Raw genomic sequence first — 55,590 nt, forward strand, 5'->3', positions numbered from 1 at the left:
ATCTTTTTCCGAAAATAAGACATCGTCCGAAAATAATCCCTAGTTAAAATAATGTGACCAAAAGAATTCGTTAAAAAATGCTGTTGATTTACATATAAGGTATAAGTAATAATATGTTTAGTTTTCCTAGTACTCGTATTTCAAAGAAATGTTTGAAACAAAATATTCCGAGAAATTAATTGTTTACCTCTACAGTTCGTTTCAAATTAATTCTTGGAGTTTATCTTAAAAATACACAATAAGGCAGCAGTCTACATTGAGCGACTGTGCAGGTTTATAACGTTCATTCCTTTCAGTCTTGTAAGTCTGATTATTTCCTCATACTTAATTTTATTAAAAAAAAAGTGAATAATTTTTAACCCCAGTTAAAATGAGTACAAAAGGAAAGAGCTATTCCGTCGAGAACAAAAAGGGAATCGTGGAAGGCTCCAGGGGTGTAAATTTTGTAGCATTCTGTAAAGAGAAGATGCTGAATCTCCGTATGATTCCTAAATGGCGTGCAGACTACGATTACCTGTGTCAACTGGTGGACCAAGGAAATGAGAAAAAACCAAGAGTTGGATTAGGTCGGCAGTCGTTATTTTCTGAGTTAGAAGATTGCATCTGGGAATGGATTCCACGCAGGAGAGCAATGGCTCTGGTTGTGTGCAAGGCTGATATTCAAAAATTTGCCCTTGAAATAACAATTGAATTTAATATATCCACAGAAGATACAACTTCCTTAAACGATATGAAATGTCTCTAAGGAGATCAACAACATTGCTTAAGCTGGAAGACATTGAAGTCATTAAGCGTGCACTTCCGTTTAAGCTTTTTGTTGATGGCATGAATTTTTCGAAATACCAACTCTCCAACATCATTGCTATGAGTGACACCGCGGTATTCCTAGGCCAAGGAGCTGAAACGACAGTTCACCACAAAGCTTCTTCGTCAATTTACGTTCGTTCTGCCGGTTACGATAGTGCACGTGTTACCTGTATTTTGGCGATTCGTCTAAATGGTAAGAAAGTATCGCCATTTTTAATCTATATATATATATATATATATATATATCAATATATATATATATAATTGGCGCGTACACCCTTTTTGGGTGTTTGGCCGAGCTCCTCTTCCTATTTCCGATGCGCGTCTTGATGTTCCACAAATGGAGGGACCTACAGTTTCAAGCCGACTCCGAATGGCAGATATTTTTATGAGGAGCTTTTTCATGGCAGAAATACACTCGAAGGTTTGCCATTGCCTGCCGAGGGGCAACCGCTATTAGAAAAATGTTTTTCTAATTTTGGTGTTTTCACCGAGATTCGAACCGACGTTCTCTCTGTGAATTCCGAATGTTAGTCACGCACCAACCATTTGTAATCACTAAAGGTAAAAAAGACCAGATTCAACGTGTTTCAGGAATTTATGTCATTGTTAGTGAAAAAGCCTGGTGTAACCAAGCAGTTATAAGAAAGTGGGTTGATTTTGTGCTGCCACCACTGTTGAGGGGTCAGAAGAGAGGTTTACTAGTTTGTGATTCAGTCAGTACTCACCACGCTAAAGACATGAAAAACTTTATCGTTGATAAGACGATTAATCAAATAATGATTCCGGCAGGAATGACTGGTTACCTCCAGACACTTGACATTGCAATAAACAAGCCATTCAAGGATCATTTGCGGATGGAAATCAATAGATATATTGAGAACAGAATGATGAGAAATCATCGAGGTAATTTTGTAAAACCAGGCTTACAAGAAGTTGTGAATTGGGTAAAAAATTCATGGGACAAAAAAACTGATAATGATGTTTGCAATACACTACGAACAGGCTACTTAGGCAAGAAGTATTCATTTAACGACAGCTATATCGCAAGACATGAGAGATTCAGGCCAATGATTCAACAGGAAATGGATTTGGAAAAAAATCAGATTATAATTCAGAATTTTATTTATGACGATGTTCCAGAAGAAGATGACATGACTGTAAATGAATAAATTTAAATTTCTATATTCTGTGTAAAAGGAGGAGGATGGTTCCATGTGTAGAAGTCAACGCAAGTGGGGAAAGTTACTGATCGCCAATCACTTGGGAATGGTCAGGACGATTCTTCTGCATGTGGTTCAAGTAGCTCACAACGGCCGGGATTAGCCCACGTATTCTCTGGGTAGCTTTCGAACACCGGTTCGGGAGTGAACTAACGTGAGAAGGCGAAACATTCCAGGATAGCTGGTTGTGCGTTGGGTTTGGGACTTAAAAAATCCCCCCGAATGAAAAGTTTAAAAAAGCCTCGGATGAGACCTCCTTATACTGATGACGACCACTGTAAACGAAATAAGGATTACTATTTGAGGGCATGCACCTGGAATGTCCGGTCCCTCAATGGGGAAGGTGCCACTGCCCGGCTGGTTGATGTCCTCGTGAGAGGAAAGGCTGACATCACTGCCATTCAAGAGATGCGATGGACGGGACAAGGCAAGAAAAGAGTTGGACCTTGTGACGTTTACTACAGCTGTCATGTAAAGGAGCGCAAATTCGGTGTTGGATTTGTTGTGGGAGAGATACTTCGTCGCCAAGTGCTGTCGTTCACTCCGGTGGACGAGCGTGTCGCAACAATCCGCATCAAAGCCAGTTTTTTTAACATATCCCTAATTTGCGCCCACGCCCCGACGGAAGAGAAGGACGATGCGACCAAAGACTCATTCTATGAGCGCTTGGAACGTTCCTATGAGCACTGCCCCCGCCACGACATAAAAATCGTGCTTGGCGACTTCAACGCCAGGGTGGGCAAGGAGGGAATTTTTGGTCCCCCAGTCGGAAAATTCAGCTTGCACAACGAAACATCCGGTAACGGACAGAGACTGATCGACTTCGCCGGGGCCCGAGATATGGTAGTCTGCAGCACCAGATTCCAGCATAAGAAGATTCACCAAGCCACCTGGCTGTCTCCTGATCGAAAAACACGAAACCATATCGATCATGTTGTGATAGATGGAAGACACGCTTCTAGTGTATTAGATGTACGTACGATCCGAGGACCCAACATCGACTCGGATCACTACCTTGTTGCAGCCAAACTGCGCACACGCCTCTGTGCAGCAAAAAACGTACATCTACCTACACAAAGAATGTTCGACATCGAAAAGCTGCAATCACAACAGACAGTCAGAAGATTCGCCACTCGACTCTCACTCCTGCTCTCAGAGAGTACTGCCCAACAAACCAGCATGCACGAACAATGGAGCAACATTTCTCAATCTCTACGTACCGCCGCCGAAGAAGAAATCGTATTCCGGCGTGCCCGAAAAAACAATTGGTGCGACGAGGAATGTCATGCTGCCGCAGAAAGAAAGGATGCCGCTTATAGAGCCACGCTGCGATCGGGCGCAACGCGAGCCGTGTGGGATCGCTACAGAGAGCTGAAAAAGGATGAGAGACGTATTATCCGACAGAAGAAAGGAGAGACCGAAATACGTGAGTGCGAGGAGCTTGAGCTGCTGGCCAAAAGGAACAACGCCCGAAAATTCTACCAGAAAGTTCGGCGGCTTACAGAAGGTTTTAAGACCGGGGCGTTTTCCTGTAAGAAAAAAGACGGTGATCTGGTGACTAACATCCAGAGAATACTTTAATTATGAAGGGAACACTTCTCGAACCTATTAAACAGTGACAGCTGCGCATGTCACAGGGAATGTGAAGATCCCGATACTCTAACCGTTGACGACGGAATTGTCGTTCCACTACTCGACTATGATAAGGTGAGAATAGCGATAACGCGGCTAAAGAACAACAAACTCACGGACGCCTATTCAAACATGGCGGCGAGGAGCTGGTAAGGTGCATGCATCAGCTTCTATGCAAAATATGGTCGGATGAAAGCATGCCTGCCGATTGGAACTTAAGTGAGAAGGGCGATCCTGCAATGTGTGCATTACCACGGGATTAGTCTTCTAAATATCGCCTAAAAAGTTATAGCGAGCGTATTGTGTGAAAGGCTGAAGCCCACTGTCAACCAACTGCTTGGACCTTATCAGTGTGGCTTCAGACCTGGAAAGTCTACCATCGACCAAATATTCACAATACGCCAAATCTTGGAAAAGACCCATGAAAGGAGAATCGACACACACCATCTTTTTGTCGACTTCAAAGCTGCATTCGACAGTATGAAAAGGAGTTTCCTGTGTGCCGCGATGTCTGAATTTGGTATCCCCGCAAAACTAATACGGCTATGCAAGATGGCGTTGCTCAACAGGAGCAATCGTACGAGCTCACGCGCTTATAATTGAAATAGTTTTTGTTGTGTTGTAAGACCTTTAAGAAAGTTGTTGCTTTTGCGCCAATAAAGGTAGTTTTGTGTGTACCTTATAAGACAATGCTGAGCACTTTCGGTAAAAATTCTAACACATTTCCAAGTATTTTATTACTCTAATACATGCGAATTGTAAGAATGGCATATACAAGATTTTGTAATGTTGAAATAAATATTTGCCTTGTCTTTTAGAGCACAGTAAAAAATCAATGGTTTCGTTGCTTGTGTGGCACGTAGCGCCGTCTTGTTGAAAATAAACGTTGTCCAGATCAATACCATCCAATTCCGGCCATTAAAAATCGTTATTCACCTCTCGATATCTTAATCCATTCACTGTAACTGTTGCTCCAGCTTCATTTTCGAAAAAGTGAGGTCCAATGACTCCGCCGGACCATAAACCGTACCAAACAGTAACACGTTGAGGATAGAGTCCCATTTGGATTTTCTGAGCCCCAGATCCGACCATTTTGCTTGTTGACGAATCCACCGAGGTGGAAATGGACCTCATCAAGATGATTTTTCGATGGAATTCATGCATTTCAACGACCCAATAAGCAAAGACACGACCTTTTTGATGATCGGCCGGCTTGAGTTCTTATGTTAACTGGACTTTATTAGCCTTAAGACCCAAATCTTTATGCAAAATACGCTGTAATGACGTTTGTGGAATGCCTAATTCCAAAGCAGGACGAGGAACGGCCAAACTTAGGTTTTCTTCAATACTTTCGGCTACAACAGCAATATTTTTGGCTGTTCTTGAGCGACGTGCACGCTTTTATTTTTCGCGTCACTAACTTGTCCCAACAGCTTGAATTTTTTCACCAATTTCTGTATTGCGGTCCGACAAGGTGCTTCACGATGACCAAAAATTTTCGAGTTTTACGAACCGTCTCTGCCAAATTTTCACCATTTTTTTTTACACGTAAGTGCTACTTGTAGTGTACCTGGGGTACTCTTGCCATAGTGAATTTTAACAATTTCAGTGCGTTGTTTAAGCATATATCGTTCCATTTTTATTAATGGCGAAGTTTCTACTTGTCAAATATCAAAAAATGACAGCTTCAAAGGTGACATCTACCGAAATAGCGGGCTATTCAAAAAACACCTGTTATTGGAAAACACCTTAGAAGAAATTGCTATCGGTGAAAGAGAGGTAGAACATCACACCGACAAGGAGAAGCAATCAGTTTTTTCCCATGGCTAGAACAAAAATGCATAGTTTACTGAGCACTTTTGTAATCAAATTTTCACTATCATATATACTATGCACCTAACTATGTGCGTAAATAATTGCAATATGTAGTAATTTTCATTTTCTGAAGTACATTTCACAAATCCGAAATACCTTTGCAGTCTCCGAAGTACAATTGGCTGTTCTGGAGTGCATTTAACATTTTCTGAAGTAATCTTGGAAAAGCTGTAGGGACCTAGGCTCTATTGTATTAAAAATACTTAGCAGTAGAATTTGCGCCTTTCATTTCATTAACATTCCCTGAATATACATTAATGAAAATACTCTGCGCTCAATTCTGTTAACTAGACACTCATAATTTCGGTCACTTCGAGCTGATTGTGGTGAATAAGTTTCCCAGGCAACTTACTTTTTGACAACTTACACTATTCGTAGTCACTGAAATTTCTCAGTGTATCAACGTTCTCTGTGAAACATTTTCCAGATTGAATTGATTTATGAGTACATAAAGTGCTAAAGCTAAATTAATATAAAAATTAATTCTGTATATTATTTCATTGGGATTTTTCGTATTCTTCATATGCTAAATAATCACGTGGAATTTCGCATTAATTTTATATTTAATAAGCCATATTCAATATTTGCTCCTCATACTCATTCGTGCTCTCTATGCAATTTACATCGCACCACCTACATGTGAGTGAGCACATAGTTCACTATTTACATGCGTCATCTGGCGGCGCATAGCCCATCACTTTTCTAAACGACAACACTTGCTCTCACCTGTTCCAAAGAATGTTGCCTGTGTTGTTTTAAATAATTCTACTCAACTGTCAAATTAGCGAGAAATGTCAACGAGAAAATGAGAAAAAATTAGAATGAAAGTAAAAACGCAGGAAGACGACGGAAAATTGTGAAAAAGTGCAAAAAGTTCTTCTTACAAATAGCGGTGGACTGGGCAATTACAATAAATTAAATAAATGCATTGAAAACGGAAACTTTTACGTCATATGCATATGCAACTATCGAAATTTGTCGTGTGGCCGATTACGAAGTTACGGGAATGAAAATGCATCCAGTGTGAAAAGCGAAACGAAAAAGAAAATTCCTCCCAACAACAAATGCAGCAGTGGCAAAGCAGCGCTATCGGCCGCGCCCCCAAGCCCACTTGCTGCTAGCAGGAATAGCTGTGGTGGTCATAGTGTTTTTCTCGCGTATCAGTGCGTTGAAAAATCCAAATAAAATTCTTAAATCAAGCGAAAACAAGGAATTATAAGTGTTCCGATAAACGCAACAACAACAACAACAAATAGAACGTGCAAGTGTATTAACATTCCTTCATATTAATTCTTTTGGGGGGGTTGGGCGAACAAACGGTTAGGGGGAAGAAGGTGTCGCAGTGGCAGTGACAACGAATGTTGGTATGTAGAGGTAGGTTTGTGAAGGCATTCGAATAGTTTCTAGCCACTTCACACACTTCAAATAACAATTGCAGCACACATCTTGCGTCAGCCATCAGTGTTGTCGACCAATATTACAGTCAGCAAGCAAGTTGCAAATAAACAATAGATACGGAGTAATGGCCGCACAACTCGATCCGAATGTCAAGGACGACTTAAAGACTCAATTTGTGACGCGCGAGGGCACCTACCGGCTGCTCACGCTATCGGAGTACTCGCGTCCAAATCGCGTTGGCTACACCAGCAATCAGAGCTCGCCGCAAGTACGTGTTTCTATTGTGTCGCTGCCCAATAATACCGCTTGTCAAAATGTGGCAAGTGGCAATGGCAGTGGTGGAAGCAATGCTGCTGGCGGCCCTGTGAACGGCAATGCAAATAATACAACTACGAACAACACGAAAGGAAGCGGTGATGGTTCTACCAATGGAAGTAATGCCTCTGGCTCTGGCTCGTTAGTTAATGGACAACAACAATTGGCTTATAGTGTGCCAGTCGCAATGGATGCGCGACTCGGTGCAGGCATATCAATGCACACAATGATCAATGGCGGTTCGGATGGCCAAAATGGCTTGGCAAGCCAGATTTATGGAGGCGATCGTATTTGCTTTAACTTCGGCAGGGAATTGTACGTGTATGCTTTTAGAGGTGTGAAAAAGGTGAGTTGATTTAGAGTAAAACGTGAAAAAAGAATGCAAAGTAGATCTCGTATTGCAGCATTTTTTGCTGCTTTACTGAAAATTAATATTTGTAGGCTCTTTTTACGTTGCCGCTATAGAACTGTGAATGCTGAATGCGAATATTCAATAGCAAAATACATTCCATTTTATTCTTTCAAGTCAAAAGTAGCCCCACCGCACAGATATACACGTCTGCTTGAAGTCTGAAAATAAATAAAGACAAATTTAAATAAATAACAAACATACTTCTTATCTTATCTAATGCGCGTCTGACGCAGCTGCGCACCGACGTGCAATCAACACTGCAGCGGTAGCCACTTTTGCACAGCTCTGACAGCCACTCCACGGCCAACCGCTGCGTTTTCAGACATACGATATATGTATGTACATATATGAGAACACATATTGCTGTTGTTATTTTTGTTATTGTTGATACATGCTGTTTGATGCAAGTTGCAGCCAGCCGCCTCTAGTGCTGGCGTTGATAACGTTGAATTGCTAGTGGACTACAAAAATGTTAACTCAAGTAATAACAGAACAAATGAGTAAACAAACAACTGAATTAAAACTGGTCAATTTGTAATAACTAAAAGCAAAACAAATTGCTGCAATTGCTGTGGTTTAAAATTCGAGGAGGAAAACAGCTGCCAAGCTTGTGGCAAAGAATAATGAAAATGCAACGAGGCAGCATAGACCTTACAACGAATATGTAAATACAATATATACATAGGTATTATAGTTTCGTGTGTAGCAAGCTTTGAAATGATTTGCAAACAATCATTTAATTTGTCGAGCAATTGTTGCCGGACATAAGCTAACAAAGCAGCCGTAAACACCGCAGTGCGCACCAGAGTGCCCACAAGCGCTGCACTGCGGCGGTAGGCTGTAAAAAATACCGAACTACATATGTAGAGCATCGGGCAATGCTTCGATGATCTCAAAATTACTAAATTGAAATTAAAATTTTGTAGCGAACAATAAACAAACAGCGTACACTTTGTTGGTGTTATTGTTGCAGCAGCATACTTTGTCGGTTGATATGGCATGCTTGTGTGCATGGGAATGAGTATTCAGCTATAATAGCAATAAGGCAGATACAATTCATACATTTTTTGCTGCCTGCGATGCTTAGCTCGCTCTGAAATCTTTTGATCTTTATGCCCATTTCTGATTTATATTAGTTTTCGCCTCTGTTGTGTACTTGTGAATCAAAAGTTTCTTTTCGTAATAATTATTGATATTTCAGGCAATCGCTGGCATTGCAGCCCAGCATATCCCATTCCCATGGCAGCCGGTTCTACGTTACCGGAATGACTCGGGTTTTTCCCGACCAAGGGCTGCCGCCCCAGTACACTAGCCCTGTCTAGTGTATCGTATATCACCCCACCCCTTACGTCACAGGAGCAAACTCTCGCAGCAAACCTGCTCCAAATGCTTCTCCTCAGGGCTGGAGTCGAATCCAACCCTGGGCCAGAGGTATTCAACTGCTGCGTCTGCCATCAACGGCTCCACCCGAACTCCACCTCGGTTAGGTGCAATAAGTGCAACGGGTGGAGCCACCTTAAGACCTGCTCAGGCCTTAAGTCGCACAGGGAGTGGTCCACACGGTATGTGGCCACGTGTTGCTCCCGCCAGCAGGCGTCTGATGCCTCCACGGCTACCACACCCCCTGATAGGCCGGCACTACCAACCGCCACCACAACCCACACCTCCATGGTGAGGAGCCTATCGGAGCAACACAACTCCCCCTCAACCCCTCCCATCCCTTCCTGCTCCAACCCCAGTGCGGGGACAAACCAGCAGCTCCTGGTCCCCCGTACAGTCTGTTCCGTGTGTCAGACCGTAATACCTCGGAATCTGGTATCAGTCCAATGCAATTCCTGCAGTGGCTGGTGCCATTTTCGGAGATGTTCCGGCCTGCGCACCACCCGTGAGTGGACAACTGCCTACGTTGCCCCCTGCTGCAGAGCTCTGCACCCACTACCGCCCCCGGAGGCGCGGCCGCCCACCACCATCAGGCCGCAACAACCACAGTGGATTGCGCAGCAGGTCCAACGTAGACAACCCCACGCGTCCCTCACCCCCCGGATTACACTGACCTCACCGAGAAGCTTCAAGCTTCTCCAGTTTAACTGCAACGGACTTACGAGTAAGGTCGACGAGATAGTCGACTTTATGAGCCGGCACAGTATCAAAATAGCTGCGGTCCAGGAAACAAAGTTGCACGCTAGGTCATCTCTGATCACCAGGGATGGCTATAACGTGCACAGACACGATCGCGAGCGAGACAATGGTGGTGGCCTAGCGTTCATAGTCCACCACACAGTGCAGTATCGTCTCATCGATGAAGGAATCGACCGCAGGGACAGCACCTTAGAATGTCAAGGCATAGCTGTCCGGTCAGGCGATTCCGAGCTCGAAATCTTTAACGTATATATACCCCCTGTCACCTGCTGCCCGGCAGGATATCACCCTGATATAGGTGCGCTCATCAGAGGTGAAAACCGATTGGTTGTAGGTGACTTTAATGCGCATCACGATCTTTGGCATTCAAGCCTGCCAAATGATCGTAGGGGACAGCAATTGGCAGAGCAGATAGACGACTCGACATTCAGCACTGTGAACGACGACGCCCCCACCAGGGTAGTGGGCAATTGTAGCAGCTCGCCTGACCTAACAATAGCTAGCGCGGGTCTGATAAATAGCATAACGTGGCGACCTATGTTATCGCTTGCATCAGACCACTTGCCCATTATCGTCTCGATTGAGAGACCTGCCGACTTCGTTTCCGCGAATCACCGGTCCTATTTTAACTTTAAAAAAGCTAATTGGGCCGGCTTCGCGGAATTCACCGAGGACACCTTCGCCGCTCTTCCCATCCCCACTGATGTGCGCGTAGGCGAACGCGCATTCCGCAAGGTGCTCACAGCTGCTGCGGCTCGCTTCATCCCAGCTGGATGCTATAAGGACATCCGTCCTCATTTCCCAGCAGAAGCAGCCAGTTTAGCAAACGAGTGTGACCACCTACGCCAGGCCGATCCCGGGGATCCCCGCATAAGGGATCTCAATTTGGAGATCCGGCAACTGGTAAATCAACATAAGCGGACTAAATGGGTTGAGCACCTGAAGACTTGTAACCTCACCTCCGGAGTGAGTAAGCTCTGGTCCACCGTTAGGTCCCTGTCGGACCCGACGAAACACAACGACAAGGTGGCTATCACCTTCAACGGTTGTACTTCGTCGGACCCGAAGAGATGCGCGAGCTATTTTAGCCGGCTGTTTACACTGCATCCTCCGGGCGACAGAACCAAACGTCGTGTTACCAGAAGGCTGCACAAACTGACAAACGACAGTGCGCCACTTACTTTCTCCGGTGATGAGGTTCAGGGGGCCATCAACAAGTCGAAATCATCGAAAGCCATTGGTCCTGACGGACTTAACGCGCTGATGCTGAAGCATCTGGGACCCCTGGGAGTAGGATACCTCACAAGGGTCTTCAATTTGTCTCTGGCCACTCTCATCATCCCTGACAAGTGGAAAGCAGGGAGAGTGGTCCCACTATTGAAACCTGGGAAGCCCGCCAACCAAGGGGAGTCTTATCGGCCGATAACTCTCCTTTCCCCAGTAGTGAAGACACTTGAAGCCCTCCTACTCCCACTCTACACGACACACCTGGCCCCAGCCCCACATCAGCACGGATTCCGACGAGTGCACAGCACCACCACGGCACTCACCGCCATAAACGCCCAGATAAATCGCGGGCTTAACCAAAACCGCCCCTGCGAGAGGACTGTCCTAGTAGCGTTGGACCTAAAGAAGGCTTTCGATACAGTCAGCCATTCCACGCTACTAGATGATATTTATCAGTCGACACTCCCGCCAGGGTTGAAGAGGTGGTCCGCGAACTACCTGAGCGGTCGGCACTCGTCAGTGATTTTTCGAGATCAAATGTCAAAGCAGAGGAAGATTAAGCAAGGCGTACCGCAGGGTGGTGTCCTTTCACCCTTGCTTTTTAACTTCTACATCTCGAAGCTCCCCCAACCACCAGCGGGAGTTTCCCTGATCTCATACGCTGACGATTGCACGATAATGGCGTCGGGCAATGACATCGATGGCCTGTGTTCCAAAGTGAACAACTACCTCACCGACCTTTCTCGCTTTTTCACTGCGAGGAATCTCCAACTTTCCCCCACCAAGTCCACGGCGACCCTATTCACCACCTGGACAAAGGAGGTCAAGCTGTCCCTTAAGGTAAAAGTCGACGACACGCCAATTCCGACTGTGAATAACCCCAAAATTTTGGGTGTAACCTTTGACAGCTTGCTCTCCTTCTCTGCGCATACAACCGCAATTGCCACTAAAGTCCAAAATCGCAACAAGGTCCTCAAATCGCTGGCCGGCAGCACTTGGGGCAAAGACAAAGAACTGTTGCTTTCGACATTTAAGGCAATTGGCCGGCCGGTTCTAAACTATGCTGCGCCTGTCTGGTCGCCTGGTACTAGTGATTCGCAGTGGACAAAACTTCAGACATGTCAAAATACCGCCATTCGGACAGCGACCGGGTGCCTCCTGATGTCACCCATACAACACCTACACAACGAGGCACAAATGCTCCCAGTTGCGGAGCACAACAAATTGCTCAGCAAGCAGTTCCTGCTGGGGTGTTACCGCAGGTTTCACCCCTGCAGACACCTGCTTGAGCCTGAGCCGCCTCCCAGGCACGTCAGGAGACACCTCCTCAACTACGCTGACGAACTCCAGGACAAAACTGACTGAAACCTACTGGACCGGACAGTATTTAGACAGTCAATAAACGACATTCACCGGGAGACCGTTACCACCTTCATGAACTCCCGTCCTGTGAATGCCGTAATCGGAGTCCAACCACCACCTATTGCAGATGAAGAGCTCCAGCTTCCCCGTGAGACTCGTGTAACATTGGCACAATTACGTTCTGGATATTGTAGCAGGTTAAACTCCTACTTATCCAGAATCGACCCCGACATACCAAACACATGTCCGGCATGTGAAGGTACCCCGCACGACACTAACCACCTCTTCACATGCCCCCTCAATCAGACTCATCTAACCCCCCTCTCCCTCTGGACCCAACCTGTCGAAACAGCATGTTTCCTGGGCCTACCCTTAGATGAGCTAGACGAAGACGACCGATGATATACTTACACTGACAGGGCTAACTATGCTGTTAAAACAACAACAAACAACAACAAGGTTGTGCTTGAGGCGAAATGCTGTTAGAGTAGCCATCCTGGTCCTGATGTGTAGATCGTACTAGTTGTACCGGTTAGGCTAAGGCCTTTGTGCACTGCTCCCAGATTGATCTATTGTGCGCTCCTAAGCGCTAAATTTTAATTATTTACAATAGTATTGCGAGGAATCAAACCATCTCCTTAGGAGGGAGCATTTGTAAGTTTTCATCCTCTAGTAGGTACGAGCCCAGGACTATGTGTCTCCTGTGACCTAATGCTTCACAATTGGTGACTAAGTGTTCCGTGGACTCCTTTTCATCACAGCAGAACCTGCATAAACTAAGATCTTTTGTATTGATATGTTTATTGCAGGCCTTTAATAGATTATAATTGCAAAATGGCCTGTAAGTGTTCCATTGAGTAATCTTAGCCCCTTTTATCTAGGGTTAGAGCAGATTTTGCTCTGTTGGTATGAAATTTCGGGCTGTTTGTGCCGTTCCAGAATTCCCTAGTTTTTATTTGGATCTATTTTTTGGTTTCCTGTTTTAGGTTGTTTTTGCTAAAGCCGAAAAATGGGGTTGGTCGGATAAATGGCCTAAATGCCTTCTCGTTTTCTTCGTATTCCTCATGTCCTGGCACCCAAATCAGGGAGACTTGCTTAAGAGCCGGCATTTAAATGTTTTATATGATCCATACGGGGATTTAATACTCATTTCCATACCTGTAGGTTATTCAACAATCAGCTTTTTAATCACTTTCTTAAAACAAGAACAACAACTCGTATTTGCTAAAACAGCTTGAAACAAAAAATACCAAATCGATCGGGTTTTGTTTTTACTTTTGTCAACTCGTGTTTTGCATCTACTTAATTGCTTCTCAAGTATTTCCGTCAATTGCGATCAATTTTTGTGCGCTCTTATGCCTTCAAACGTGCATACATACATACAAACCTATAGTATATATTGTTTAAACGGTTATAAATGAACATTCCATTGCTTTATTGATGTCTGTTCATACTTTCATTTTGTACTTAGCTCTCGAAGATATCTTTGCCACTTGAAGCGCATGAAAATAGCATTTGGAGATATGTACATACATACATATGTATATGAGTATATACAGATCTGAAACTCCTCATGCCATAACTATTTCCAATTTGTTTCAGTAATGTAGATTAATGAAAATTCCTTATCATGCCAAGGGTGTCTCTAACTGCCCATAAATGTTCGAGGAATGCTGCTAGAGTGACAGTCCTTGGCCGGTTATAAATTCAGGTCGTCCCAGTAACGTGGAATCAACAATCGTGGGAACACCCACCCGATGTACTGAACTTGCCTTGAACCTCAATCGAAAGATAGATAGGCTAAAGTTTAGATATCTCGACTATACCAGAATCTAATTTCAATCGCGTCGGGAAATATTTTACAAGCAAAAATTGATGGTCTGAAGAGGTAAAATCGACTTCTTGGGAACGTCGTAGCAGAAGAGGTCGTTGTCACCTTTATTGTAACAACATAAACATTCCCCATAAATATTCGAGGCTAGAGCAGCTAGAGTGACAGTCCTTGGCCGGTTATAAATCCGGATCGTTCAGGTAACGTAGAACCGACTACCGTGGGAACGCAGAAGAGGTTGTTGTTGTTGCTGCTGCAGCTTACTAAACCCTATCAGTGCGATGTAGTTACCGGTCGTCTTCGTCAAACTCATCTAACGATAGACCCAGAAAATGTTATGTTGCTACAGGTTGGGTCCAGAGGGAGAGGTGTGTTAGGTGAGTAGGTTTGATGGGGCATGTGAATAGGTGGATAGTGTCATGCGGTGCGCCCTCACATGCTTGGCAAATATTGGGTATGTATGGGTCGATTCTGGATAAGTAGAAGTTTAACCTGCTACAAAATCCAGAACACAATTGGGCCAAAGTTGCGCTGGCCTGCGGGCCAGCTGAAGATCTTCGTCTGCAATAGGTGTTGGTTGAACTCCGATAACGGCATTCAAAGGAAGGTTGTAAGTGTCTCCCGATGAATGTTGTTTAATGTTTGTCTGTATACTGTCCGGTCCAGTAGTTATAAGTGTGTTTTGTTCTGGATCTCGTCATTATAGTTGAATAGATGGCTCCTGACGTACCTTGGGGATAGCTCAAGTTCTAGCAAGTGTCTGACCGAAGGTATCACCCTAGGAGAAACTGCTGGCGGAGCATTTTTTTTTTGTTCTCCTTGACTGGAAGCATTTATACCTCATTGTGTAGGTGCTGCAGGGGAACCACCTAAGAGGTCAAAGTAAAGAGCGGTGCTTTTCTCCAAATATGTAGGTCATACATATGTATATAGGCACTGCTGCGGTCTATTTGAGGTATTGTAGGCAGGAATTCAAATCGCTATAGAACGAATGGCTTTTACGAGAAAATTTAGGCTCTTCGGCTGCAGTGGAAGTGGTTGTTCTGATAACGGCATTCATATGACGTGAGCCTCTTGCTTTTGGTTGAATTATGTTCAAAATCTGTGGATAGTTCGCTGTTGTTGCAGCAGCATAAAATATTTCGCATACAATTTTTATGAATGCTGTGCCCAGATATACCACATCCAAATCCACTGTTGGGTGAACGTCGATAGTTCAACGTGCCCAGTTGGGAAGATACACATTTCATAGCCTTATCTTTATAATATTTTATAATCATATTATAGGCGCCTTCAATTCGTCACTTCTCTGCTCACTATCTCTGGGCTTTGCTCACTTGACGGAAAATTTGCATGTGAAAGCAACAGCAAAGTTTTCGAGTAAGATTAGCCGCTAGCGAGGGTGATTACACTCAGAAAACTGGTATAACTCAATATTTTTACATTTTTGGCAGCTCTTTTCCAGCGCTACCAAGATATGTTTCTTTATATCAGTTGCTTCATATATTTGCCACTTGCTACCGCTTGGGGAAATGAAGAGGCCTTATGATTCTTTATTCCAGGCACATGTTCGGCTACTTCAAATTGCATTCAGTGTCATTTCTTAAGCCCAAATTAGAGGTACCATAACCATAACGCCATAAATTTGCTGATCGAACCAACAAATGGGCAAAGGTTTAGGGTTTTTTTTTGGCGGATGAGTGGGGGTTTAAAATACTGCCGTCGCAGTAATGGGATGTCCGGGGAGTAAAAAAAGCCCCCCCTCGCTTGGACTCGTCGCCCACTCAGGAACCGCTTTCGCATTACTTCAGAGTGGCATTCCATCTTCCTCATTACAAAGGTCTATACCTATGCGTCTACGTCCAGGTCCCAGATTGATTAGAGGTGACTTGCCACAATTCCATAGTCATAACTAAAACCATAGAGACCAATTGAGTTTAGATTTTTCACCATAACCATAATCAGTTGCATTGTGAATTTCTGCATTGCTGTTATCTTTTCTTTAGTTTCTGCACTTCGAAACTCACAAATATGTGATAGGATATGTGTCAAACAATTTGGTTGTGGGAGGGAAATTTAGAAGTAAAGAAGAATATGAAGACATAAGTCAGGTCTCAGAACCATATGGGAGAACAGATTTTACACTGAAATTGACGATTTTAAGTTTTGTTTTTAGTGACAGGGTGGGAGATCTCACAATCTACTCATCAAACGCAGTTCGTGTTTTACAATCTGTCATATCTGCAACTGCGCCGTCTTTTGCGATTTGGCTGCCGGAGTAGCAAAACTCAGTCGGTTCTACGTTACCGCAACGATCTGAATTTACTTTATATCCGCCCAAGGACTGCCACTCCAGCAGCACTCCCCGTACTATTTTTATTCAAAATAATGCTATTAACAATTATGTACATATACATATGTGAAAAAAGGCATCATTTAAATGTCCACCATAAGCACAGGTACATTCGCCGAAAAGTCGATTCATGAATATCTAATTGTTGAGATGGATAACGTCGAGATATTGATGTTGAAAGTTGCTCAACAACCCTTTGCACTGCAGCAGCAATGTTCCCAACAGATCGTCCAGTCTGGGTTTGTTAGCTCTTTTTCTATCATGTACCGAAGAAGTTTCTTCAAATTATTTCACCACACTTTAAAATAAACTAAAGCGTAAATCACAAATAAGAGGAGGAGCTTGGACGAACATCCAAGAACGTTCAGTTTTTGGCCTGCCAGCGCTTTTTCTGTCCTCTACAAAACGAGTTTCTTTAAATTTGTTCACCAACCTTTAAATTTCCGATTCATTCGGATGATTATTTCGTCTAAAAAATCACGAGTTTTGCGTCATGTCGTTCTTACAGATCGACGATTTTTACAATAAGTTTCGAGAATTTTAACTCATTGTTCTATAACGTAAAATTGTGCATCTGTCTACTTGACAAATGTCAAAGATGGCATTAAAACAGTTACCGTTTAGGGATTATTTACTACTGACATCTAGGCGCCACTTTGGAAATACCCTTTATTTCCAGTTGTACTTCGGTACATTTCATTCCAAATATTGTTAATATTTCAAAAAATGCATTTCAGTCACCGACGAATCAATGCGAATTTCTTAGAACTGTCCCTCACGTAGTTCTACGTACGTACGGTAAAATAATGCCGCAGCCAAGCCACTCTCAATCTTCAATCGATCGTCTGACAAATTTTGTTTTCTATAGAAATTAAAGACAATAGAAACAAGCAATCAAAAAAGGTCTAAACAAAGGTGCCAAAGTAAACTTCGTTTAGTGTTCCCTGTGGGGGAAAAAAGGCTTGACTGCACGTTGCAATTGGTTGGAAAAAACGCAGTGAGACGCGGAAAGCGATGCCCCATATCACACATCCGATTCCATGCAAATATGTACGGGTATGTGTGAGCATACGAGTATTAATAGCTGGCGCGTGTTTGAGGCATTGTAAACCGTGTCCATAGCACTCCGTTGCCATCAACAACAATTTAGCTCTGAATTATAACAACAATAAAAGTGACAAACGTATACAAAAGTAGTTGCGCCAGCAAAAACGCCAATTGTCACAACTACATGCATACATACCTACATGCACACACATCTTTAAACACAATGCACTTGTGTAAATGTAAACGTATATAGCTACACAACTACAGCAATCCGCAGCAATGGCAGTCAAATCAGCAGCGACAATACAGAGTCACACTGAACTCTTATGCAACAATTATGAAGATAATCGCCAAGACTCAACTATAAAATTGACGCTTCTTACGATAGCGCGGGTGCAGTGATGACGAAATAGGTACTTCAGTTGAGGCTGATTAACAAGGATGACGTCGCCAATGTCTTGTTCAGCAATATCACGACTTTTGACAATGATAATACTCGGTGCGATCGAAAAGCCGGCTGTCAGCTGTAACAGCTGATCGCGAAGAACCGTTAAAAAATAACACAATATCTTAATTATATCATTCCGAAGTGCACAAAATTATCGTCATAGCACATGTTGGGTGCCGTCTGTACGTGTGTGCACTTGCAAATTCATTCAGACATACATATATACACAGATGGACAAAAGTCACCGTCATTTAGTATCTAGAAGATTATAACATCTCCCGTGCCCAGAATATAATGGAAACATGAAAAGTAGCATATTTAACAAAAACTATGATTTATTTAATTTCTATTTCAGTTTAAATATCTTTCTCTTACTAGCCCATTTTTGGAAAAATGAAAAACAAAATATTTTTGTCACCTTTTTGGAGGACAAAATTCACCGTCACGTCAGCTCGGCTTGCCTTTTAAAATAATTTTAACAAAAATTTAAGCCAATCTGGCTCCTTTTTTCAGTGAGTTCGTTTAGTATGGTAGCTTTAAGACTGATCTGTATACATTCTATAACGGTACTTAATTAAAAAATTTTACTGACGCCGCGTGATTGTTAAAAATTAATCAAAAAAGGAAAGAAACCACAATTGAAGAGAGAAAAATTATTTTAAATGCGTACAATCAAAGCAAGACCATTCGGGTGATATGTTCATTAGTAAATCGTCCACGCACCACTATTACTGGAATAATAAAAAGATTTAAAGATGTACCAAAGTGCAAATATTTGGCAAGGAGTTGACGACCGCCGGCACTACCTGAACGTGAAAAGCGTGAAATAATAAAAATAGTTAAAAAGGAGCCAAAAACTCCGTCAACAGAAATTGCTGCATCGATAAAGGAAAGCACTGGCACACTCGTTCACCCACGTACTGTGCGCAGGGCGCTGAATTCCGCTTGTTATAACGCCAGAGTATGCAGAAAAAAACCACAAATCAGCAAGGTCAACCAAACGAAGCGTCTTTCCTTCGCAAAAGAGCATTTAAGCAAGGAAATAGATTTCTGGGAAAAAGTTATCTTCTCTGATGAAAGTAAATTTTGCATATATAAATCAGACGGACGTGTTTTATCGTGGAGAAAGCAGGGCGATGCATTAGCAGAGAAGCATATACAAATAACTGTGAAACACGGTGGTGCTGGAGTCATGGTACTTGGATGCATGTCGGCGGCTGGTGTCGGAGAGCTCGTCTTTATCGATGAAATAATGGACAAAGGACTTTATTTGAATATCCTTAAAGAAAATCTCCAAAAAAGTGCTCAAAAGCTTGGCATTGAATCAGACTATTATTTTCAACAATGCAGTGACCCCAAGCACACCGCAGAAATAGTTCGTTTGTGGGTCTTGTACAACACTCCCATACCTGAAAACTCGCCACAGTCACCCCACCTGAATCCAATAGAACATTTATGGGACAATTTGGATCGGCGCATTCGGAAGCATCATGTTACCTCAAAAAATATGCTTAAGCAAACGCTGCTACAGGAATGGCAGGAAATAAGCCCAGATGTTACCGACAAACTGGCGCATTCGATGCAGAAACGATTGCAAGCTGTCATCAAAAATAACGGCAAGCACACATCGTACTAAAATAATATTAGCACTTAAATTGATTAAGTACTTTATTAAATGACGGTGACTTTTGTCCACCAGAAATGCACACAGCAACCATTATATGCCTTTTTTTTATAAATACTTCTTGAATTAGCCTTATGTTTAAACTGAAACAGAATTTAAATAAATAATAGTTTTCGTTAAATATACAATACTACTTTTTATGTTTCCATTATCTTCTGGGCGCGGGAGATGTTATAATCTTCTAGATACTAAATGACGGTGACTTTTGTCCATCAGTGTATGTACATACATATTTGCGTATGCAGATGTTGATATGCGTGCACGTAAATGTTCTATGGAATTGCGATTTGAATAAGCAAATTTCATCATGTCGTTTGACAAACAAAACCTGTAAGATTCCACATATCCAACTCAAATTTGTCTTTACTACAGATGTGTGTATGTATATATGTATGTACTGCATACATACGAATATTAGGGATGTGTTTATTGCAAATTTAAAAATTCGTAAATCGCATTTGGTGTTGTTGTTGTTGTAGCAGTAACTTTGCCTTTTCAGTGTAGTGTAAATCACCGCTGGTCTTCGTCTAGCTCATCTAACGGTAGCCCAAGAAACTTGCTGTTTCAACAGGTTGGGTCCAAGGGAGAGCGGTGTTAGAAGAGTAGGCAACCAAAATTCAGTGCCCGATGCCATTATCGCGCAGTCGTCGGCGTAGGAGACCAGGGAGGTTTCCTGTGGCGGCTGGGGGAGTTTCGAGAGTTCGAAGTTTAAAAGCAAGGGTGAAAGGACACCACCCTGCGGAACTCCTTGCTTTATTTTCCCATGGCAGCCGGTTCTACGTTACCGGAACGACTCAGGTTTTTCCCCACCAAGGGCTGCCGCTCTAGTAAACTAGCCCTGTCTAGTGTACCGTACTCCACCCTCGCATTTAGTGTAGTTGTTTCCGCCGTTGGGATAGTACAAAACGTTACGCATTCAGCGGCCTACTGCCCGACTCCCAGTGCATTTGATAGAATCCGTTGTTGGGGCGGTGTAATGCTAAATTTTTGTTTGCAAACCACTTATTATGTTCGCGCTCTTCTACTCAAGCGTGTTATAATTTTTTTCACATAACGGTTGGATGTGGCAGCATAAAGGAATAGAAGCGTAAACATATATGTACTATATATAGTCGTGGTCCATAAAAGAAGAATTTTTAAATGTTTATTTTTTGGAAGTAGGAGATCGTTAACGCCATAAAAGTATCCATCACTTAAAAATTGGGGGAGCAAAGGGCAGTTCGAAAGGCTAGAGACAAAAACATATGATTAGGTTAAGTTAGGTTGACCTAGATGGAGCTTGACATTTACGTTTCCTTGTAGTAGGCTTCTTGTAATAAGCCTGCGTCTTTTCGACTCTAAGTAAGCTCTGAAGCTCTGACCCCAAGAGACATTCTAACCTCTCATATTGTAGAGCTCCTAAACATTTCATTCGGGTTCTAGCTAATGCAGAGCAAAAACATAGAAGGTGTTCTCGAGTTTCCCTGTGTTGTTGTTGTAGTAGCATAAACAATCATACATATAGAGGGAATGTTGCTGAAGAGACAGTCCCTATCCGGATATAAATCCGGGTCGTTCCGATGACGTATAACCGTCTGTCGTGGGAAGTTTCCCTCTCTTCTAGTTCATTGCAAAATCTGCAGCTATCAATGTTTGTAATTCCCATCTTGTATGCGTGTGCCGCTAATAAATTGTGGCCTGTCGGTATACCTACGATAGTTCTGCTTTCCTTTCTAGACAGGGCTAGTAGGAATCTGGCGTATTTATCTGCATTCTGAGTACACATGATTTTCGCGGTTTTGCAAGTGACTAGATTATTCCACCTCCTACCTATCCGTGTTTTCATGTCCGCAGCGATGTCATTGTATACGGTATTTAAAGGTTTCCGTATGTCGTTTTCTTGCTCAAACTGTATGTAAACAGCGCTTTTGGCAATCTCATCTACAATTTCGTTTCCTGCAATGCCTTTATGTCCGGGTACTCAATAGATGTGTGACCGTCTGTCTGCGACTAATCTCTCTATGGCTTCTCATTTTTAGCTGAAATTTCATATGAGTTTATTACTACTTTTATCGCCGCTTTGCTGTCAACGTATATATTTATTTTGGCGTTGCTTGATGCCCTTGCTAGTGCTATTTCCGCAGCCTTACCTACAGTAAAGACATCTGCTTGAAAAATATTGCAGTGGTAAGGGAGTTTAATTGGCTGCCTGATGTCTAACTCTGCGCAATAAATCCCTGCACCTACTATATAATCCATAATTTTCGAGCCATCAGTAAACATATTAAGCGTATTGGGGCTAGGTTTTATACCTTTTTTCCACCCTTCTTCTTCTATTGTTGTTCAGAATCTCTTCACCTAATTGTATTTGGGAGTCATATAATCCGTATTGGTCCGATAACTCATACCTTTTGGGCTATGTCCGTATGCTTTACAGATAGATTCACACGTTTCGTTAAGTCTTGCGGCAAATCTAGCTGCTAGACCTTCTGCCGCAATGTCAATCGGTGGTAGGTTGAGTATTATTTCAAGTGCTGCCGTAGGAGTAGTTGTAATTTCTCCTATCGTGCAGAATGCGCCAAGATGTTGAATACTTTCCATATGATGAAACTTTTTGTAAGTAAACATTTGTGTATCCGATATGTAGTTTGTGCACTTTTGCCTTTAGTAGGTTCGAAATTTGCAGTTTATAGACAGGAAAAATAAATAAAAAAGGAAAAATTATCAAAAAAAATCCTCAAAAATATGAAGTATATGGTATGTATGGGAATTTTTTTTGGACAACACGACAATTTGTGAACAAACTCTGCTGATATGTCTTCTTCTAATTAACTTTTACTCCAACGTGGTACATTTATTGCTGCCATCTTATTTAGACCCGACAGAAATATTATTGAGATCGAAAGTTATTAACACTCAAATTACGGCATATTATTTCCCGTACTCTAAAAATAAATCACCATCATGCATGGCACCACAGCTCGGTGTGAACCTTAACTTCCCGCACAATTTTTCTCCATGCATCTCGGTCCATAGCCATATTACGGTAGTTGGTCACTCTTATGCTTCTGTAGCATCCGTTCTATTGAGAAGCAGTCCTAGATACTTAATTTGATCCTCGCTGCCAAATTTATGATCACCAATTGTATGATCTGGCGCTTTTCTCAACGTGTTAAGTCTTGCGAGATATTGCGTTTTGCTTTCATTGATTTTTAACCCAAAGAATTTTGCTTTTATTTGGAGTGAAAAATAAATACATCTAGGAAATTAAAAATCTACATATTTATTAACCTTATAACTAATATATGTAAATATAGCTGTTAAATAAGTTTAATAATTCCTCAGGCAAAGGTACAGCACAAAAGTTGCCAATAAAAGTATAGCTTGATTCGCTCCTTTTTTTATGGGTTGCACAAACTCAACATGCCAGTGTTGGACTTTTTTTTACCGAGACAAGGAATTGCTTTCCCACAAAGTAGTTTTTTTCTTGATATTCTTCTAGGTAATTTAATTTTCTTTAAACTGAAATTGTTAACAGAATACCGAACAGTTTCCAACAAGTTCAAGATGTATATACGCACTAAATCCTGCTGCATGTGAAGTCATTCCAATATTTTGTAATATTTATGGTATTAATTACCTTTAGAAGGGATAATTTTCAGAGAAAAGAGATACAATTAAGAAATCTCGTTGCCGGTCTTTACGTTTCGGCACTGAAACACGAGAAATCTCGTGAGCGGTCATTTCAGTGTTAAGGTGAGAAAGTTCCGTCCGACCCTCTGTTGTTAGCCGATATAACTCTCATAGTCTGTGAGTTTCTTTGATTCCAAAAATATTAAGTTTTCCTAAATGTTCGTGGGTATATAAAGTTCGGTCCGGACGGAAATTAGGCTTCCTCACTTGTTTCACGCTATTATCTTCTTTGTTTACATTTACCTAACCAAAGATTTAATTTTTGCTTACCAACCTTAGCATTAGAAAAGCGTCAATTCTTAGATCTCTCACCCACCTCATCCAAAATTACGTCTCGAGGAAGATGTGCAACTTCTCAATTTCGGTCTAAGAAATCTCGTAATATTATCGTAATCTCATTGCTATGATTGTCATTTGTGGCTGTAGCATATTTCAAACCCTCTTACGCTTGGTAAGACTTCCAAGTGCTATCACCGCCCGAGATACCGAAATATGGTATTTTGACGAATATGGAAAATATATAAAATATTAGTCAGCCCTCTAAGCCAAGGCTTATTATTTTTTTAGCATTCTTCCCAAGTTCCGCGGGAAGGTTAGTGTCTGCTGGAGCATTTACGTACAGAACCTTCGGATATAGCACAATACGGAAGAGGAGTCCAGTTTCCACAGACTATATGACTCCACGCTTTAATTGGGAGAGAATGTTTCACACTACAAATGAAGAGGGAGGAGGGCACAAAAGCACGAAGCCTGGCCGTAGAACTTTTCACATTTACACAGATGGCTCTAAGACTTTACACGGAGTGGGAGCGGGTATTTACTGTTCAAAGCTAGGGATTAGGCAGCCAATCAAGCTACCGGATCAGAGCAGTATTTTTCAAGCGGAAGTTTTTACTGTTGGGAAAGCCGCGGAGCTAACCTACAGAAAAACTAAAAATATCTCAATAATTTATATTTACGTGGATAGTCAAGCCGCAATAACAGCAATTACCTAATATTGCATTAATTCCAAAAAAGTCCAACTGACCAAGTGAGCCATAGAAAGGCTAGCCGCAAACAGAAGGCTGCACATCTATTGATTACCAAGTCACAAAGCCATCATAGGAGACGAAATAGTGGATGAGATAGCTAAAAGTGCTGTTAACCCACCTTTTGAACACGAGAACGACATACAAAGACCGCTAAATAACTATAACCTACAACGAAATGGACGATCGTATATGAAGCAGACGCTAGGTGGGCTAATCTAATCACATGCAAAACTGCAAAAGTTATGTGTAGAACTAACGACAAAAAACTGACTAAATTTACATTAACGCTCTCGCCAAAAAAATACTGCAGAACTATCAGGTATGCTGACAGGTCATAATCTAATGGCTGCAAAATAGGGATTGCTAGCAAGGGCAAATGCCGGAAGTGCAGCGAGGATATAGAGGCAAACTTTAGAGCATCTTCTGTGCTTTTGTCCGGTATTATCAAAAAACGCGCTCGAAATGCTTGAGAGCCCCACAGTTTGAGGGTCTCAAAAATAGATACTCCTGCGCTGCTTAGGTTTTCTAAAAGTGGTGACATCCTACGTGATGTCTACTTTAAATCGTAATAAAAGACAGTCTCCACCTCGTATCGCTAGGGACCAGAAGATCTATGCGTGGCTTAATGACAGCCAAGTTAACCTAGCATAACCTTCCAAAGCGATTCAGAATCATTGACGAAGACTGGTGCCCGTGTGACCAAGTCACTGTGCAGAGTATGCATCATCTTTGGCACGACTGCCCCGCTTTCACAGTGCACGACAGAGACACGAAACATTCTGAGCACAATATGATATTCCAGCATTTAATATTAAACAAATTTCAAAGTACACTACTTTGATAACATCATTCAATGATTTTGTCAAAAAAATTATCGATAATTTAAAAAACTTATATACTTCGAACATTCATACCTCATGTCTTAATCATAATAGTAATATACGAGGGCGGGTCAATAAGTCCGTGACTTTTTGTATTTCTGACCTCTTTACTGAAAAATAAATACTGCTCCTGTCAAGAGCCATCTGTCAGTTGACTCCTGTCAAAATTTGAACGAGCTGCGTCAGTTAGTTTGTGTTTTACAGCTACCTTTATCAGACTACCCAGTAAGTTGAGGAGAAAATAGAAAAAACTGAATTTCGTGTGCTTATTAAGCCGATTCACCCTTAGAAACCCACTGTTTCGACTGTTGTTTGGTCTCTTGTGTGTGGCGATGGATCCATGTTACGTCCACGGTTACAAAACGGCGCAAAAATTCTTCCATATTGCGATTAAACAACGCCAAACCTTCCTGTGAAGTTGTTACACGATTGCGTTTGTGGTCGACTGTGAATTACTGGGTAGTCTGATAAAGGTAGCTGTAAAACAGAGGAGTAAACTAACAGATGCCTGTTGACAGGAGCAGTATTTCTTTTTCAGTAAAGAGGTCAGAAATACAAAAAGTCACGGTCTTAGTAGAATAACTATCTAACTGCTTGTATCAAAACAAGTGGTTCCATGGGCGGAACTTCTCTTCTGTGCTGAGTATATTATCAAACCTATATCAATTTGAAATAAATGGCAAGGTCTTACTTAATATTTTCCGATAGATTTTGGAAATTCAAATATGTGTTGCTAACATGTGAGGGAGAGAGCAGGCCTAGTATCGTCGGTTTGAACAGTCCATTCTCCCAGGGGGACTCAAGAAATGGTCCGCCTTGCTTTTCAACTGCTATATTTCGAAGTTTCGTCAATCGTCAGAGGCTATGCCCTTGACCCCATACGCTGACGATTCAGAACGCACTAATTCTCGCATTCACTTTGCTATATCCAATCTTGATCAGCGCCTATCGGTTTCTGTTTTACGCTCGGCTTAGCTTTCAACGTACACGGGGTACCCTTCGCGTCATTTTCCCAGTATTTGACGTAGCGCTTAATCAGAACACAATTAGTAGATGCCAAAAACCAAAGGAGATTGCTCAATGTCTGGCTAGCGAACACCTGCAACAGATCACTTATCTCAGAGAGGAGATCAAAATCTCAACGAAGAATCATTGCCATTAATAACTTGCCCTTCTCCGTTTTGTTATATCATCAGGGCATCAACACTGTGGCCAATTTTTTATTTTGGGCTAGTGGAATGTTTAGTTCTTGTAGCTGTAACAGCATAAAAATTCACTATATATTTTTAGGGAATGCCGGGGTAACAGTCCTTAATCGGATATAAATACGGGTCGTTCCGTAGAACCGACTGAATCTAAACATTCACTAAACATACTACTATTTTTGTCTATTTCATTAATAATTATAATATTTAGTTAAAAAATTCTTCAGCTTGATTTCTCAATAAATTTGCTTGCAGATTTTTTATTTTGCGCAAGTTAGATCGACTTAGAAAGTAAATATTTACTCCGATAGCCACGAGGCAATTAAGGCGCATTCGAAACTGGTCAGGGAATCCCTGGCTTCACTTTCGATCGCATCCGAATTCCTTGATCTGGGCAACCATTCGAACCTTACCTAGATAGACATAACAGCAGCACAATTTACATAAGGACAACCCTAATGCAAATATTATAAATATACCAAAATGTAAACTGTTTAACTTTTTTATTATTCGTTATTATTTTCGTTCACACATTTAGCTTGTTTCCATATTTGTTATTTGTTTTATTTGCCATCGCGTAAATCCCGTAAACTAATTAAGCATTTGAAGTCAGCTGCTCACCGCCACATTTTGCTGGTTCTAATTATATTTGAGCGGTTCTATTTAATCATTTTATACTCATACCTTAAACCTTTTTGCTTTTCCTGTATCTACTTTCTTTGTTATGGTTATTCTCGTATTTCATAATTGCTGCTGAAACACTACTTAAGTACTGTATGACTGTATGGGTGTATTATAGGCGCATTCTTCTATTTCGGGAGCGATAATACTGGCAGCTATTTCACCAGTGCGTCAGAGATTAATGAATTTAAGTTGCGTGTTTACGATTACAATATCCAGTAGGTTGACGTTAAAAAGGCCTATTTATATGTTACGCGTGCTGGAGCGGTAGGGGAATGTCTGACGTCCTGTCTGTGTTTATGTTGTTCACTATGGTGAGGGAATTTTAAAATTTTTTATTTTTATATTTTTTTTTTTGTGAATAAGAGAATACTTAGGACTGATATCGAAATTGTTGTATCAAGTTCTTTTTAGAGAGAAATTTGCAGAATTGATATGGATATGGAGATATCCTAAGAGGTGTGACATAAGTATTTGAAAAGCCCTGTATGGTTCTTTCAAAATCTTTTAGCATTAAACTCAAATAATTTAATCAACGCCAGAAACACTTCCTTCAAAGATAAAGAGTCAGCCATGAGCTAATTTAAAATTGCTATAAAAAATAAAAAAAATTTTGCTTTACTGAAAAGAATTAATCTTTCAATTAACCACAAATAATAAGATTACGCAGATTTAAGTACAACAAAAGAAACATAACTTTGCTGTGATGCAGTTATAGATGAAGTGTTTGAAAGACAATCAAAATGGCGAAAATTTATAAACAAAAATTAAAAGTTAGCTTAGGTTAATGTAAAAAAGATTGAAGAAAGAAGTTATTTATAAACCAAAAACTTTTAACGAGAATCTACAATTACGTCAACACCACAGCTGATCCCGTTAACGTATCTGAGAGCCGAATAGCGATACCCTTATGCAACCAACCTACTGCATTCTCTCACTTATGCCTATAGAAGCCCATTCCCACAACCCAATTTTCCAGCACATTCCCTATGCTTTCGGACCCATTTTCACAAAAGCTCGAAAGCGTTGTTTTTAAGTACCAAAAATGTCTCAATTAGCTGCATAACATCGTCTTTAATTGCACCTTACAAGCAAAAGTCTCCTTCTTCTTGATTGGCGCGATAACCGCTTAATGATTTTTGCCTAGTTTAATAAAGCGCACCATTCGTTTCTTTCTCTTGCTAACCGGCGCCAGTTCGATACACAAAGTGAAGCCAAATCCTTCTTCGCCTGATCTTTCCAACACAGAAGAGGCATTTTTCCTTGGCTACCACCAGCTGGTACCGCATCGAATGCTTTCAGAGCCGGAGCGTTTGTTTCCAATCGGACGATGTGACCCAGCCAACGAAGCCGCCGGATCTTTATTCGTTTGCGCTTCTCGCCGTTGCTAACGTGCAAAGGTCTCAAAATCTTTCGCAGCATATTTCCCTTAAACACTCCAAAGGACGCCTCATCGAATGTTGTCATCGTCCAAGTTTCTGCGCCATACGATAGGGCGGACATGATGTGAGCCATATAAAGAGTTAGTTTTGTTGGTCGAGAAAAGAATTTACTACGCAATTGCCTACTTAGTCCAAGCAAAAGTCTAATAGTGTCCAATTGTAGTTCTGCGCATGTCGTATGACATCATCAAAGTGGCAGATGAGACGATTATCGAACTCGTTTCCACGACAGTCAGTTCTACGTTACCGAAACGCCCGGATTTATATCCGGCCAAGGATTGTCACTCAAGCAGCATTCCCCGTATGTAAGTATGGGGAATGTTTATGTTGCTACAAAAACAACAACCATTATCGAACTAATTAGGAAAAGGATCGATTGTTAGGCGACTTGTGAAACCACGCTATTTTGGGGAAACCAGAACTCGCTATAAAAAATATCATTCACTATGTATTATTTTATTAAAAATTATTTATTATCGCATCTGCAGCCGCCGTAGCCGAATGGATTTCTGCGTAACTATCATTCGGGAGAGCCCGGACTCAAAATCCAACGTGAGCATGAACCACCGAATGAAAGTTGTTTCTAAACGCGGTCAACCTTTGGCAAGTAATGCAACCCGCCGAGGAATGTTTTTCCGCCCATCCACTTGTGGAGCAACATACAGATGCGTAGTTTAGAGAGATTTAGTTCTGCAAATAGAGAGCCTAGAAATTTGACTATTTTATGCTACTTCCAGCATAATGGGTTGGTGCGTCACTACCATTCGGAAGTGTCTAGGGTCGAATACCCTTGGCTAACAATGGCAAACTTACGACTGTATTTCTGCCATGAAAAAGCCATCAGCCATTCGGAGTCGACTTAAAACTGTAGGTCTCTCTATTTGTGGAACAATATCAAATAGAATGAGGAGCTTGGTCAAGCACCTGAAAAAAATGCGCACCAATTATTTATTTATTCTAATATAGCTAGGATCTTTCCTGACTTCTAGAAAGTGAGTTTAGCTTGAGCACTCCAGCCATGACTACTTGCAGACCATTACATTATGCTTCCTAACTGGGAGCACAGGTGTGGCAGCTTAGTTGACTCTGGCGAAAGCCAATTCAGCTATTCGGCGACGAGTCCACATTTCTGGTTCTTCTGCGATACTCACGCTTTAATAACTTTTCCACGCTGTGACGAATTGCAGACACACAGTAGGCCTAATGGTGACCGACCTCATGACGAAATTCACGTTGTATTCAACTGAGCCGAAATTAAATACGATATTAATTTTTAATAATTTCCACACCTTAGACAAGCGTGAAACGATAAATGCTGAAATGTCAATCCTTACTACATGCTTTGGCAGCTGGATTCAACATTAAAATTGGAAATACTAACGTTGCTACTTGGTCATTCCTTTTTTTCTTTTTTCTAATTTTCGATTTAAAAATTAATTTTGTTATTATGACCACACAAAATAAATTCCGGAGAAATTCCAATATATTGAATATTTTATTTTATATTAAAATATTGTTTCTCTCCTCTGTAGGGCGCAGAAATGACAAAACCGATTGACAAGAAATTCTACAAAGGCACTAATCCAAGTTGCCACGACTTCAATGCGACATCAGCCACTCCAACTGGTGCGCCGCTACTCGTAGGTTTCACCACAGGGCAAATTCAGCTCGTCTCACCACAGCTAGGACCTCGCGAACTACGGAAGCTATACAATGAAGAAGTATTTAACAAACAACATCATTTTCATTTAAACCTTAAATACAAACTTACCATTGTTTTACATTTGTCTTTAGCGGCTCATTGATAAGACCAAAGTGACATGTTTAAAATGGTTGCCGAATTCACCGAACTTATTTCTGGCATCGCACGCTTCGGGCAATCTGTATTTATACAACGAGGACCTCCCCTGCACGCCGACTGCGCCCAACTATCAGCCCTTCAAGATGGGCGATGGCTACACAATACTCACCTGCAAATCCAAATCGACGCGTAATCCCCTCTATAAGTGGATATTCAACACAGAGAATTGTTGCATTAACGAGTTTTGCTTTTCGCCATGCGGCTCCAATTTGGCTATCGTATCGCAGGATGGTTTTCTGCGTGTTTTTCACTACGACACCATGGAGCTGCTTGGCATTGCGCGTTCCTACTTTGGCGGCTTTTTATGTGTCTGTTGGTCGCCAGATGGTAAATACATTGTGGTGGGCGGTGAAGATGACCTGGTGACGGTGTGGTCGTTGCACGAGCGTCGTGTGGTAGCACGCGGACAAGGTCATCGGTCGTGGGTGTCTGTGGTGGCATTCGATCCCTACACCACATCGTATACCAACTGGGATGGTGGTGACTTTTCAGACGACGAAAATCAAATGAATGAATATGGCGTTGGACGTGAGGCACGTTTCTCTGCCGATTCAACTGGCAATGGATTTGACTTCCCCATAGGTGCGAGCGGTGTTGCGCATGATAAAAATTCTACACCAAATCATTCCCGACAACGGCCTCATTCAGCATCCTTTCGTTCAGACGCGTCGTCATCGGCGGCGTTAGCACCGGATAAACTGGCCATTAGTTACCGTCTTGGTTCGGTCAGTCAGGATACACAGATTTGCCTGTGGGACATAACGGAAGATGTGCTGCGTCATCCATTGTCGCTGCGTCAGCGAGTCAATAGCGTAAATTTGAATGACACTAGTTATATGAACGGCGGTATAGATGCGGACGGCATCAAAGTGATACGGCCAATAGCCATAGGTAATATATCGGGCACATTTCCGCCATCACAGCATGCCAGCAGTCCAACGAAAGAAACTGTAGGTCCTGAGAACAATAGCAACAGCAGCTCAAGTAAATTCTCAACAGCGAACTGCACCATATCATCACAATCGTCGAATGCCAACACACCACCGGATGAGGCAGGTCCAGCCGGCACCGGCGCCAATGCGAATAGCAACAGCAGCAAAGCGAACAACTCAAATAAGGCGAACGCAACAGGTAATTCTATAAAATTTCCCAACTGCATTAGTGCCACCAAATCGGACTCAATTGAAGGCAACACCAAGGGCAGCGCATCGACCTTCTCCACGTCCGGCTACAACAGCAAGAACTCAAACAGTTCCACCAAGTCTTCAGACTCGAGCGTATCCGCGTTCAACAGTCTCACGCAGCGCTTATCGAATTTCAGTTTTCTGAGCAATTCCGAAAAGAAGACCACCTCAATCTCCGGTTCCTTCGATGCATCGCAAATTGCGGCGACGCATCGCACCCATCGCAAGGGCATGAGCCTGCTCAAGTCCAACAACCAAACCAACAGTAATCATAACCACCAACCATACGGTGCGGCTAGCAGCAGCACGTCAACCGGCGGCGCCACGGATCTCTGTAGCAGCGGGGGCGGTAGCGCAATTGTGGGCAATAGCAGCAGCACAACAGCGCATAGCTTCGGCTCACTTAAACTGGGTAAATCAACGACACATTCACACAGCTCATCGCTGAGTGCAGCCTCAAATGCGGTGGTGACGTCCTACGATCCCATGAAATTGATCGGCACACCTTCGTGTCCGCGTTTCGATGAATGCCCATTACTAGAGCCACTTATATGCAAGAAAATCGCGCACGAACGACTCTCGGCTCTGATATTTCGAGAAGATTGTTTTCTAACAGCGTGCCAGGATGGCTTCGTCTACACATGGGCGCGACCCGGTTATGCCACCGTAAGTCTGTTGGAATTAGAAATCTATAATGAAAACTTTCATGTGTTTCTCTTTGTGTCTGTGTTTTTGCAGCAAAATATACCACAGCATTTATCGCCAAGTCAAGCGGCGCCTCCAGGTGGCACGGTAATATAGTTCGATAAAATAAATATAAACAACTACGAACAGAATCGGATGAAATGCATCGGCCGCAGATCGTTGGAAACGCCGGAATAAATTTTCATAATAAATCGAAAAGCTGCGTATACAACAAATTGATCAGTGGGTAAATAGAAGCTGGTGCAGTAAATGAGTGAAATGAATGCAGCAAAATTACACTTGCGACACACATAAACAAAATTCATATGAACAGATAAAAGAGAAAAAACATAAACAAAAACAAAAGAAGTAAAGCGCCATTTAAAATGACGCTCAATGAAAACTATAAAACTATTTTCAAATATTCCACTGTAATTAGCATAAATATATACAAGCAAAGTATGTAAAACAATACTATTATGCATATAAATATATTAAATATTTTTAGTAATGATTAAGTCAACTTGTTAAAAGTAAAAAAAGAAACAACAAAACAGGAATGCAAAAACAAATAATACATTTATTTAATATGCAATAGAGTAGTCGAAACGCATTGCAAACAAGAGAAAACCAACCAAGCAGTTCAGAGAAGCATTAGAGCTCTAGGAAATCTCCGGCGCATACTCTCTTGTGCACACATTCGTATGTGTGCATATGTCTATAGATTTGAGACGTTAGTAAAGTAAACTTTGTTATCTTGTATGTATGAAAATTGCTATGAAACTGAAACTTGAAAAGCTATATAAAAATAAAAGTATAGTAAAAATTTATTATAGTGCACATAATAGATTTCACAACTAATTACAAGCCGCATACACAACCATACACATTAAATAAGCGCTTACATTTGAAGACAAATTCATGAAAATATGAAGATAAAATTTCGCGAATCAAATAGAGGCAGACAAACAATTGAGTAAAATTTCGGCTGACTACATACGTGTACATACACCATGCTACAGCCATGGACACATAAATAGCGCGCTGGATTTCTGAAAAAAAAAAAAATATTTTTTTTTATTTGTTTAATTTAAAGTTTTTTCTATTTATATATATATATATATATATATTTTGTTTTCTTTTTTCTATTGCATTTCTGCATGTTTATTACAACTGAATTGGTAATTTACCCCTTTGTATCACACGCAAATTTTCTAGGGAGCTTAGCGATCGCTGGGCCGTTTTTTTAATTTATTTTATTATTTTTAATTCTTTTTATATTTTTTTTAATATTTTTAATTTTTTTATATTTAATAATTTTTTTTTTTTGTTTGTATTTTATTTCTGTTTGTTTTTTATATATTGTATATTTTTCGTTTTTGTTTTTTATCTATGTATATTGTTATATATTTATATACCTATATATTTTGTTTTGTTTTTTTATTTTTTGTTTTTTTTTTTGCAACTTGTATTTGTAATTTACTCTTTGCGTCACTTTCAAATTTTTTATGAGACTAAGGTTGGCGCTTAACGATCGCAAAACAATCCAAAACTTGTTTTTTTTCTCTATAGATATTCTTAACGGCTCTTGCTTTGTGTTTCGGATCAGTGGCTTGCAAAAATGTCCACTTCCTTGGCAGATATTCAAATAGATGAAATCTGTAAATTCGTTGATTTACGATATGGCAAGTAAATTTACACTAGCCATATCAAATTTAGCAACGAGTTGACGTGTAGATTATTTTTTTTTCATTTCTTCCACGTTTTTTCTGTTGTTTCTTCTTTTTATTTATATTTTTTTATTTGTTTCTTTTTTGTTTTGTTCTTTTTTTCTATTGTATTGTTTTGGTTTTTTTTTCTAATATATTTATTTTTTTCTTTTTATTTAAAATTTTGTTTTCTATATTATTTAAACATTTTGTTTCTATTTTTCCCCCTTATTTTTTCTTCTTTTTCTATTTTTTTTTTTTTTTAATTATTTTGTTTAATGCTACTTATTTTATTTTTTTAACTATTTTATGTTTTTTAATTTTGTTTTTAATTATTTTTTAATTTCTTTTTTTTTCATTTTTTTTCTTATTGTATTTTTCTTTGTTGACATATTTTTTTCTGTTTTTTCTCCTTTTCTATTATATTGTTTTGGTTTTGTCTTTTCTATTTATTTTTTTCTTTTTTTATTTAAATTTTTTGTCTATTTTTGTTTTTTCTTTATTCTTTCCTTTTTTCTATTTTGTTTTTTATTTTTTTTTTTTTCTATTTTTTTTTCTATTTTTTTCTTCTTAGTTTTCTTCGTTGATTGTTTTTATTTTTACTTTTTTTTTCTGTTTGTCTGTACTTTCACAACCGTCACTCGTTTTTTATGTCTTTTTTTTTTTGCAGCAATTGTTCCGTTTAGGTATTACCACAAAAGAGTTGTGATTTTTGCTGTTGTTGTTGTTGTTTTTGTAACTGCATAAATCCAAGGCGTATCTATAGAAGGTGGTGTGATTAGAATTCGTGTGACATTCATTTAATTATTCTATTCTTTTTCCTTTGACAAGCCTTATTTGAAAAATGTTGTTGTTACTCGAATGACACCACCTTGAATAGATTAGCCTCAGTTTATACTTTCGCAAACTTCATTACTTTCGTCTGTCTTTTCTTTTTTTTGCTGCACTCACTATTCCGTTCGGGTATTACGCGCAAGGAGTTTTGATTTTTTGCTATTGCTGTTGTTGTTCTTATTGTAATAGCTTAAAACATTATCCACACATATTTGCCTGCATTTTTTTCTGATGAAGTGATAGCCTTTCACGGCACAAAGCCTCCGTATCGTTCCGGCAATATGGAAATGATAGGCGATTGACTTTATTGTGGCGTATTCCACAAAGCTTAGTAGAACCCTTCAAACCCTATTCTGTGATATTCCAAAAATAATTTACTTTGCTGATTTAAATGGACCTGCTTCGGTTTTGCGTGGATATATTAAAATTAAATTCAGTCATTTGTGATCACAAAATTCTTGAAATTTTCTTAACATTTTTGTTTAGTTTAATTTGAAATGTATGCCATTTTATGAGACCAAAAATTATTTAAGTTATTTCGGCATGAATTTTGCTACTTTTGTGCATAGTGCATATACATATGTATGTATGTAAATGCAGGGTTTTTTGGCATGTGGGTTTTAAAAAAAAGTGTTTTCCATATCCCATTTTTTCGCTCCCACGACAGTCGGTTCCACGTTCATTTATATCCGAACACGGGCTGTCACATCAGCAGCATTCTCCATAATTGTATGGGGAATGTTTAAGCTACTAGAAGAACAACATTGCATTTCTTTACAAAATCTTAATTACTTTAGGCTTAGTATGAAAAACTGGACATTGAAATCGCAAAACACAAATCTTAAGTTGTACTTCAAATTTGAAAATGCTATGAAAGTAAAAATGTTCTTTTTTAATATTTTATTTTATTTTATTTTTTTTAATTTTTTTTTTTTTTAATTTTTGTTTTTTAATTTGGCTTCATAAAGAACTAAACCAAAACATTGAAACACATTTTATGTTAACTAAGTTTATATTAAAAACAAAAACATCGATACACTGTAAAAAAATATCAAAAATAATATCCAATTAATACTTCCACTTCCCAAGCTACTGTTTATTTGCCCATAGCTGTATTCCATGCATGTATGGCACTTCACCTGTAAGTCCTGCCCTACGCTCGCAACTCAAATAAAGCCTCCTTCACCGCAAGGGAGAATGTAAATTCACATTATAAAATTATTCACGAAAAGCTAACGCTTCTACTCAATGCTGAGTTTTAGTTTCTGTTTTGTTTGTCACTTGAATTTAATAGATTTGCATAGACACTGATTTTGGACGTTATTTTAATAAATTTTTTTTCTTCCGTTTTTTGTGTTCTGTTATCGAAGATTAATTTTCACGTCGTATTTTAGTGAAAAAATTCTAATGCTGAAATGTGCATTACTTAGCTTATATTGGACAACGCTATGTTGATAATGTGTTACACATACAAGTTAATATATACATAAATATATATATATATGTTTAGGTTCGTTTATGATTTATTGCTATATTATTTATATGTATTGTATGTTTATTGAAGTCATATCATTAAAAAGAAAATTGATTAGTTGTAGTGCGTTAAGCAGTTGAAAAGTGATCGACGACAGTTGGCGATCGCTCTGAGTGTTTGAATGGAAATGTTAAAAAGTGAAAAGAGAGAGCGAACACACGCGCGAACGAGAGAGAGAGAGCGAAAATTGTTAAACGCTATTTTATTTAAGTTTCTGCCTGAACGTAAATGTATATAGACTAAAACAAAAAACAAAAAAAAAGAAAATATATTGTTATGGCTCCTTTAAATGGCTAAACTTGTGCGTTATATTACACAATACTTCAATATTTCAAAATGCTTCTATTAGTAGTTGGATTCTAAAATTTGCAATTTTAGCACTCATCGACTGAGGTGCAGGTAATTTTTGAAAAATATGCTAAAAAGTTTTTAAATAAATACTTTGGTTGAAAATGCAGCATTTTATCAGCACCGTTCACATAGTGAAGAAAGTGCAAGTCGCTAACAGAGAACGCCTGAGAAGGAGAAGCTGAAACGTCCGTTCCCACGACAGTCGGTTCTATGTAACCGGAACGACCCGGATTTATATTCGACCAAGCGCTGCCACTTCAGCAGCATTCCCCGTACTTGTGTGGAAAATCTTTAAGCTTCTCAAATCTAATACCAAGGCGAGTATAAGGAAAAGGCTTCTGGGCCGTATGGAAAGCACATACGCTCAATTCAACCCAACTCCATTTGAGGTATACAGCCGTTGAAAAATACTTAGGAACGATACCCAGTGTTCTCCATTTGAGACTTTTTTCAATAAAACCACATAAATATTTTGCATATTAAGTTTTATTTTATAAATTTAAAAAGTTTACAATGTGTAACAGTATTTTTGTCTTAAAAACAACGTACATTTTTTCACTTCGTGCTTTTGTACATTACATTAATTTAATACAATTCGAAAATCCTTCGAGAAAAATACTTAAGAATGAACAAAATTATAGTAAAATCATACAAAAATGCAGGTGAAAGGGAAAAGTATACATTAATACGTGGGGGGTTCAATAAGTACGCGTGTTAAAAATGAAGACATTAATTTTTTCAAAAAAAATTTTTTTTTTAAATCTTGTCCCCTTTTAGAAAGATACAGTTCTCCCAACGCTCCGCCCATTTTTTAACCCGTCGAACTCTCCAAAATACGCCTCTGTCTCGGAGATAACTTCCTCGTTTGAACTAAATTTTTCTCCCGAGAGCCATTTCTTCATGTTAGGAAAAAATAAAAAGTTGCAGGGAGCCAGATCGGGTGAATACGGAGAATGCGGCAACAATTCATGCTGTTTGACGGCGACAACTCCGAATGTAAGCGCTGGTGCGTTATCGTGGTAAAGCAGCACCTTCATTTTCGCCAAATGCGGCCGTGTCTCCTTCAACTTTTTGTGAACGCGGTCCAATAACTCATTGTAGTATTGTCCATTGATCGTTCTTGCTTTTTCTAAAAAATCGTTCTTCTCTTTTCTTGACGTCGTTCACATCCCAAAAAATCGTCGCCATAACCTTTTCGGTCGATGGGACTGTCTTTGCCATCTTTGGAGCAGATTCACCGGGAGAAATCCATTGTATTTATTTCACCTTAGCTTCTGGTGTGTAATAATGAATGGTAGGTTTCATCAACGGTGACAACTCGTCGCAACAATTCCTTCGAATCTCGCTTGAATTGCTCCAAACACTGCTTCGAAGCTAACAGTCGCATCCGCTAGATGTCCACCGTGAGCAATCGCGGCCAACTTCATCGCCAACTTATCGTGTAAAATATTAATTACTGTTCCGGTCGACACACCTATGGCCTCTGTTACTTCGCGCACTTTCGTTTGTCGATCAGCGAAAATCATGTCGTGGACTTTTTAAATGATTTCCTCGGTAACCACGTCTGCCGGACGTTCTGGTGGTTCCCCATCAAAAACGGATGTTCACCCACGTTTAAATTCGTTGTACCAATATCTAACTGTGGTCATAGATGGCGGAGCGTCCCCATAGGCAGCATCCAACTTTGCTTTTAACTCCTCGCTTTTTTCCTATTCAAAAACAAAAAGCGAATTACCGAACGCTACTGCTCTTTTTCCATCTTAGCGAAAATCACGAAACACATCTTACTCGAATAGCTGCCAAATCCAAACTAACCTATCAATCAGTCTTAAATTTGCTTTGCCGTCCTTTGATAGATATCAGCACACGATGCTAACACCAACTCCCCCCAGGAACGTCCTCGTATATTGTGTGAAAATCGGTTTTGCTTTATTACTGCTGCACACCCCCATTACATTGACAATATTAAACCTCTACAATGTTCAACAGGGATAGATTCCCATGCAGCCTTGGTATTTTCAAATAACTGATCCGCATTTGTGATACTCCGCGTACTGAGTGCATTTTTTACGTTCTTCCCAAAATGTTTTATTCTATTGGATTTAAGTCAGCACTCGAAGATGCCCAATCCAGAACAGAATATTCTCTTCCGCAATTCTCTTAGCATTACATTTGAAAGTATCTGAACCTACCTTTACTGCGATGAATTGACCCGACACCGTTCACGAAAAGCAGCCCCACAACATTATTAAGTCTCCCCCGCGCTTTATGACTGGTGAGACGAAGTTGGCGTCGAATGCTGCACATTTTGGCCGCCGTATGTAATTTCTACTATCTGGACCAATTCTATTTTCTTTCCATGGCTGTATAAAATATAACGCCATTGATTTTGAGTCGCCACTCTCGAGCAAACTCAATTCGGTGTTGTCGTCGCGATGCTGTTACCAATCCGTTCCGTTCCAGTACCAGTCGACCATGAAGCCCTGTTTCTGCCAATCGAAACGCAACTATTCTTTTCATTATTGGTTTTTCCAGATGAACAAAAATTTCTCGCTGGATGTTAGCAGCACTCCTGCTTTGACAATCTAACGATCATCCTATCAATCCGGCTAGTACTCTTTCGCGCTTTCTTTTTTTCTGGGCACGTTTTCTGTTGTTTTATACTCAGAAAAATATTTCAAAGCATTCAAAACCATCGTTTTTGAAACCTTTAATTGTATTGAAATTGCACTGGGGGATAATCCGGTCTTTTGGAACTTATGATTGCTTTTCGAAGAGCTGGGGTGCAATTTTTCCCTTTTGACATTATTGAATCGTTTCAATTAAGCAGTAGGAATACTCCAGATACTTTATTTTTAACTTACTTTCCAGTTACAATATAAAACAGGAAACAATTCACAAAATTTTGGACGAAGACCGAACTCTTAAGTATATTTCTCAGAAAAATATCAGTGCTCCTACTAGAACGCAAAAAATCAATGCGAACCCTTCTAGGGAAATAGATAAATGGACGCATTTCTACGTATGTGAGCACAGAAAATATATTCAAGCTCAAAAAATATCACTATGGCACCGTGCACGACGAAAAACGATAATATTTGGTTGCCAACGCTTTGTTCTTAAATATTTTTCAGCGGCAGTATTAAGAGAGCTGAGTTTGGATGCAGTACTGCGATGAGTAGAGGGCGCAGAAGAGCTTAAAGGTTTGCACCCTTCCTCACTTTTTTCCTTTAATCTCAAATGGATCTAATTGGTTTTTAGCTTTACAGGAGATACATACACCTCTATTTTAGACGTTCTCTAGTTAACCTCTCCGATTGAGTTAAACGGTTTGAGCTTCTCACCACAGATTTTTTCGCTCATTTGCTCCAAGAGTGTTATAATTCAAAAAACCAAAATGTTGAAGAATGCATATTCAAAGTTTCCAGTTTACTATGCCTCCCTAGGCAGAAGTAGAGCCACAGGCTCATCTTTTGAGATACTGTTAAAAGATCCCGTGGTCGTTTCTGCATTATTATCTGAGATTTTTTTTCGATTGAATTATAGTATAACACTCTTGCAGCAAATGTGCGACATGTAGGGAAAAGCCTGTACAAAAATGGTTGGTGGCTCAAAATTGCTACAATCACTTTCACTGCAGTTGGTTCTACGCTACCGGAACGATCCGGGTTTATAACTGTCCCTCCAGCGGAATGGCTTGAACCTGTATGGCGAATGTTTATGCTGCTATAACCATAACAATAACTACTAACTTTATATGTTGACTAACCGATTTTTTGCGCTATGTTTTTTGAATTTTCTTTAACGAGATTTATTATTTATTAGGTTCTCATTACAACTTTAGTTAACTAACTTTAACAGTTTGTTATATGGCAGGCAATGGCAATCCTCCGAGCGTATTTCTGTCATGAAAAAGCGTCTAAAGAAAAACCATTTACTGTGCGGAGTCGGCTTAAAACTGTAGGTCCCTCCATTTGTGGAACAACATAAATAGGAGAAGGAGCTCGGCCAAACATCTAACAGAAATGTACGCGCCAATTATTTATTTATTTTTATATAGCATTTAGTGAATATTTTACAGTACCTTTTATGTTTTAAATGTACACATCTCACCTGCTTAACGAAATCATTATAGGCTTTAAAAAAATTTAAGCAATTCATTAAAAAATTAGCTTATCGAAAATCCAAAATTCAAAAATAAATGTTGTTTGAGGCACATTTTAATTTTTTTTATAATAGTCCATGATTCATTACTCCACCAGAAAAAAAAACGATAAACTCGAATAGATGTCAAAATTCGACCAGCTTGCGATAAAAAAAGTTTGCGCCTAATAATATGCATCTACAACAGCTTGCTTTTGTCATCCTGCACGTAAAAAATGTAATAATATCGGGCTAGGGATGTCCAACTCCAGCCCGTGATTGTCATTATTCAACTTTTTATAACTTTAGTTTTTGCGTTTGCTAATGACAAAAAAACAAAACAGCCAACAAAATTCTTAAAATTTAAAATTATGATAATAACGAGGTGAGTCTGAATAACATATTTAATACATATTAGGGGTGTCCAGACTAAGCTCCGTACACTTCGAAAGTAATTTGCCGAACAAAATTGTTATCATCGACATGTTTGTATATACATATGTATGTATCTCGGCCAGCTTGAAATTCACGCCAAGCAGTAATCAAGAAGAGAAGAGAGCTCATAAAAATTGCTATCTTTTCAAATGTCATAATTTTAATAATCACTAACTCACTTTTCAAATATTTGGCCTCGTCGCCAAATCTAGCATTCCGTCCGTATGTAGCTTGCACTCGTTTTGATAGTAAATTTTAATGCTGTAGTATCGTCAATATGTATGGAACACATGGGGATTTCTATCACAGTCCATTGGCGGATTTATTCGTCTCGAAACGCTTCGGTACCTAAAGCCCTACTGTCACTCGAAAATGAAAAATGTACTCGTATAAGGTTGAAATTTTTTATATAAACTTTTTTTTAGAAATATAAAACATTAAGGTGGTTCACAAGTAGTCGTATTGCTTTATATCGTAAAGTTTTTAACGGTTAAACAAATGAAATCACAACCAATTATTTTTAAAGTTTGTGACTTACAACAATACGACTCTCTTGCGTATTTTTTAGCCGTTAACGTACCATTATCCCGCATTATTCTGTTGCTGTAGCCGCGTAAACATTTCCCATACATTGCCGGATATAAATGCGGGTCGTTTCGGTTCCGTAGAACCGACTGTCGTGGTCGTCAGTGTAGTTCCCTGAAAACCTTTTGTGTTTTTTTTTTTAGTTTTTCTCAACTCATTTCGTTGGATGGTTGTTGGCTTACGCTGTTTTTTTTTTTTTTTTTTGACAACGAAATATAGGTATATTATTAATTAAACTCTTTAACCAATCTGAGACATATAAAAATAAAGATTTCATTGTGTGTTGTAATTACGGCAAAACCATTTAAACTCACCCTCTGAGGTCTTCCGAGGACCCCGCTTAGTATGTTGAAGGTTAGGAATATGTATGGCCCTTGTTGTTGTTGTAGCAGCAAAAACATTCCCTAAACATGTGTGGGAGTGCTGCTGGAGTGACAGTCCTTGGCCGGATATATAGGAAATCCGGGTCGTTCGAGTAACGTAGAACCGAATGTCGGGGAAACGTGTGGTCCTCTTCTTCTTCTTGCAATTTTAATATGATACAAAGAATTTTTTTTTTGTCACGAAATGAATAAAGCTCCGCTAGTCCGATCATGAGAAAGTTTATTATCTTCAAAAGTACAAAACTTTTCAAAACTTTCAAATCACTTTAAAGTGAATTTTACTTAAATTTTTATTTTGTTAAATTATTTCAAAACTTCCTAATATCTCTAAAGTGGACTTGATCTCAATTTTTATTATATGGCAAATGATTTCAAAACTTGCAAATAATTTTAAGGCGACCTTTATTTTAATTATTTTGTGAGTAAAATGATTTCAAAACCTTTAAAGTAAACTTTATTTATTCTTTTTTAAATAAAAATGATTTCAACTATTGCAAATTACTTTAAAGTGAACTTTATTTATATTTTTTTATTAAAAATGATTTTAAAACTTTCAAATCACTTTAAAGAACTTGAGTTGAATTTTTATTTTATTAAATTAAATCAAAACTTGCAAATATCTTTAAAACGAACTTTATTTTAATATTCGTTTTATTAAAAATTATTTCAAAACTTGCCAAGAACTTAAAACTGAACTTTATTTAAATTTTTATTTAAATACAAATGATTTGGAAACTTGAAAATAGCTTTAAAGTGAACTTTATTATAACTATTTTGTTGAATGATTTAAAAATCTTGAAATCACTTTAAAGTGAACTTTATATACATTTTTATTTTATTACAGATTATTTCAAAACTTTACTAAAGTGAACTTTAACTCAATTTTTATTTCAAAACTTGCAAATGTGTCTAAGGTGAACATTATTTTAATTCTGTTTTAAATAAAAATGGTTTTAACCCCTTCAAATCAATTTAAAGTGAACTTTATTTAAATTTTTTTTATTACAAATTATTTCACCAGCTACAAAAGGCTTTAAAGTGAATTTTAGTTTTATTCTGTTTAAAACAAAATGATTTCAAAACTTGGAAATATCTTTAAAGTGAACTTTATTTAAATTTTTATGTGATTAGAAATAATTTCAAAACTTGAAAATCACTGTAAAGTGAACTTTAACTAAATTTTTATTGCAGTGCAAATGATTTCAAAACCTGCAAATCACTTTAAAGTGAACTTTATTTAAATTTATATGTGATTAGAAATAATTTCAAAATTTTCTAATATCCCTAAAATGAACTTTAACTAAAGCTTTATTTAAAATCTTGCAAACATCTCTAAAGTGAACTTTATTTTAATTCTTCTTCGAATAAAAATGATATCACAACTTTCAAATCACTTTAAAGTGAACTTTATTTAAATTTTTATTTGATTAGAAATAGTTTCAAAATTTTTTAATATCTCTAAAGTAAACTTTAACTAAATTTTTATTTAAAACCTTGCAAACAGCTCTAAAGTGAACTTTATTGTACTTCCTTTTTAAATAAAAATGCTTTCAAAACTTTCAAATTCTTTTAAAGTGAACTTTACTTAAATTTTATTAAATTATTTCGAAACTTGCAAATAACTTTACCTTTAATTTTATTCTGTTTGAAATAAAAATTATTTTACCACTTCCAAATATCTCTAAAGTTGACTGTATCTCAATTTTTATTATTGTACATTGCAAATGATTTCAAAATTTCAAATAGCTTTTAAGTACAATACATTTTTTTAATTCTTCTCTGAATAAAAATGGTTTCAAAATTTTCAATTCATCATAAAGTAAACTTTCCTCGCAAATAACTTCAAAGTGAGCTTTATTTAAAATTTTTTTTATTAAAAATTATTTCAGATCTTGCAAATAACTTTAAAGTAAATTTTATTTTCTTAACAAATCACTTTTTACAGATTTTATTTCAATTAACATTTATGCGTTTAGGTTTTTTACTTAACCGGTGGCAGTGGCGTCCTTGAACAGCCCCCTTCTCGGGTCTACCATTAGATCGTAGACGTCGATAACTGTAGCTGATAAACAAATCTACCTGGGCATGGCTTGGTAAGCTGCTACAACAACAACAGTATTAACTGTTTTTGTAGCATCTTCTTCCCTGGGCTAAAATTTATTCAAAAAGTGGTGTAGTTCTGCACCAAAAAGAATAGAATAAATACTTAGAAGAATTAGTCTATTAATAGAAGCTTGAGCTATAACAATTCTTCCTACATAATAATTTGCCTTATTACTTACATATTTCATTTGGATATATGTATTTTTGTTATAAAAAATAATAAAAGAAAAATTATGTAAAAAGTGTATAAAATTCCCACATTATCTAGAAAAAACGAATAAGTTTAAAACGAAAAGAAATGAAAATTTTCAAGGACCAGGGTGTTATTAGCTAAATGCGATCTGCAAGTGATCAATTGAACTTTGACCTCCGCACTAGAATATTGCTACCATAAAAGTCAACATCAATGTAGCAAATTGCATCAGACTACAGCAACCACTAAATTGAGAGGTGTTAAGTGAGAGTGATTGCGGAGTAGATTACAACAACCACATGCTTTTATTTTTGGAAACTCCTAAAACGATATTATATTTGGACTCAAGGAAAGTAATTTTTGAGTTTTTCCATTAGTAAAAATAAATGCCAGTAGTTAAAATACCGCCTGTTTCACCTAAATATTATACTATAAAAAAAACACTATGTAATTTATTAAAACCAAAATCAAACAAAGATAAAAAGTTAAAATTGTTTCTAATATTTTTGTTTTTGTTTTGCACTAAGTTGAGTTGTATGAAAATTGTATGCTTTTATTGGAATGCGAAATTTGTTAATACATATATACACACACATGCAAACAGGCATTCGAAACGTTCATTATCGCTAATACATCCGTACATATATTCATCGTTGTAATGTATTTAACATAAAAAAAAACAAAAACAAAAAAAACGAAACTCTCAATTAAAAGAAAAATAAGTAAACCCATAGCGAATCGAAAACAACTATTAAGAAGAACAAATTTGTTATAGAAAATACAAAACCATTTAAAATACATGAACGATAACGATAACGACAAATAGCAAAGCCGCAGTGCAGTTCAAGTACGAATGTGTACGAAATTATATTTTCTAGCGTAAGTTATTAAAATATAATTATAATAATAGAATAGTACTGACGATGACGAGACGGCGTTGAAGACGATGAAGTTTGATAGGGATGTGTGAGATGATTCAAAAACCCGATGTACGAGGATGTGTGTATGTAAATGTAGTTACATACATAGACATTTGTAGATCATCTGCAAGAAATTTCGTATAATTAAAGAGACTAAAGAATTCAATAAATATTATTACAAAAATTAAATATTTTGTAAATATGTATGTTTGGTGGAAAGCTCTAGGGAGAGATTACAACATAAAATTACTTGGCAGAATACAAAGCAACAGCCTGTGCAAACAGATCATGTCCTAGGGTGGCTCTTAATGCATTGACACATTGACTATTCCAATTGTTTTGCATATCCAGAAGATGATGGCTACCATGAGCGGATTTAGGTTAAATGAAGCGGGTCGCTGGAGGGAGACAACTTATGGGCTTGCTAGTCTATTATTGCGACAAACTCAGTACACCTCGGAGAGGACTGATTACATCATCCCAAAGGCGAAATTAAACAGGTATTATACTAAACAGGAACTCTATTTCATCTCAAGAGGAATGGAGTAAGGGATTCTCACTCAACAACTTAAAGTGTCTATACAGATGGCTCTAAAATGGATCGTGGTGTTGGAGGAGGTTTATATACACACGGTAAAGTCCAAAATATACAAGACCGGCGTCATAAAAATGTTTTTAAAGAGTTAGTGCATTGGAAGTTGCATCCCTAGCTGACTTCCAGTGAAAGCTTGGTGACATTCGGTTCAATGGAAGCGAAGTTATTGCGTCTAAAGTGTAAATATGCTTGTGTCATCGGTACAAAAATTAGTTGCGAACAAAGAGCTAATATCAAATTTTGTTTTAAAATCGGTAACATTTTTACCAAAACATTTGAATTGATAAAAAAAGTTTATGGCGGTGATTGTCTACGTGGATGCTGCGCATATGAAAGTGGCAGATAAGCGCGCTAACGATAGCACTCGAGAATGTAACAGTGTAAGTAATTAAATAATTCGCATAACTCTGCATAAATCAATAGCAAATTCGTTTTTCTCAAAACTACAATATGTTTTTTGAACTGGTGATCACTGTAACTTGAAACCCGCTTAGTACATTTCAATACAATTTATACTGCTTTTGAAAAACAACAAACTCGTTTTTTTAAACAATTAATTGTCGGCTCTTTTCTCGAAAATCTGAAAAATATTTCCTGAGGCCGCCGTCTTGTTAATTTTGAAAAAAAGCTTCGATCAGGCACAAGATTATTAAGGGGGGGGTAGGGTCACAAAATCGAAATTTTTTTTCTTCACTCATCTTATAGTAAATCATTTCAAGAATGTTGTGTCAAAATTTTAAGTGGATCGGAGCAGAACTCTCAAAGTTATAGCCTTTGTAGGCACTCTACCTCGAATGCGGAGCATCGATAATTTCTCAGAGTCATTTTTTCAAACGCGTTTTTCCCGAAACGACTTCTTAAAGTCGGTGCCAATCACAACTCCGAAACTATTCAACCGATTCTTTTCAAATTTGGCACACGTTTTCTAAATCAAAAATACCTCCCCCCTACACTGTTTATTTTTTATTTATTTTTTTTTAAGGTTGTTTTCCACTTACAAATATGGCGAAATTTTTCGCCAAAAATGCTCGTTTTACGTTTTTTTGCCACCAAAACTACAAAAATGAAAAAAAAAAAATTTTATTAATGTAGGGGGGAGCATTACGTCATACTTTAACTGAAAAATTCGACTTTTTTAGTTTCAGATGATTCTACGACGAATGCCGATTGGCACCGCAGAGCACCTCTCGAAAAACATATCTCCAAAAAAACTCTGTCATGGGCTTATTTGTCAATATTTTATTATTAATATTTTTTAAAAACTTATTGAAAAGATGTACAATAACATGCAACTGATTTTATTAAAGTATCTTAAGCCATATTTCTGTAAAAAATTAAAAAAAAAGTGTTTTTTTTTTAGCGCTAAACCCTACCCCCCCCCCTTAATAAAACTAATTTCTCTTGTCCGACTGATTTTAGATGAATCTCCAAGGACTTGTGATGATTAACGCAAGGGTCTTCTGGAGAAACGGGCTCCACACAAACAGCGATAACTTTTACAATTATCAAACCCACTTATCTAACACCCCTCTCCCTCTGGACCCAAACTGTCGAAATAGCAAGTTTCCTGAGCCTACCGTTAGATGAGTTAGACGAAGTCGCCGGTGATTGCACTACACTGACAGGGCAAAGTTACTGTTACAGGAACAACAATTTGCTAAGGTCAAGCCGAAACATGATATATTAATGCTATTTTTATTTTTGTTTTTATCTAGCAAAAAAAAAAAATTTGTAAATAATTTTTTCGGGACTATGACTACCCCTAACCACATAAGCCGACATAGTATTGCATGCACGGAGAATGTTTATGCTGCTACAACAACAACATAGTATTGTGAATTTCTATACGTTTCCCAATCTCGATATTGCCTTAGATAAGTTGATGGTGAATGAAGATATGCCCAGTTGCGGTACGTAAAGTTGCGCTTTGTGATATCCGGTGGTTATTTTAACGTGTGACACTGTTGACGTAAGTACACATTGCACAAGCGTAATTTAGTATAGATCGGCCTGCTGCCTTGCAGATGGCGAATCGTGTATCCTTCCCTTCTACAATTGCCGAGAACGAGCGACATAGATAAATATGTAGATGTGAGGTTTGTACTTCGACCTCGGGGTCTTTTGTGCTCTCTGCTCATCGCACTACCTCATTCAACCCCACTTGTCTTATTAAACTTAAGATAGAGCGCTTGTAGCGACAAGGAGGCATTGTTCTTTTTGTCCACTTTGTTGCGATATGCTAAATTACGTCACAATGCAGTAAAGACACATCCATACATTTCTCTGTTGCTTCTGATGTTGTTGCAACGATTATATTTAATTTTCCCTTCTCATTTCAGCAGTTATATGTAAATTAAAGTTTTCACAAAAAAATGTTTTTAAAAACGTGATATCTTCCAATTTTATTTAAGCTTTTCGCTAACAAAAATATGCTTAGATTATGGAATTGGTTTTAGTATTTATAGGTATATTCGCATGACAAAGCTTTCTAATTAGTAGTATCTATTTCCTCCGCGCCATAGCATCTTAATCTCGATGTTTTTTCTCGGCTTTATAAAACTTCAAATAATGATTTTTTCTACACCTCCCCTTTTAAATATTTAATTAATATGCGGATTATAATTTTATGCACCTTTAAGGATTACTTTTGCTAACACAATAATTGATTTTGTTCGTTGCACATATAAATGCCATATTAAAACTTTATGCAAAACAATTAATTTAGTTTCTTACGACAAAAACAAGAAAAAGAAACAAAAACTTTCCGGAATAAGTTCGCATACGCCGCCTTAAAGGGGTCACTTATAAGGAAATAAACACAGTTAGGTATTAAAATTGTGTATTTCTAATTTCTAAAGTTGCAGCATCCGGGAAATACAAGTGTTTCGATAACAGAAATGATAAGAAAGCTTGGCCGCCGACAATAAGAAACAAAAAGTATAATTTTCGTTTTCGTCCTCCGGTATAATCAAGTTGCTGCGGATTGCCGTAGGGGTCATAATTTATAGCGCCGCTGCTGGAAGTTGGTGCCGCATCGTGCAACACTTTAGTCTTTAAGGTACGCAGCTGTGAAATAAGCATACATACATTAATCCAAAAGTAAGAGTGGTAAAATGTTCACACAATTAACGTACCAAAAAGAAGCCCAACGTAAGACTCGTGTAAAGAAGTGCCATGTAGTAGCCAAAGCCGTGGAAAAGCGTACTAACCAACAAACATGTTACTATTATAACGAACTTATATCCAGCAAATGACAGCAAATCCAACGTTTTTAAGCTCGTTTTTATATTCACCACATAGAGGGTGATCGAATACACAACCAACTCAAAAATGCAGTATGCTAATGCGCTCGATGCTTGTATACCAAGTTGTTCGGGTGAGAAACGATTTTGCATGCCCAGCATAAGACCGGCAACAACAACATACGTTATGTAGGCCATGGATGGGATATATAGATCTGGAGCATTGATGTCATAACGCGGCTGCACAGGGTTTTCTTGATCATACTTCAGCGACCAGTCCTGCAATAAAACTCTATTTAGTATTCAATTTTACACACAATTAATTTGAATTCCTCTTTCACATACTCTATGCGTAAACGGGAAGAGTAGTAAGCGCAATTTGTTGATTACATATTTATTGTCCACAGCAAAATAATATTTCAATTTCGCTACTGGCACCCACTTCTCGAACTGATTCTCCACCATTTGTTTGCCTTGATCGGCCAAACGCTGTCCATATTGCATGGCCATATCTTGTACAATTGGCTGCTGGAACATTGCAAATTGTGGCACACCAGTTTGGAATTGCGCTTGCGCATCCGGTGCAGGTATACCTCCAGGACCACCTACACCACCTACGGGTACACTTCCACCATACTGTGGCTGAACACTGGGGCCAGCAGCAAACGCTGTAGGTTGAGAAATTGGGGGTGCAGCATAGCTGTAGTTTTGGTTTTGCATTGGTGCTGAGCTGTTGTTGAAGCCTCCAATGCCAGCAGTTGGGTGCTGTTGCCCTATATCATAACCAACTGCTATTCCAGCACCGGGGTCTTGCATTGTGGGGCCAGCTGTTGGCTGCATATAAGCCAGCGGAGCTGTCATTGGAGCTGATGGTCCAACAGCGTTTACATCACTTACACGTTGGGGCTTGCGGGATGGACCTTGAGCTTATGAGGTAAAGAAGAATTCAAAGTTTAGTCAATATTAATATTCATAAGTTTATATTTATCTGTAGTTAAAAACTGCAAGACGAAAACGCGCAACGCTAACTAAAATAAACTAATTCTTGCTCGACATAATTAACAGCTAAAGCAAATAAAACACAAACAGGCAGACAGTTAGGTGCAACTTAAAATACTGTTCTACTGGTAGTTAAAAAACAAACAAAGCAATTATTAAAACAGTCAACCAATTGGAAGGCTTCTTGAACGCATCGAAGCGAGATGCGTCAACGGCTCTTGCAATTTCTCGCCCTTACAGTTTTCCCACTTACGATTCCGGATCCCAGCATTTGGATTATAGTTCATTTCGTTCTTTTCACAAATGCACTTTGCTACTGTTCGAAGATTTGAGAATAATTTGTAAAATTAGTAACAATTTAAACTGCTAGTACACATCACCAATTAGACCGATTTGACATAAAGGCTGCCAGCTGATGCTCGCAATGACGTTTCTTATTTCCTAATAAGTGTTGTGTGGCCAGACCAGCCCGTTTAGGGAGATTGACACTGTAAGAAGCAGATATGTTACATAATATTTGCATTGATAGTTGTGCTCCAATGGCCAATGATCGGATGAAAATTTTGTACGCAATTCCAAAAAACAACGAAGAGATTTTTTGAAAAGTTGTGCCAATACTGAGGATGTGCATTAAAAAATCTGAAAAATTAGAAATCTTTAACAAATCTGCTATTTCAAAACTAAATTTCAAAATTGATAGTAAAAATTGAAAAAATACTGTAATTATACTAAAACAAAAAAATTAATAAAGAAAGGAAAACACTTGAAAGAGTATGCTGATATAAACTGAAAGGAAGGCTATGTGCAGAGGTCCGTGAAGTAGCTTTTCCCAGGCAACGATAAGGGAAACCTGGGATGTATGTTTAAATAATGCATTGCTTTTAATTAATTAATTTACATCCCATGATGTAACTTGGTTATATTGAAATGCAATGGAGTCTTGAGGAGAAATTAAATAGGATGGCATGTACAGCCGCAGGTTGTTGTTCTTGTTGTAGCAGCACAAACATTCCCCATACATGTGCGAGCATTGCTGGTGGAGTGACAACCCTTGGGCGATTATAAATCCGATTCGTTCCGGTAACGTAGAACCGACTGTCGTGGGAACGACCGTAGGTTGTTCTTATCGTTTCAACCATGGCTGTAAGTTGTAGATAAATTAATAATCCTCCACCACCAGAAAATTCTAATTCAGCTTTATTTTAGTACTTTTTCAGATGAATTTCAGACGATTTAAACTCAAAAGACTATTCGAAAAAGAAATAATTTTCTGATGTACTACTAATAAAATATAATAAAGTCCCAAACTTTGTCTTCCTTAACTTATTTTAGTGCTTAATTTCTCCACCACATATATAGAAATCGTTAAGTATGTATCATTTTTCCCTATAGCGGGACCAACAAGCTGAACCAGTTCATTGAATTTAGTTATACTCATTCTATAAAACTGGAAAATCCAGTTGTTGACCCAATTATTTCTTCATTTGTTTTTAATTCTTCCTCGTCTTTCAATAATTACAATAATAACGCTTTTGGTCAACATTTTGTCGATCAACAGGTAGAATTTCTATATAGAATATAAATGAAAACCTTAATGATTTAGTTAGTAGGAAAGCAAACCTACGAAAGTAATTGCCCGACGATTTAGTCTGCAGTGTGCGCACCTACATCCTATTTTAATCAATAGTTGCCAAACTAAAAAGCCCGTTGTTGTTGTTGTATCAGCATAAACATTCCCCACGCATATATAATACGAGGAATGCTGCTGAAGTGACAGTCCTTGGCCGGATATAAATCCGGGTCGTTCCGGTTACGTAGAACCGACTGTCCTGCCGTAGTTTGCGGTGACTTTAAAGAGGCAGTAGTATATATATATATATAATTGGCCCGTACACCCTTTTTGGGTGTTTGGCCGAGCTCCTCCTCCTATTTGTGGCGTGCGTCTTGATGTTGCTCTACAAATGAGGCAGTAGTAGTTGAGTAAAAACAACAATTTGGTTTTGTTTTTTGTTTATACTTCATACGTTGAAAGTTTAGCGTAATTTAAACAAAATTTGATCATTTGAAGTCCAAATAAAATTAAAAAAAAAAATATTATAAAATTGCAACCCTGCTGCTGCTATTCGTATAAGTGCCTTGGCATTTACTCAATTCGCTTTTATTGTGTATTTAATCTTTCGTTTTGGTTAAATAAGAGCAATTTTCTGGCTAACCTATTTATTAATTATTACATTTTATAAGAACCTCCTAATTGCATACAAAATTTTATGAGAGAAATCGGCCGATAAATAATCGGCTAGAGTGAGTGCGCACCAACAATCCGATTATTTAGTTGGACCAATATGCGCATTTATAGACCAAACTCGACTAAACTATGCCAATAAAACCTCTCTAGTGTGCGCCGGCTTTAAGCTTTAGCGATTGTAGTCCAATTGGAATTAATTTATTTCAGTAATAACGCTAATTTTGTTAAACGTGGTATGTGTTAATTTGTAAAGATCTGCTTTATTTTCAGCTATTATTTCCAATGAAAATTTCGTGTTTTATATCGTTTCGATTTTGAATTATAGCGCTAATAAACAACAGCAACGAATAATAACACAAATCAAGCATTTATATGATTTCATTTAAAAACGAACTAGAAGATATGTAAAAAATTGTGTTGAACGTGAGTCTTTTTACATAGATTTTTTACCGTATTAGTTTAAAAAAAACTTGAGACATAACTTCGACAGAAACCTCGTTCATTCCTGTAAATTTTTATTGTATGTAGGCCGGTACTCAACAGGTTTTAGAAACCCACATGTTTTCATGGAATAAAAATGTAAACCACATGTGGCGGTCGAATTACAGAAACACATACAAATGAGTTTGTACGAACATACACACACGTATGTATGCACGCGAGTGTTGACTGGAGTGAACTTGTTTACTAAATAAGGGTTGTCGAGCTATTACTAAAGTACTAGAAATAATTATAATTTTGAACTGTACCTACTTATTTTAAAAGTACTGTCAGTTTTAAATCGAATATCTGGCAACTTATAAGCGAATCGAAACGTAATAGCAGAACAATTTTGGTATAAGTTAAGAATACACACCGTTTCGCTAAAGAAAACAAAATAATATTGTAATAAATTTTACTCACAACGGTACTGAACGTTTTATACGCTTATTAAAAAAAAAGGTCTGTTTTAGACATTTTAAAATCGTCATACCCAGCATAAATAGCTCCATCCAGCCTCGTTTTGTTTTTGTTTTAGCGAAACAGTGCCTACTTTTGCTTGTCCCAAAATTTTTAATAATAATAGATATCCCAGTGGTAATAAATGTCGTTCACACGACAGTTGGTTCTCGTAACCGCAACGACTCGCATTTATATCCGCCCGAGGGCTGTCACTTCGGCAGCATTCCCCGTATACATACATATGTATGATGTATGTATGGGGAATGATTAAGCTGCTACAACAACAACATCCCAACAAAATAACAAATGTCAAAAATTTCCAAAATATGTAGTTCGAAGTAGTATAGATTAATCATTATATATTTTTTTTATTATTTAAACTACAGTCGACTTCAACAATTCAAAAAACTGGTCAACGTCTGTCTTTTTCATGCTTTCTATTTCACATTTTTATGAAAATCATTCCCATGGCAGCCGGTTTAACGTTACCGGAATGGCTCGGGTTTTTTCCAACCAAGGGCTGCCTCCTCAGTAAACTAGTCCTGTCTAGTGTACCGTACCCCACCCCATGTCTATAAAAATGAAATTTTGCGCTGACGCACTATTTTTGATATTTGCCTTATGCAGGGTTTAGTTGGTTATTTTTCAGAAAGGTTTTTCATGTCAGATGTTCACCATTTCCTCATCACTATTAGAATAAACTTTCTAACATTTGATGTTAAATGCTTTCTCTGGGTGCCAAGCTCGGTACCAATCGGGTGATAGCTATGCACATCTCATAATTTTAATGAATTTGCAAAGTGAACTGAACCAAGTTCTGACTAGGAAGTCTTAAGTAGGCTCGTTGCTACCGCCTGTAACCAATGTGTGCGTCAGATTTTCATTTACTGATAGCTAATGGTTCAAATGGGGTCAATTTTGGCAAAGATTTTCATTATCTCTGTTTGACCGAATCCAATGCTAAAGCTTATCTCTACCAATGGCAATCATGCATATTAAAAACAGTTCGTTGTTAGCAATATTACATTAAAATAACAAATGAAAGTAACAAACATGTTTTTGAAAATCTTAAGAGTTAATGCCGATGATAATCCCTTCTCTCAAATCAATTTTCATTTGCAGTTGGACTGTATTCGCAAACGCTACTGATTCTATTTCACATATCAGCAATTGAGTTTCTGCAAAAATGGCATCGAAACGCATTGGTAAGTTAAATAATTGGTATTCAGTTCATCGAATTATTTGAAATAAATTTATTAAATTAATATACCTTTAGCGCTTTTGAGTGTATCCGACAAAACTGGTCTGGTAGATTTGGGTCAGAATCTGGCAGCGCTTGGTTTTCGTCTGGTAGCTAGTGGTGGCACAGCTACTGCTTTGCGTAATGTTGGGCTCACCGTTGATGATGTTTCCGACATAACTGGCGCTCCGGAAATGTTGGGTGGTCGCGTGAAAACTCTGCATCCAGCCGTGCATGCTGGTATATTGTCACGCACCACAGAAAGCGATCTTGCCGATATGAAAAAGCAAAGCTTCGATTTGGTCAACTTGGTTGTGTGCAATCTGTATCCCTTTGTAAATACGGTAGCTAAACCTGATGTAACTTTAGCTGATGCTGTGGAGAATATTGATATTGGTGGTGTTACCTTGTTGCGTGCAGCAGCTAAAAATCATGCGCGTGTCACGGTTATCTGTGAGGCGAGCGATTATGCTAAGGTACTCGGTGAAATCAAGCAGCATGGCGATACCACCTTGGATACCAGGTGAGTGCGATATGTGTACGGTATTGCGTGTGCTTATTTAGTATAATCGAATGAAGCATTAAATACGATCGCTGAATCAAATACGATCGTGAATCGATGATAGCAAAGAAAAGTCTAAGACATTACAATTATTCTAGTTAATAAGTGAAGTTATATTTTAATACCTTCGCCTTTTTTTGACAAAGACTATTGACTATGGATTATTTTCATTTTAGAAAAT

The 55,590-nt window shown here is 38.6% G+C and overlaps 3 protein-coding genes across 7 annotated transcripts in view; 2 read left to right on the forward strand and 1 right to left on the reverse strand.

The window, feature by feature from the left end:
* Positions 1 to 6,329: 6,329 nt before the first annotated feature.
* Positions 6,330 to 32,760, forward strand: LOC128855231 (WD repeat-containing protein 20). Of its 2 annotated transcripts, XM_054089954.1 has the most exons (6): positions 6,330 to 6,911; positions 6,976 to 7,596; positions 30,198 to 30,386; positions 30,460 to 31,657; positions 31,715 to 32,376; positions 32,449 to 32,760. In XM_054089954.1, exons 2-6 carry the CDS (start codon positions 7,060 to 7,062, stop codon positions 32,509 to 32,511), a joined length of 2,649 nt encoding a protein of 882 aa, XP_053945929.1. In that variant the 5' UTR covers positions 6,330 to 6,911; positions 6,976 to 7,059; the 3' UTR covers positions 32,512 to 32,760. The 2 variants fall into 2 exon arrangements, with proteins under 2 accessions (XP_053945929.1, XP_053945928.1); XM_054089953.1 differs by having other exon boundaries at positions 30,460 to 32,376.
* A 15,792-nt stretch (positions 32,761 to 48,552) lies between these two features.
* Positions 48,553 to 50,848, reverse strand: LOC128855232 (protein YIF1B-A). Of its 2 annotated transcripts, none has more exons than XM_054089956.1 (4): positions 50,674 to 50,848; positions 49,767 to 50,347; positions 49,314 to 49,700; positions 48,553 to 49,245 (listed from the first exon to the last, which is right to left on the reverse strand). In XM_054089956.1, the coding sequence occupies exons 1-4, from the start codon at positions 50,705 to 50,707 to the stop codon at positions 49,009 to 49,011; spliced, it is 1,239 nt and encodes a 412-aa protein (XP_053945931.1). In that variant the 5' UTR covers positions 50,708 to 50,848; the 3' UTR covers positions 48,553 to 49,008. The 2 variants fall into 2 exon arrangements, with proteins under 2 accessions (XP_053945931.1, XP_053945930.1); XM_054089955.1 differs by having other exon boundaries at positions 50,659 to 50,848.
* A 1,908-nt stretch (positions 50,849 to 52,756) lies between these two features.
* The window catches only part of LOC128855233 (bifunctional purine biosynthesis protein ATIC), a 4,387-nt gene continuing 1,553 nt past the window's right edge, over positions 52,757 to 55,590 (forward strand). The window contains exons 1-4 of one of the 3 annotated variants that reach the window (XM_054089957.1): positions 52,757 to 52,898; positions 54,730 to 54,812; positions 54,884 to 55,370; positions 55,586 to 55,590. The exon at positions 55,586 to 55,590 is cut by the window's right edge and continues 581 nt beyond it. In XM_054089957.1, the coding sequence (XP_053945932.1) occupies positions 54,794 to 54,812; positions 54,884 to 55,370; positions 55,586 to 55,590 (511 nt within the window). In that variant the 5' untranslated portion in view covers positions 52,757 to 52,898; positions 54,730 to 54,793. Of the gene's footprint in view, positions 52,899 to 52,929; positions 53,089 to 53,155; positions 53,245 to 54,729; positions 54,813 to 54,883; positions 55,371 to 55,585 lie in introns of those variants that run through there. The other 2 variants (XM_054089958.1, XM_054089959.1) reach the window with 2 other exon arrangements.

This window comes from Anastrepha ludens, chromosome 2 (genome assembly GCF_028408465.1).
Source record: "Anastrepha ludens isolate Willacy chromosome 2, idAnaLude1.1, whole genome shotgun sequence".
NCBI lineage: Eukaryota > Metazoa > Arthropoda > Insecta > Diptera > Tephritidae > Anastrepha > Anastrepha ludens.

Coding starts and splice junctions, on each gene's coding strand:
- LOC128855231 (XM_054089953.1), top strand. CDS start 7,060: ATGGCCGCACAACTCGATCCGAATGTCAAGGACGACTTAAAGACTCAA. Junction 7,597..30,197: donor CTTTTAGAGGTGTGAAAAAG/GTGAGTTGATTT, acceptor TCTCCTCTGTAG/GGCGCAGAAATGACAAAACC. Junction 30,387..30,459: donor GGAAGCTATACAATGAAGAA/GTATTTAACAAA, acceptor ATTTGTCTTTAG/CGGCTCATTGATAAGACCAA.
- LOC128855232 (XM_054089955.1), bottom strand. CDS start 50,707: ATGAACTATAATCCAAATGCTGGGATCCGGAATCGTAAGTGGGAAAAC. Junction 50,348..50,658: donor GAATCGTAAGTGGGAAAACT/GTAAGGGCGAGA, acceptor TTACCTCATAAG/CTCAAGGTCCATCCCGCAAG. Junction 49,246..49,313: donor TTACGTTGGGCTTCTTTTTG/GTACGTTAATTG, acceptor CTTATTTCACAG/CTGCGTACCTTAAAGACTAA.